Source organism: Neopsephotus bourkii, unplaced genomic scaffold, assembly GCF_033783945.1.
Source record: "Neopsephotus bourkii isolate Nb327-2 ecotype Australia unplaced genomic scaffold, CSIRO-AGI_Nbou_v1 NB_1154, whole genome shotgun sequence".
Lineage (NCBI taxonomy): Eukaryota > Metazoa > Chordata > Aves > Psittaciformes > Psittacidae > Neopsephotus > Neopsephotus bourkii.
Window position 1 is genome coordinate 1343730 of NW_026901640.1, and position 62841 is coordinate 1406570.

Below are 62841 nucleotides of genomic sequence, written 5' to 3' on the forward strand. Positions count from 1 at the left end.
TTATAGAAAATCATTAAGCAATTAAATCCGGCAGGTCTCGCATCACAGAACGAGCAGCTTGAGGTCTGCAGTAAACAGGGCAGCGCTTCCTGGTCGGTTGGGATGTCTTCTTGGAGCCCTAACTCCAAGCCGGGCTTCCGAGTAACTATAATTATCTCCTAATTGCCATTATTGTTTAACGTTTTTAGCAGTTGCAAGTGCAAAGTGTTGGTTTTCCATGCGGATACAATCAGGAGCTGGGGTTCACAATGAAAGCAATTAAAATCCTGTGATTATTCCAAGCCTGCATGTCTCTACAACAGCTTCAATGTGCATCACTTGCCAAGGCATAGGCTAGAAACTCAGACAAATTTAGCATTGATTTAGTAACCCAGCAGAGCTCCTACCCCTCACTGCCTCCAGTGATTTGCATCTACGGCACTTTTGGAAGGATGAGGGGAGGGGAAAGAAAGCATTTTCTAGAATACATCCCTGGGGAATATCCAGCGGAGATAAAATTATGCACATGAATTATGCATCTGAATTGTGATTTCACTCCTATTTTTGTTGGGATTAGCTCATGTTTGGTGTGTATCCCTGGCAGGTTGCTGGCGGTTCCAACTCCCAGCAGGTCGCTGTGATTTCGGGTCCTGTGTTCCTGGCTCCTCACAGAGCTTCCTGGGATCCAGCCCAGCGGTGACGGCAGCCCCTGCTCCTTCATCCCTCGTGGGCTTGGGCAGGTAGATTTTCTGTGTTAATTCCTCAGTCTCTAATGAGAACAGATTTAGGTCTGGAGCTCCAAAAGCAAGTCTGTGCTGTGTTGTGTAGAGGTGTGTGCAGGCTCTGCTCACACCAGCCAGGCTTCACCTGATTCGGAGAAAACTCCAGGAACAAACTTGCCAACAAAGTTTTCAAGCTGACAAGCAGGTATTCTTTATTGCGGCGCCGGGAGACACGGGGGATAAATCCTCCTAACGTGTGTCCCCGTACTGCTATTCAAGCCACCCTTATATAGTCACTGGGCATACATACATATTCATGAGGCTACGTATGGATTACATCATTTTCCAGAGAGTTCCCCGCATGCGTACAGAATTGTGGTGGTGGTCTCTGAGGGTCGGTTACTTCTTCCAACGATCTTCATCACTTCTGGCAGCCTTTGAAGCACGCGCAGTAGATGCTCATACCAGTTTAATTGGTTCGTTAGCACCAGAGACATAATAATCCTCCTATCCTCCTACTTATCAGTTAGTTTAACTGTAGCCCATCCTGGACACCTGCCATTCCCAGATACTCCTTATCCCTGGGTCCTGTTCTTCTAGACTGTTTTTCTTAAAACTAGGCCAACTATAACGATTTATCTTGTGAGAATTCTTAGTATGTTCTCCAGTTGTACTCTGTTTTTTTTCTCTATGTATCCTGCACCTCAGTAATTTTCCATTGTTACTGTTACAAAGCCATCAAACTTAACATTACTTAAAACTTCTTATAAAAGTTTCTATATCCCATTTTGTGATTTTGTGCCCCTTTGTCTCACACCACAGTCCCCTGGGTCCCCATCATCTCCCAGGAAAGGCAGAGATGGAAGCATCCCAGCTTCTGCCAGCTCTGGGAGGATGAATCCTCGGGAGAGGAGCATGAAGGCAGTAGCAGTGTTCCCAAAATCTGGGAACCGAGTTCTTGTACCAGGCTCGGCTGCAATGGCCCTTATTACAGGGGAGGAATTATCCCAGCTATGGAATCATGTCCCAGTCTCTGCTGCTGCCTCGCACTAAGATCCTGATAACCCAGCAGTTGTTTGCAGGAGAGAGTGAGATTAGGGAAGGATTTCAAGTAGTTGTGTCTATTGTTCAGTGCAAACAAGCCCAGAGCCAGTGCTGTTTGTCCTCTCAGCTGGCCACAGCCTGGGAAAACAGCCGGGAAGGCTGTGAGACACCCACTGAGTATGGGGGGCTGAATGTGCACATGCCTATGGGGATTGGTAGATGTGCAGCGGGGTGCAGGTAGATCCGGTCCCAGGCCTGTATTACCTGCATGCACACTTTTGCAAGCATCCCTTTTTCCAAGGAAAGACCAGCAAAGGCAGGATTGATGGAAACAGTGGTGTTTGGGAAAGCCTGGGGCTCAAAACCCCCAAATTCCCATGCAGGTTTTGGGCCAGGTATGCTCCCAGAGCAACAACATGAAGATGAACTCTCCATTTTGCCTTTTACAGGAGGAGACAGAGCCGACAGCTCTGCAAGGTGAGGAGGAGGCAGGAGAAGCAGCATCAGTTCCCAGGTCATCATCACTTTGTCAAAATCAGCAGGTATCTGCCATGCCCTTGAGCTCTCCGTTGTGGCTCCTGTTTAGTTTGGCTTCCCCCTGGCAGCTGTCACATCCCTGCAGTATCAAACCACCTGCCTGAATTTCAAGGAAGTCATCCATATATTCAACAGGAATATCAACTTCCAGGAGCTCCTGAGGGCCTTGACATCAGAGCAGCTAAACCAGGGATTTCTGTTCACACCACTGGGGCTGGAACTTGCCCTGGCTGTGAGATGTCTGCTGGGGGGTGTCCTGGGGCTAAGCCCCATCCCAGCACCGTCCCACTGGTGAGATGAAGCCAGCCCAAGTGAGGGCACCTCCTCCATATGTTTTTAAACCAAAAGTGGCTTCTGGAATCAATAGAGAAGGTGATTCCTCCACAGCCTGGGGAATCCTGAGCACATTCCTCCTTGAGACCTTCAAAGGAGCCTGAGGAATGCAATTCCCACTAATTTGCTTTGAAAATACCAACTTCTGGCATGCTGGGAGGAAGGCTCAGCCCGGACTGTAGCTTTGCTAAGACAACAGTTTTGATGATTTATTAAGACTTACATTTTGAACAGCATTATCTTGGTTAATGTTAAGATGCTCCTGAGATTAATGAAAATGTCATACACTGACTGGGGCAGAAAGAGCCCATTTTATGTCCCCAGCCAGATGGCCCAGACCAGCTGCTCACTTTTCTTCTTTGAACTGTGATTCTAATGACTTCTGTGTCCTTTGAAGTCTGCTTCTGAGCTGCTGAACCAGATGTATTTGCATGACAGTAGCAGAGTTTTAACAGTCGAGGACTTGTGCTGTTTTCCCTCATACCCCACCACATTTGCTCTCCTTTGAGGGTTTGGAGGGGTGAGCAAAGATAAAATGTACCTTGGTGTAACACCATCAGCTGCAGCATCTTTACCCAGCTCTGGGCTGGTTTCTAAACCCATGAGCAGTGTCAGTCTGCTTTCAGTCATGGATTTCTGAGGGCATCACAAAAACAGGAGCTGCTGTCAGAGAACACACATTGCAGCACCGCTTTGAAAACAGGGCAAGGAAAAAGGAAGAGTTTAAAGATGTATTAAGAAGTTCTTAAAAGAATAAACCACAAAATAAATTTGTGACAAAAGGAACAAACCCCCAAGTGTGGGTTTGGTGGAATTTTGTGCCAAATAGAGAAGTTGGGAAGGCAATGCTGACATTCCTGGCTTTCAGACTTCAATCCCAATGCAGCCCTGCATGAGTCCATTCCCAGTTGCTGCCTCCCACAGCACTTAGAGGCTATGAAGCAGCTGCACTGCCCAGAGCAGTGGCTGGGCTGAGATGGCAGGGAGCGCTCTAAAATCATCCTTGCACAATATTAACACGCTTGAGGGTGTCTCTTTGCTACTTGTTTTGCTGTGACTGCCTCAGAGGCCTGTTGGAACAAATAATAAATGGAATGGTAAAGGTAAGAAGCACAGCTATTAGAACCAGACAGCCCCAGGGCAAAGAAGAAAGCCAAGGCCACAGCACTGGTGGCACAGCATGTACTTTTCCTGCTCGAGGTGCTCAGTCTGATAAGGAGATGAAGGAAAGGTAAAGTGAGGTGAACCAGGGGTAAGAGCCTTTCGAGTGAGGTTCCAGACCTTGGCTTCACCTGCCTGTGCCATGGAAGGAGAGGACACCATGCCCTGATCCTGCAGCTCTCCTGCTCCGTCCTGGCTGATGCAGATCCCTGTGTTGGCAGCGGTCCACATGCAGCAGGTTTGGCTCGGTCCCAATCAAGTGCATTTCCTCATCAACTGGGGCCTTTCAGTCCTTGGCTTCTCTCCTGGGATCCTGTTCACAAGGAAGTGGCGGGAGGCTGCTGTTCACTTGATGCAAGGAATGAATTCCAGGTGAGGTGCAGATCATATCTGAAGGAGCATCCGTAAGGCAGGCACGTTTCTCTTCCCAGCTACCAGTCCCTCATGTCCCCAGTGCTGTAAATCTGTTAACATCTCTGTGCTTCAACCAGGTACAGACAGATCTGGGCCAGGGCGACGGGTGTGCAACAGGAACAGCCTGTGACAGATTAGCAGCCCTCCTCTGCGCTCTGATTCCAGGTTACATCCATCACTTACAGTTGCTTTTAAAGAAATGCTGAGTGCCCACGATGGTTAAAACCTGCACATCCCCCCCCAGCCGCTCCTTGGGGAGCAGGGTGCATGGCTTCTCAGGGCTCCTGCTCCAGTCAGGGAGCACTGAGCCACAGTCCCAGTGGCTCCGGGTGTTGTGGTCATGGTATGGACAGGCGGTGCCACCTGCTGTGGTGCTCCCCATGGCCACGGCACCCAGTCCCAAGGCCCAGAGCTGCAGTCACTGCCTGGGGCAGGTGCTTGTGCTTGTCCTGCTGCTCCATCATCCTGAATTCCCCTTCCTTCCTGGGCTCAGTGCCATGTGAGAGTGGAATGGCCGTGAGGGTTAACAGTGCTGTGAGGGTGACACTGCTATGGTGGTGGCAGTACCATGATGGTGGTACAGCTGTGAGGGTGACATTGCAATGACAGTGACAGTGTCATGATGTTGATGCTGCAGTGAGGGTGATGTTGCTATGATGGTGCCAATGCTGTGAGGGTGACACAGGCACAAGGGTGATGATGCAGTGAGGGTGACGATGCTGTGATAGTGTCAGTGCAGTGAGGGTGACGATGCTGTCATGGTGTCAATGCAGTGAGGGTGACACCGCTGTGATGGTGTCAATGCAGTGAGGGTGACACAGCAAACAGGGGTGACACCGCTGTGATGGTGTCAGTGCAGTGAAGGTGACACCGCTGTGATGGTGTCAATGCAGTGAAGGTGACACCGCTGTTACAGTGTCAATGCAGTGAGGGTGACGCCGCTGTGACGGTGTCAATGGAGTGAGGGTGATGCCGCTGTGACGGTGTCAATGCAGTGAGGGTGACGCCGCTCTCATGGTGTCAATGCAGTGAGGGTGACGCCGCTGTGACGGTGTCAATGCAGTGAGGGTGATGCCGCTGTGACAGTGTCAATGCAGTGAAGGTGACACCGCTGTTACAGTGTCAATGCAGTGAGGGTGACGCCGCTGTGACAGTGTCAATGCAGTGAGGGTGACGCCACTGTGACAGTGTCAATGCAGTGAGGGTGACGCCGCTGTGACGGTGTCAATGCAGTGAGGGTGACGCCGCTGTGACGGTGTCAATGCAGTGAGGGTGACGCCGCTCTCATGGTGTCAATGCAGTGAAGGTGACACTCGGCCCCTAGGCCCCTCCTGCTGCTCCCGCCGCCCCGGAAGTGCTCCGCGTTGCCATAGCGCCGCCGGCGGGAAGGTGGAAGATGGCGGCGTCCGTGGAGGGGGAGACGGAGCCGGGCGGCTCCTTCCGCCGGTACCTGGCTAGCCTCGGGGCCCTGCGGGCCGGGGCCGGAGCAGGACGGCCCGACAGCAGCAGCCGCCGCACCGAGCTGGATCTGCTCTTCGACCAGCTCATCTCCGAGAGCTGCGGCACGGCGCCGGCGGCCGGGCCCAGCCCGCAGGTACCGCGTGGTGGGAGCGGGGCCATCGCGGGGTTCTCCTGCGCCTCCTCCGCTCTTCCCCCTTACCCAGCACCTTGGCCCCCCTCTGCCTTCACCCGGGTTCCCTCCGCTGCCTCCTGCGGGGCTTGTGAGCTCTGCTGCCGGCGTGGGGGGGAGCGGTGGGAGATGCTGGTGAGCGGGCAGTGATGGGTCTATAGGCAGCAGGAGTAAGTAACGGCAGAAGGACTGAGTAAGGTCATAGTCTGGTATTCGTACGATAAAACATGTCAAGTTTAAAGTGAGTCCTTCAAAGCTGAGTCCTGTAGTTACACGGTATTGACACTGCTTTGTTTGGAGCACACTGTACTTTGTTACTGCTCTATAAGCACTGCTGATTTACCCATTTTCCTTCATTTTTTTTCCAGACTAGGATTACTTTGCACTTAGGAATTTATTTCTTTGGACAGTGGTCTCCCCGTGCCCCTTCTGTGCATTGATCTGACTTTATTTTGCTACTATTATTGGCTTGGATTTAACTCTAGTGCTTAAGTTGTGTTGTTTGAGCAGTACTATTGCAATATGAGTCCTGTGTCAGCATCCCCCTGCAGAGGGATGAGGGCCTGTGGGTGAACGAGGGGAAGGGAAGCTCACTATCTGGAGTTTCATTCATTTCATTATCCCTGTGTATCAATGCCAGTGGTACCCACACGCAGATCTGGTTGTGCAGTCAGAGCCTCAGCTGATGATGTGGCTTCCACCCTGGCTTTGTAGTCTCTAAGTAATAAACTGAGGCTTTGTTTTCCAGGATGTCTGCGCGCTGCTTGTCCAAGCCTGTCAGCTGGTTCACCTTGATCAGGAACATCTTGTCAGCAAAGTCTGTCAGCTTATCCATCACTTACTTAACAGGTTTCAGGTAGGGAAAGTTTGGCCTTGCCCCTTCTTTCCTTGTGTGCTGCCTCCCGGGTACCTCACTAAGCCAAAGAAAGAGCGGCTGACGTGGCGGGGGGGCGTTCCCACGGTGACGGCGGGAGATTTAAATTCGGCTGTAACTCGCTACTCACACTCAGTCAGCTGATTGGAGCTAGCCTAGCTAGAGCCGCAGCCGGCACGCTACAGCGACCGCGATCTTCTACCGAGATCAGGAAAATCAGAGGGGATAGAGCGGAGCCACCGCGATTCCCCACATTAGCCAACACTTCCGGACTCCCGAAGTTCCAGCAGCCCTTGCGAAAGAGCGGCTGACGTGGCGGGGGGCGTTCCCACGGCGAACGGCGACCACTCCCCTGCCCCTTGACTTGAAAAAGCCTTTGAGAGGGCAGCGACCCGTCGCTGCCCACCAGGTGCAGGGAGGAACAGGTAGGTCGTTGTGCTGACCAGTATGGTCGCCTCCAGAAAGAGAGCTAGCAGTAAGAGGGCTGTAGCAACGCAGACAGAGACCCCGGCCCTAACCGTGGCTGTTCAGGTCTCTGGATGCAGGGAGTGCCAGAGCCTGCTGCTGCCGGGGGAGGGAGGACAGCATTCCACCTGTGTGAGGTGTGAGCAGGTGGATGATTTGCTTAGCTTGGTGGCTGAACTTAAGGAGGAGGTTGAGAGGCTGAGGAGCATCAGGGAGTGTGAAAGGGAGATCGACTGCTGGAGTAACTCCCTGGCTAACCAGTTGGAACGGCTCCAGGGAGATACCCCCCAAAAGAGGATGGACCCCCTGCCCTCTCAGACAGAGGGGGATGGACTGAGACAGCCCCTGTCATGTAGCTGTCGCCCGGAGGTAGGGGACCAAAAAGATGAGGAGGGTTGGAAGCGAGTTCCGGTTCGGCGTCGTGGGCAGCCCTCCTCCCTTCCTGCCCCGCTTCCCCAGGTGTCCCTCTGTAATAGGTTTGAGGCCCTGGATCTGGAAGGAGAGGTAGGTGAGGATGTGGTGCAAGGCCCGCCTACAAGGCCACATAGGAAAAAGCGGTCGACTTCGCACCTCAAGACTGCCTCTGGTAAGAAAGAAAGAAGGGTCATTGTAGTGGGTGATTCCATTCTGAAAGGAACAGAGGGCCCGATATGCAGAGTTGACCCTCATCATAGGGAAGTGTGTAGTCTGCCTGGAGCCCGGATCAGGGATATCACCAGGGCGCTCCCCAACCTGGTGCGCCCGACAGACTACTACCCGCTGCTGGTCTTCCAGACGGGTGAAGGGGAAGTTGCTTCCCGCAGTCTGAGGGAGATGAAGAAAGACTACAGGGCCTTGGGGCGGATGGTGAAAGACTCTGGGGCTCAGGTGATCTTCTCTTCGCTCCTTCCATCTTCTGTTGATGATGTGGGACTGAATGGGAAAATGCAGTCCATAAACGATTGGCTTCGAGGCTGGTGCTCCAGGCAGGGCTTTGGATTCTTTGATAACGGCTGGTTTTATAGGGCACCGGCCTGGACGTTGGCATGTGGGAAAGGTTTATCGCACAGAGGTAAAAGGATGCTGGGGCACGAATTAGCGGGGCTCATTTGGAGAGCTTTAAACTAGATTTGAAGGGGGATGGGGTTGTAGCTCGGCTTGCCTCAGTGGGACAGCGCTCCGGAATTGATGAAGACTGGGAGGCCTCCTGTAATCCTAGGGTGAAATCGGTGTGCTCGGCTCGCTCCCTGAAATGTCTGTACGCCAATGCGCGCAGCATGGGAAATAAGCAGGAGGAGCTGGAAACCTGTGTTAAGTCGGGAGATTATGACCTGGTGGCAATTACAGAGACGTGGTGGGACAGCTCACATGACTGGAATATAGTCATGGAGGGCTATGTCCTTTTCAGGAAAGACAGGCCAGCCAGGCGGGGTGGTGGGGTTGCTCTTTATGTGCGAGAGCAGCTACAATGCGTTGAGTTCTGTCCGGGGACAGATGATGAGCGAGTCGAGAGTCTGTGGGTGAGAATTAAGGGGCAGGCTGGCAGGGGCGATACTGTTGTGGGGGTCTGTTACAGGCCACCGGATCAGGGTGAGGAAGTTGACGAGGCCTTCTACAGGCAGCTGACAGCGGCCTCACAGTCACAGGCCGTGGTCGTCGTGGGGGATTTTAACTTCCCTGATGTTTGCTGGAAGGACTACTCGGCAACCCAGCCGCAGTCCAGGAGGTTCCTCCAGTGTATGGATGATAACTTCCTCATGCAAATGGTGGATGAGCCAACCAGGAGAGGTGCGCTGCTGGATCTCATCCTCACTAACAAGGAGGGTCTGGTTGAAGGAGTGAAGGTTGAGGGCTGCCTTGGTTGCAGCGACCACGAGATGGTAGAATTCAGGATCTTGTGTGGTAGGGTCAGTAGAATAGCAAGTAGAATCGCAACCCTGGACTTTAGCAGGGCAAACTTTGGCCTCTTCAAGCGATTGCTAGGGGAAATCCAGTGGGCTAGGCTGCTTGAAGGGAAAGGGGCCCAAGATAGTTGGTTGACGTTCAAGGACTGCTTTTTCCGAGCTCAAGATCGGAGCATCCCGACACGTAGGAAGTCGAGGAAGAGGGTCAGGAGACCTGCGTGGTTAAATAGGGAATTGCTCGGTATGCTCAAGTGGAAGAGGAGAGTTTACAGGTCATGGAAAGAAGGGCTGGCCACTTGGGAAGAATATAAGGCTGCTGCTAGAGGATGTAGGAAAGCTGCTAGGATGGCTAAGGCCTCCTTGGAATTAAAGCTGGCGAGAGGGGTCAAGGACAGCAGAAAGAGCTTTTTCAAATACATGGCAGGTAAAACTAACACCAGAGGCAATGTAGGCCCGCTGATGAACGGGACGGGTGCCCTGGTGACAGAAGATACAGAGATGGCAGAGTTACTGAATGACTTCTTTGTCTCTGTCTACTCTGCCGGAGGCAGTCCTGAAGAGCCCTGTACCGCTGAGACCTCGGATGAAGATAGGTCAACGGAGCGGTCTGCCTTAGTCGATGAGGAATGGGTTAAAGACCAGTTGAGCAATCTGGATATCCATAAATCCATGGGTCCAGATGGGATGCACCCGCGGGTGCTGAGGGAACTGGCTGAGGTCATTGCTAGACCGCTCTCCATCATCTTTACCAAGTCTTGGGAAACGGGAGAGGTGCCTGAGGACTGGAGGAAAGCAAATGTCACTCCTGTCTTCAAAAAGGGCAAGAAGGAGGACCCGGGTAACTATAGACCGGTTAGCCTCACCTCCGTTCCTGGGAAAGTGATGGAACACCTTATCCTTGGTGCCATCTTAAGGCATATCAAGGATAAGAGGGTTATGAGGGGCAGTCAACATGGCTTCACCAAGGGGAAGTCGTGCTTGACCAATCTCGTAGCCTTTTATGAGGAAATAACACGGTGGATGGATGATGGTAGAGCGGTGGATGTGGTCTACCTTGACTTCAGCAAAGCGTTTGACACGGTCTCCCACAGCATCCTTGCGGCTAAATTGAGGAAGTGTGGTCTGGATGATCGGGTAGTGAGGTGGACTGTGAACTGGCTGAAGGAGAGAAGCCAGAGAGTTGTAGTCTATGGGGCGGAGTCTAGTTGGAGGCCTGTATCTAGTGGAGTGCCTCAAGGGTCGGTACTGGGACCAGTATTATTTAATATATTCATCAACGATTTAGATGAGGGAATTGAGTGTACTATCAGCAAGTTTGCTGATGACACTAAGCTGGGAGGGGTGGCCGACACGCCAGAAGGCTGTGCTGCCATCCAGAGGGACCTGGACAGGCTGGAGAGCTGGGCGGGGAATAACTTGATGAAATATAACAAGGGAAAGTGTAGAGTCCTGCATCTGGGCAGGAACAACCCCAGGTTCCAGTATAGGCTGGGGAACGACCTGTTAGAGAGCAGTGTAGGGGAGAGGGACCTGGGGGTCCTGGTGGACGACAGGGTGACCATGAGCCGACACTGTGCCCTTGTGGCCAAGAAGGCCAATGGCATCCTGGGGTGTATTAGAAGGGGGGTGGTTAGTAGGTCGAGAGAGGTCCTCCTTCCCCTCTACTCTGCCCTGGTGAGACCTCATCTGGAATATTGTGTCCAGTTCTGGGCCCCTCAGTTAAAGGACAGGGACCTGCTGGAGAGAGTCCAGCGCAGGGCAACTAAGATGATTAAGGGAGTGGAGCATCTCCCTTATGAGGAAAGACTGAGGGAGCTGGGTCTCTATAGTTTGGAGAAGAGGAGATTGAGGGGTGACCTTATTAGTGTATATAAATATATAAAGGGGGAGTGTCACGAGGATGGAGCCAGGCTCTTCTCAGTGGCAAACAATGAAAGGACAAGGGGTAATGGGTACAAATTGGAGCACAAGAGGTTCCACTTAAACCTGAGAAGAAACTTCTTCTCAGTGAGGGTGACGGAACACTGGAACAGGCTGCCCAGGGAGGTTGTGGAATCTCCTTCTTTGGAGACATTCAAAACCCGCCTGGACACGTTCCTGTGTAACCTTATCTAGATGTTCCTGCTCCGGCAGGGGGATTGGACTAGATGATCTTTTGAGGTCCCTTCCAATCTCTAACCTACTGTGATACTGTGATACTGTGATACTGTGAAGCCAGGGAGACCTCCTGCTTTCTTACAGTGCTGTGGAGCCAACCTTCATGCAGAGTTGCTTGGATTTTTCCCTGTATTGCGTGTTTACTCTTAGCTGAGGTTCTGATCTGTGGCTCTAGCTTGGTTCCCCATGTAAGAACAGCTCTGTCAAGCATGATACACCATCAAAAATATCCAAGTTACAGGACACTTGGGTTGGTTTATCCATTTCCTAAGTGTTGGCTGATTCTGTGATGCTCTGTCGTTTTAACAGCCAGATCACCCAAGTCTGTAACCAGTTTATCTGAGCATATTAGTATGTGCTAATATACTAGTTAATATACACAGTATATTAGCTCCAGCAGTACATAATGATGTTTTCTTGACCTTCTCTGTTCCAACAGGTGCTGGTTGACGAACAGAACTTGAATTTCCTTCTCTCCTACTGCATCTCTGCTCTTAAACAGTGCAGCTCTTGGACACATGTGGAAATTGTGCAAGCCTTGGCAGCTCTTGTCTACAATAATGGACCTAAATGTCAGAAAGTGAGTTTGCAAGCACCCTATTTCTACTTTTATTTATTTTTTTCCTTAAAAGAAAGAATAGAAAACGATCATGTTCTCAGATTTCCTTATCTTCATGTTAAGATTAGGTATCATTTAAATAGTGACTGATGGAAGTTGAATTTCAGATGTGGTGGATGTATCTACTAATAATAAGGATATAACAAGAATCTTCCCATGCCAAATACCTCTATACCTGCAGGCTGCAGCTATAGGGACCACTTCTTACCCGGCTTGAGCCAAAGACAGGCTATTAAAGAAGGGCACCAGGCTTAGTCTGCAGTCTGACCACCCTGGTATACCTGTGTACCAGGCAGGAAGAACACGGGGAGCTTCAAATTGCATGTTACTCAGCAGGCTCCATTGAGGAGCCTGAAATTTACCCAGTAACCAGATCAGTGGGCTCAAAGCCTTTTCAAAGTGGAGCCTATCAGGTGTCAGTCCTGAGGGGTCTGCATGAAGCTCCTTGTTGCTGCAGCATGACTGATGGTGCTTGGTGTGTTGAATCCTGCCTTCGCCAGCTCTTGGCAGCGTGCAGAGCAGTTTCTGCTGCTGGGCTGAAGCACGGGGAGGTGATGGTAGCAGTTTTGGAGCTGCCAGCTTGCGTGGGTTTGTAGCCTATATAACTGCAGCAATTTGGTACAGCAGTTGTTACTAACTTAGCTTTGTGTCTGGGAAGAAAGCATAAACTGGGACTCAGCCTCAACTGTGCTCACACTCGGGAATTTTCAGTACAAAATCAGGGAACTTTGGAAGTTTATGTTTTCATGTCATTTTTGTCTAAACATAATCTGTCTGTGGGATCTGGATCTGCAGCTGACAGCTCTTTTTTTGGTAGCATAGATATGTTTAGCTACCAAGCAGAAGAAGCAGGAGGCTGAGGGAAAAGCACTGATTCCTAACGGCTCCTGGTGGTTTGTTTTAGCATCTCCCGGATTTGCTGGGCAAGACTGGGCTCTTGGTGCAGCTCAGCGATGCTGCTCAGCCCGACGTGGAACTCCGGAGGGCAGCAGTACGCAGCATGGCAAACCTCTGTCTCAGGTGCGTGCGAGCCTTCCAGATGGGGGAGTGGGTGCTTTGGGAGATGGACATCTGACAGCAGGGACGGCTGCTCTGCTCTGGGCTGGGAAGAGCAAATTTAGGTCTAGTAAGGGGTATATGCATGAATTTGAAATGTAGAACTTCAGTGCTCCAAGGGCTCTTTTCTCTGGATAAAATGGTAAACTCTCAGTCTTCCAGATATAATGACACAGATATTAGTTTAAGGAAGAAAATAAGAAATGTAGTTCTGGGTGGTCCCTGCAATGGTCCTCTGGGTTAATTTTGCACAAGGAATTGCCAGTTAAAAGCTTTTACAGTGATTGTCAGTTATTCCATTTTTCCGTTCCACATGTAAATATGCTGATGCCACAGTCATTCTAAGCCCTTTTCAATGCTGATTTTTGCCTAAAAAGCATTTATAAGCATGAGAGCTTGTTCAGCTATGCTTGGAGAGTCATTGTAATCAAGAAGCAGGCCACAGAAGCAGCGTAGGTGTAAGGCACGCTATGACTGTACTAGCTCTTTGTGCAGGTTTCCTTCTGTTCTTCACAGTGGTGGAGCTGATCCCTTTCAAAGAGCCACCATCCACCTGAGGCTGTGCTCTTCAGCCTAGCAGAGGGCTTAGGTCTGAGTCTGTGGGATGGATTGTAAACCAACCACTTGTCTCTTCCTGCTTTAATCTCAGCGTGCCTGAACAGCCGTACTTGGATGAGTCCTACAGAAGTGTCTGTTTTCAGACTTTCCTAAGTGTTCTGCAGTCTTCAAAAACCTCTGATGTAGATGACATCACTTTTTGCATGGTGAGTGTAATTGTCTAGAATACTCTCATTAGGAGATTGTGCTGCCGGAATGTTGGAATTTGGAATATGTGACATTTGGAATGTTGTCAACTGAGATTTTGCTTAAATAGTCTGGGTTTTTAATAAACCTAAGTAAGTGTCCCAGTAATTATGTTGAGTTAAACCATAATTGCCCAGAAGGTCACTTGAAAAATGTGAACCTTCAGTGTTTTGGGAAGGAAAAGTACGTAATTCTGTGTGTTGGTTTTCAGTTACTGCAGAATGCACTGAAAGGTATCCAGTCACTTCTCAATGGTGGGAAGATGAAGCTAATGCAGACTGACCAAATAGGATCTCTTCTTGCAGTATTGAAGGTGAGTACTTCAATCCACCTTGAGAAGGAGGCAGACTCTGGAAGGTGCATGTTCCAGATGCTTGTTAAATGGGAAACAATAGAAGACAAGAAGGAGGGAGCAGAGAAGCATGAGCATGGGGGGGAATATGTATTGTGAGATATAAAGATGACACTGAGTTTCTCTCACAGCTTCTTCACTGGAGTTCCCACAAAAGAATGTGAGAGAAAGATGTGAGGCTCATTTTTTTGGACCCACTTAAAATCCTTTTAGATGTAGTTGAATTTCTGATGTTGCAATGCTGTTATATAGCACTTACAGGGGAGAGGCAAGACCTAGGGGAAGGATTACAACCCGAACTGAAAACTGATGAACACCTGAGTAAATACAGAGTAAATCTTTGTGCGTCACAAAGGGAAAGGACCGTAAATGGTTTTGTTTCTATTCTAGAAATGTATGTTTCATGGACTGCCAGGACTGAGCATAGAGGTGCCAGCAGCCTTGTACCCAGTTCCACTACCTCAGTACGACAAAAGGTTGCCTGCCAAACAGGAACAGTCAGAACCAGCCACCATTAAGCAGACAGGGGTAAGTTTGAATTACACTGGTTCTGCTGCATGTTCATTGTGCATGTGTTTGTGCAGTTGTGTGTTACCTGACTGATGTTAGTTGTTCTTTGTGCTCTGAGCATCTGATACATTTCACATTCTTTGCTTTAAAGGTATTGGTCATAAATCTCTGCTCCGAGTAAAACTGCTTTGTAAACTCAGATCAGGAGAGCAAATGGCAGTGAGGAGATTGCTTTACCTGAGCTGAGCTCTGTGCATCAGTTACTCATCTATAGCCAAGAATTCTTGGCCTGCAGACATGGGATCGATGCGTGCAGACGAGGCAAAGCTTATTTTATAAGTTACATTTTCTCCCTAACACTTGCACAATTGTTTGACTCTTTCCTAGGGGAGTCAAGTTCATCTTGAGACTGATTTCCTCCCCCCACCCCATTTGTTCTGCTTAATCCTTCTACAGGTTATTTTTTAACCCTGTAAACATTTTAGATTACCAATTATCTGAAAGACATGAGAGAAAATAAAGATGTGTGGTCATGTTGACTTGTTTCTTTTTACATGTTGAATGTCTACTGTATATCTACAGCAGCATTTACCATTCCTCTTCTTCAGTCCTCACTCCTTCAATCACTTTTGTGTGAAATAGGGTTTTTAACTGAAAGCTTTCTGATGAAGAGGCCAAACCTTAAATTTTGAGGCTATTCAGATATTAACTGCTTGCTTACACTAAGGTATTCCTATACTGATGTTACTGTTGCTACTAAAAATCAGAGTTTGCAGACTCTCAGATACTAAAGATGTGGTTTTCGTCTTAAAACAGAACAGAAAAAAAAAGTCCAAAGGGAAACAAAAGAAGGGAGAGTTTGTGGAGGAAGGGAGAGATTCGGGTGATGCAGGAAATGAATCAGCCCTTGGAGCAGACATGATGAAGTTGCACTTGGGAAATGTGCAGAAGAATCCTGGTTCAGATCCTCGGAGTCGTGCATCAGATGTTGCTGGGAAGGACCCCTTGTCTTCACGTTATCCTAGCTGGAAAAGAATCAGCAGCAGTGAGTCGGAATATACCGATGCTGAAGGTGGAATACAGAGCAAAGTGAGGTGATTGTTGTTGGTGTAAACATGAAGCACAGCAGCAGAGCGTGCTGGTGTTCATAACAATTTCAACTCGTGTGTCATGTTAAAACACACCTTCTGTCCCTGCAGACCTGACGTGAATTTTACACCTGTGCAGCCTCCCACACTTCCAACAGGGTCCTAGTGCTTTGGTCTTAAAGCTGTTGAGAAAATCAACAGCTTTGATTTATGGGATAATACAAGAAGATAGGGAAGCTGTGATTTGTATTGGTTTGAAATCAAATTTGTTCTTCCTCTTCCTATTCTTGGTCTGAAGAATTTCTTCTCACATCTGGCGCTAATGCTAGTGAGAGGTTGAGAGGCTAGGTCCATTACTCTTCCTTGCTGCTATTTCATGAATCCTTTTGTTTGTTTTTAAGATCTTACCAAGCCAGTGTTCGTCAGGGGGCTCTGGCCTGTTTCCTCTCTGCTATAAAATCAATGGAAAAAAGAGTTCTTTATGGCTACTGGTCAGCGTTTGTTCCCGATGCTCCTGGTATTGGCAGCCCCCAGTCAGTGTCCTTGATGACTATTGCTTTAAAGGACCCTTCTCCAAAGGTGAGGCAGCTCTGAGTAGAAAAAGCACTGTATTTTTGCCATGTTAATCTTGAGTTGTCTTCTCTGGCCTTCAGTAAGTACTTTGGCTACTGTATCTGTGTTGCTTGGTCACTGTGCTGCAAGAAATTAAGAGGATGTATTGTGTAAGGAAAAAAAGGATTGGTTGTATTGTGAGATAAAAATAGTTGGAGTTGAATTTTCTCTTGTCTGAGAAGGAGACTTCCCAAACTTTTAATGTTCTCCATGAGCTCGAAGGAGGTGTTAAGAGTGGGTAATGAATGTTTTATCATTTCAGACCCGTGCCTGTGCTCTTCAGGTCCTCTCAGCCATCCTGGAAGGCTCCAAGCAGTTCCTTTCTGTTGCTGAAGACATTAATGATCACAAGAGAGCTTTTACTCCCTTCTCTGTAACTATTGCTTCTAGCATCCGGGAACTGCACCGCTGTCTGCTGCTGGCCCTGGTGGCAGAATCCTCTTCTCAAACACTGACACAAATAGTCAAGGTAACTGTACCGTTAGTGTTCTGAATGCTGCCCAAGAGATGATATTGATCTCTGGATTATGTCTTGAAGAAGGATTGCAAGGAATTACTGTGGTGGAGATGGTGGGAAATAATCTGTTACCATCTCATGCGACATCATTGATTGAGTCTTCCTACAGAGCTCTAGGGTTCTTTCCAGCACAACTCTCTTGTTCCTGCATTCATTTTGTGTATTTTTGGGGGTTGAGTGAACCTATAAAATGATTCTGAAGACTCACATTGGCTTTAAAAGTGGAAATAGGCACAAAAAGCTTTCCAAGGGCTACGGAAATTCCTTGGTCTTTATGCCAGGTCACAGCAGTTAAATACTTGTTCTTAGGAGCCAAGTCTGTAGCCAGCTTTCAAACAGCAGATAATTGCATTTGGTTTTAGGTGCCCTTAGGTAATTAGCTGTCAAAATGACCTAAAATTGCCAGTATAAAACCAAATGTGTTGGAGGCCAGGCTGACATAACCACTGCTCCATGCATGTTCTTCCGTGTGTTTCAGTGCCTTGCAAATTTGGTTTCAAATGCCCCATACAGCCGTTTAAAACCTGGGTTGCTGACGAGAGTGTGGAACCAGATAAAGCCCTACATTTGTCATAAAGGTTTGTATTCCGTTTGGCTGGAGCCTCTTTGTTCATGTGATCCCTTCATTCAGCAGTGCTTGTTATGAAATAGTTGTGGATTTCCCTCTTTCCCCCTGTGCTTCATAAATACAGAAACATATGTATTTCTATTGAATTACATGTTATGATCTGTCTTGTCTGAAAACTGCTGAAGGATGCTGATGTGTCAGTGAGATGCTAATGGAGTGGCTTTTTCTTCCCCTGCCCTGTTCTTTCTTGCAGATGTTAATGTCCGAGTTTCTAGTCTCACATTATTAGGGGCTATAGTATCTATCCAAGTACCTTTACCAGAGGTGCAGTTACTTTTGCAGAAGCCCGGTTCTTCAGGGCTAAGTCATAGTGGTAGCACAACCCCTCACCGTTCTAATTCCTCTGAGCAGTGGAGAAAAGCCCTCCCCTCAGAAGGGGAGCCTGGGGACAACCCAGCAGGATGCACATCTCCAGAGCCATGCTGGCTGCTCCGTCTCTGCGTTTCCATCATCGTTCTGCCCAGAGAGGATTCCTGTTCTGACAGTGATGTGAACTTCCCATCCTTTTCCAGCGTTTATGAACCATGTCCCCTTCGACTGGAAGCCTTACAGGTGGGGAGATACTGAATGTGTTGCTCTACAGGCACTCTTGCTTGGTTTTTTAGCTACAGGAGACCTCACTTACAGTAAATAATTCATTGTGTTGCTACCTGATAGTGCTTTTGTGGCTGGTTTTGAACAAGGTAATGAACAGGAAGGTTTTGAATGAGCTCTAGTATTCTAGAAGTTGTATTGCAAGGTACATCAGAGTTTAGTATGTGGTTCCAGTGTTGATTTGCACGTGAGCATCCTCTCTGTGTGTATTTGGGGTATTTTGGTTTAATAAAAGAACAAAAGGGTGAATGGATTTTCTTTTGTTTGTGTTTAGGTGTTGGCGCTGCTTGTGAAAGGCCATTTCCCTATGGCTCAGGGCTATTTCCTAGAGCTTGGAGAAGTGGCTTGCAGATGCATGGAAGAAATGGATCCATCCATTCAGCTTCACGGAGCCAAAGTAAGAGCATGAGGAGTGTTGCTTCACTGAGTCAATTTTATCTATTAGTGTGCTTTGCAAATACAGATGAGTAGTGATGGATATGCAGAGCACGTGTGATTTAGCATATGCCGGTGCAGGAGCTGTGTTCTGTCACCCAGAGCACAGCTCAGAGGAGATTTCCTCTTTGTGTGGCAATTTGTTACGCTGTCCTAGCTGATGACTTGATGTAAGAAAGGCTTTTCCTCTAATTTCTTCACTAGCAGGGACAGAATAGAGTCCAAAGCAATACTGAATCCTTCCGTTTTGTTCCCTGGGGAAATAATGACAGTCCTAGGTAAAGGTTGCTATGGTTCCATGGAACTTGAGGCTTCCCTGATGAAGACCCAGTTGCCTTTTGTTTCCTTGCAGCTCCTGGAGGAGCTGGGCACAGGTGTACTGCAGCAGTACAAACCCAATTCAGCCATCAGCCCTGATCAGAGAGTATCGGTCAGCACGGTAAGAGTGTGGGCTCCCTCTGAGATTCCACTTCACTGAGCTTCCTCTCTTGAGTGCTCTGCAAAGCCACTGGCATGGATGAATAAATCAATTGCAGGAAAGCACAAAGGGACTCGGTGCCCTGTGGCTTTATAGGTGCTGATAGGGAGAATTTTGGTAGACTTCCTTCATTGTTCTGTTTGTGTCTGTAGGCAGGTGGTGGTGGGGGGGTGTTGTTTCACATGGTGTTAACACTGCCTCTCTGCCTTTCCTCATTCCTCCTCTTCCTACCTCCTTGAAGTCAGAAAGGTGGAAGAACAGAGTTTGGTGAACTTGCATTGTTACAAGAGCCAGCCTGCATGTTCTGGCTGCTCACGAGTGCAGAAGAACCACAGCACATGCGATTTCAGGAAAGGCCATTGTTTGAGGCTGGCTGTTGGACAGGTTTGTGGAAGCTGGGGCACTGGCATTCTGGTAGTAACTTCGGCCTGGTTAAGTCTTGCTTCTGTGAACAGAAGCAAAGTTTAAAAGCTTCCTTGGCTTATGCTAAGTATTGAGCTGGTCACCAGTGATCCTACAAGATAGGAGACATGTCCAGTAGCACCAGGGTCCTGTTACTCGATGTGAATGCAAATTGTCAAGCATATTAATTGGATTCAAGAAGGGGGTTGTAATTCTACCTAATGCAAGCTAATCCAAGTGTATACTGCCTTGAGAAGGAAAGAAACAGAACTCAGTGAGTAAGTACTTGATAGCAGGACTAAAATGTTTCTGAATGCCAAGTAGTTTAGGCTTGTGAAGAGTTGCATTCACTTCCATGTGTGATTATGCTACCTGCTGTAAGTATATCTTAAAGATGATCATAGCAAAAGACAACCTGATGTAGAATTCAGGTGTAATTGCTGAGTTTAAGTAGATAAACCTGGCTGCTGCTTCTGTAGGTTGTAACTTTCTGGACCATGATGTTGAATGGCCCTTTGCCTGGCACTCTTCAGAGCTCTCCCCATCCGACTCTGCAGACAAGTGCCTGTGATGCCCTGTCCTCTATCTTGCCTGAAGCTTTCAGCAGACTGAAGGTAAGAGCACTCCTTTAAGGTGGCATTTTTAAACCCACTGAGGTTTTGATCTTGTCTACCAGATTGCAGCAGTGTAAAGCCTCTTAAAGCTTAAAATGAGAGGGTGGAGAAACCTTCCAGATTTTTCATAAGCATTCTGAACAGGTTGTGACCACTGAAGACTGGAAAAGGCAATGTTGGGAGTTATTAATATGCCAGAACAATTAAACTGTGGGTCACAGAAGCTGTTTGGCCCTGCCATGAATGCTTGGCCTTGTCAATGATGCAGAAGAGATGGAGGGCAAGAATTTCATTGCTTGAGGGAGGGGTGAAGGGTTGTTATTTTGCTGGTTAAATCTTTGAAGACACAGCTGAGCTAACAGCCATGGACTGATGGTGGTCATCAGTTCACATGCATGGCTTTTCTCTTGGCTGGCTTTTAAAACACTGAACTGTGGCAACTGCCCTGGCAGAAGCAAACAAATATGTTGGCCTGACTCTCCGTTTGCAACATAAAATACGCTTTTAAACATGAAAGCCTTGGCAGTGTATCACCACTGCATTGTGCCTCTCCTTTTATGTCACTGTGCCCTTCTTGATGGGAGTACTCTGCCAGATCTCATTTGCCCAGGAATTGCTAGTACAGCAGTATCTCTGGAATTCTCCGTCCGGTTTCTCCAAGCACAGCATGTACTTCATCCCCCTGTACTTTGATCCCGTACACTCTCTTGTCCCTGTGGGGTCAAGTCAGTGCCCACTCTGACCCTTTGCTCTGATGAAACCAAGATCTTTGTCATGGATTGGTAAACTGACAATCTGTCCGGGATGAACTCAGTCTGCCTGGCTGTCCTTGTTAATGGAGGGGAAAGAGTGAAGTCAGACAGGAAAAACCAACTGATCCAGTGGGTTTACCTCTGCTGGGCCGTGCTGTCTGCATTTGGATGATAGTTAATATTTTGGTTTCCTTTGTAGTCTTACCTAACAACAACAAGATTATGTTTGCTGGAAGCATGCCCATTTCCTGTGTGGCATCCTGAAACGCCACGCAATTTACTTTAAAGCTTATGCTCTGAATGGTAGTTTGTATAGGTTCCACATCCAAGGGGTTTTCAATTGTCTTAGTGAGACAGAGATCTTTTCACTTTCTCCCTATTGCCATGACTGGTTTTCGTTGCAGAATGACCAGCAGATCCTGTGTGTCACTCTGCTCCTTGGCCTGAACCACAGTGAGAACCCGCTGGTGAAAGCTGCTGCCGCACGTGCACTTGGAGTCTACATCCTCTTCTCTTGCCTCAGGCAGGTCAGAACTGCCCTGTTTTCCTTATGTTGAGCCATTTCATAACGGGTCTGGTGAAGCGTAAGATGTGGGACATGAGTTCTTTTGGAATGAATCGGCCTTCCTGCTTGCTTTTGGTCTGTAGTGTGTATGTAGCTCTTCCTTATTGTCTCCAGAGCTGATCTTACCTCTTATGTGGTGAACAGAACCAGTGCAGGTTTCTTCTCTGCAGAAGGTAAAGTGCCTCATAAGTGAGAGCAAAAGGAGGGAAGCCAGGATCTTCCCTGAGCTCTTAGGGACAGAAGTGGGGGGCCAGGTTGGCACAAAGGAGCTGCAAGAGATGAGGTGAAGCTGTGAAGGCAGAGCAGGGATACACCGTGTTTTTAATGTGAATGCTTCAGCTTTGCTTCCAAGCTCAGAAGTAAAGCTTCTCTAGAGAAAAATGCTGGATGGTTTCCATAGGAAAACTTGGTCTTGGCTTGGCTGAGCTGGGAGAGTCCGGAGTTTTTGCAGTGTGGCCTGAACTGTGTGATTGTAATAATTATGCGATAGCTGATGTTGAGATTTGATTCCAAAAGACTTTGAAAGCAAACTCTTTTCCATAGGCAAGGGAATGAAAATGAAATGTAATGGCCATAGAAGAGAAGATTAAACAGGCAGCTCAAGAGGGAGTTTGGAGAAGGAATTACTTCGAGTGGGATTTGATGAGAGTAAGATTGGCAGTCCAGGAAATGATGTTAAATCCAAAGTAACTAAAGCACTAATAAAATGAAATAATACATTGAAACCTTTCAGCAACAGCCACTCAAGGGAGTGGTGAACTTGATCACTGTTAATTTAAGATCAAACCAAGCTGTACAAACATACTGAGAATATGAATGGAGCTGGTCTCTGTGCAGGTATCGTTTCCCCTGGAAAGGCCAGAGTGAATGTGTTACTGAGGAAGTCACCTGAGTCTTTGAAGCTTCCTGACTTTGCAGCACTTCTTACTTTCATAGGACGTGATGTTTGTGGCAGACACAGCAAATGCTATTCTGGATTCCCTCCATGACAAGTCTCCAAACGTCCGTGCCAAAGCAGCGTGGTCCTTGGGCAATCTTACAGATACCCTCATCATCAACATGTACGTAAGTGGCCTTGGCCTCTGCAGTTCCTCTCCCTGCCCCTACTCCTGTAGCATCACACAGAGGGCACTAATCTACTTAGTATCAAAACCCCCTCAAATTTGGCTTAGGTGCTTCTCTTTAACCACTCAGCCTGTGTGTCTGTGACCCTGTTACAAGAGTCTGGTGTCCATCTGAGGGCTGAGTTCTAAACTGCTTGGGTTCAGCTCTTTCTGCTCCTTAGTCTGGAGTCTATTCCAAGTTTACTTTTCACTTTCCTATTGCCTGTGTGTTGCTGTGTGTAACTGAGTTTTCCTGGTTACTTTCAGCATAACACAGGAGGAAAATTAATAAATATTTAACACTTCCTCAAGCCAAGGACTGACCTACTGTTACATTTTTAACAGGAGGAATAGTTATCATATATTCCTGCTGCAGAATTGCCTCTGAGCAATTCATTGCCCTCTGTTTTTTATTACAGACTTAATGCATTGCTAACTGGCTTACTTGCATTGATAGTTTGGTTTTAAATTAATAAACACAGTGGTCACATGTAGTAAGGTCTGCCTTACATATTAGCCCTCTAAAGAGTGAAGGTTGTTCATACGCCTCTCTAAGGGATTGTATCCCATCTTTGGGGATGGATCATCCGAGCTGGCCTTTCACTGTGCGGTTCTCCTGCCAGGGAAACGATGGGACAAAGTTTTCATGAGGAATTTTCGGATCTCCTCCTGTTGAAAATGTTACGCTCCGCAACTGAAGCATCCAAAGACAGAGACAAGGTACGAGCGAGGGTGGAGCTGTGTCATGGTGTGGTTAACTCTTGCATTGTTGTTCCAAGGAAGAAAAGGAGCGGGGGGAGATGTCACTGGTTACTTTGGGGTGTTTTGCCCCAGTGATGGGAAGCTGCAGCTCAGCATCCTCTCTTGAGGGCTCACGTTTGGAGGTTTCCTGTTTGACCTGCAGGGTAGCTGATTGTGCTTTTCCCCAGTGCAGGAGTGGGTTGGTTTGGTTCTTTCATTTAAGAGCTTGCCATCTGATAAGACACCAAATCTGATTCCAGACAGGCTCCTTGTTTGGCTCTGAGCGTGATTTCACAGCAAACTTGACAAAAGCTTTGCCTATAGGCTGAAAGCCAACATGGTTTGGGGTTTTTTTGTGTGTTATGTGTGTTCCAGGTAAAGAGCAATGCAGTCCGGGCCCTTGGGAACGTGCTTCATTTCCTTCAGCCGTATCACATAGCAAACCCTAGGTTCAGGGAAGCCATTGAGGAGTCTCTCCAGGCCCTCATCTCCACTGTTCAGAGTGAGGCCACTATGAAAGTGCGCTGGAATGCTTGCTACGCCCTGGGGAATGTGTTTAAGAACCCTGCCTTGCCACTCGGTGAGTAACGTGTCCCCCTGGCTCTGGATTTGCACAGCAAGTTGTGGTCTTGATAAGAAGGGCTCTGTTACACGTGTGTTGGGGAAGAGGGGGAAAGCAAACTGAGCAGAACCTTGTTGTCAGAGCATTCCTGCCAGTGAAATAGGCTCAGATCCTACAAATGTTAATACAGGCACCAGTGTGCTATATTCAGTTGGATCTGTCATGTTAGAAGAGAGCATGAGGATGGGATTATAGCTGTGAATAGATGCAAAATGTCACTTTTCCTCTTAAAAACCAGTTAATCTTCTGCAGGAAGCTTTGTAAATAATTTTTCATTTCATACCCCCTGATTCTCTCATTTACACCAGAATAAATACAGTAAATGTAAAAACCCATTCAATATTCAGGAGGTGGATTTATGGTTTTATGTATTTTGATTGGCATGGGTTTGGTTTGGGGTTTTTAGGAGAGGCTCCTTGGACTGCCCAAGCCTATAGTGTCCTTTCCTCAGTGGTGAAGTCCTGCAAGAACTTTAAAGTCCGGATCAAGTCAGCCATGGCCCTCTCCATCCCAAGCAGGAGGGAATGCTACGGCTCCACCGAGCAGTTCTGCCACATCTGGAGTGCCTTGGTGGTCGCCCTGCAGAAGAGTGAAGACACCGAGGACTTCCTGGAGTTCAAGTACAGTGCCACCCTCAGGACACAGATCTGCCAGGCTCTGCTCCATTTGTTGAGTTTGGCAAAGAGCACAGACCTGCCTGTCGTTTGGGAAACCATAACAGAGAACAGGGATGCAATCAAATCCTATGTCCTGCAGTATCTGAAATGTGGTGCTGAAGAAAACGAAGCAGGAACCCACACGGACTTGGGTGAGAGGGAGGGAGTGGTAAGAGGAGCTATTGAACATCTCGGTGGGTTAGAGAAGCAGCTGCAGGGCAGGGCTAGGGTAAGAGTGTCTGTTTACCTGCAGGATATCCTAACAAACCACACCAGTGCTGCTGAATTAAGAGGCTTAGAAACACCTCTTTTGGTGACCAGCAACCTACACTTCTGAGTGGGCACAGGGGAGAACCCACTGCTCTCACACGGGCCATCCGGCACGAGCGCTTCCTCTAGCTGGTGTTTAAACAGTTGGTTTCACACTTCACAGTATCACAGTATCACAGTAGGTTAGAGATTGGAAGGGACCTCAAAAGATCATCTAGTCCAATCCCCCTGCCGGAGCAGGAACACCTAGATAAGGTTACACAGGAACGTGTCCAGGCGGGTTTTGAATGTCTCCAGAGAAGGAGACTCCACAACCTCCCTGGGCAGCCTGTTCCAGTGTTCCGTCACCCTCACTGAGAAGAAGTTTCTTCTCAGGTTTAAGTGGAACCTCTTGTGTTCCAGTTTGTACCCATTACCCCTTGTCCTTTCATTGTTTGCCACTGAGAAGAGCCTGGCTCCATCCTCGTGACACTCCCCCTTTATATATTTATATACACTAATAAGGTCACCCCTCAATCTCCTCTTCTCCAAACTATAGAGACCCAGCTCCCTCAGTCTTTCCTCATAAGGGAGATGCTCCACTCCCTTAATCATCTTAGTTGCCCTGCGCTGGACTCTCTCCAGCAGGTCCCTGTCCTTTTTAAGCTGAGGGGCCCAGAACTGGACACAATATTCCAGATGAGGTCTCACCAGGGCAGAGTAGAGGGGAAGGAGGACCTCTCTCGACCTACTAACCACCCCCCTTCTAATACACCCCAGGATGCCATTGGCCTTCTTGGCCACAAGGGCACAGTGTCGGCTCATGGTCACCCTGTCGTCCACCAGGACCCCCAGGTCCCTCTCCCCTACACTGCTCTCTAACAGGTCGTTCCCCAGCCTATACTGGAACCTGGGGTTGTTCCTGCCCAGATGCAGGACTCTACACTTTCCCTTGTTATATTTCATCAAGTTATTCCCCGCCCAGCTCTCCAGCCTGTCCAGGTCCCTCTGGATGGCAGCACAGCCTTCTGGCGTGTCGGCCACCCCTCCCAGCTTAGTGTCATCAGCAAACTTGCTGATAGTACACTCAATTCCCTCATCTAAATCGTTGATGAATATATTAAATAATACTGGTCCCAGTACCGACCCTTGAGGCACTCCACTAGATACAGGCCTCCAACTAGACTCCGCCCCATAGACTACAACTCTCTGGCTTCTCTCCTTCAGCCAGTTCACAGTCCACCTCACTACCCGATCATCCAGACCACACTTCCTCAATTTAGCCGCAAGGATGCTGTGGGAGACCGTGTCAAACGCTTTGCTGAAGTCGAGGTAGACCACATCCACCGCTCTACCATCATCCATCCACCGTGTTATTTCCTCATAAAAGGCTACGAGATTGGTCAAGCACGACTTCCCCTTGGTGAAGCCATGTTGACTGCCCCTCATAACCCTCTTATCCTTGATATGCCTTAAGATGGCACCAAGGATAAGGTGTTCCATCACTTTCCCAGGAACGGAGGTGAGGCTAACCGGTCTATAGTTACCCGGGTCCTCCTTCTTGCCCTTTTTGAAGACAGGAGTGACATTTGCTTTCCTCCAGTCCTCAGGCACCTCTCCCGTTTCCCAAGACTTGGTAAAGATGATGGAGAGCGGTCTAGCAATGACCTCAGCCAGTTCCCTCAGCACCCGCAGGTGCATCCCATCCGGACCCATGGATTTATGGATATCCACACTTCCTGAAGTCATCCATAAACCTGATGGAAAAGATTGGAGAATTTAATATATTTTGTTATTATTTTTCATTTCTGTGCTCAATGAACCCCTGGTTCTGCTTGCACATCACCCGTGTCCTGGGTTCAGCTGTAACAGCTGCTTTTCTCCTTACTCATAGTTGGTGCAGTTCTGTTACAGCATTACCCTTGGAAAACAAACACCTTCTCCTTGGTGTGTTTTATGAAACCAGCCTGTTCTCAGCTTATCTGGAAGCACTGGGTTACTCTGGCTGCCGTATTCAAAATCACGGTTGTAAAGGAAGGGCCTGGAAGAATTTTGTTTTTCTGAACACTGCAAATGTTGTGTTCCTGCAATAAACCCCAAACTGCCAATATTTGAATAATTCCTTAGAGCAAACACACTTTGCCTTTACCCGTCTGCCTTCCCTGGGTCTGACACCGGGCCTGTGCCTCCCTCCTGCCTTCCCAAACCTGGAAATTCCTTAGGTTCTTTAAGCCAGAAAATCCAAAGCGAGTCCTCCAAGGCTGGGATTGTGCCTCTTGAAGGCTACCCCTGGGTGGAGGTGCAGTGATGTCCTAAAGCACATGGGGCTTTGTTTCTGCAGCTCTGTCTCCTTCCCCTTCCCTGCTCTGTTTGCTGTGTGCTTACTGTGCTGATAGCTGCAGGAGGACAGAGCTCTCTGATGTTGCTGGGGACAAATCCATGCCTCCAGGAATGAGCCGGGAGTTAAGTGCCTGCTCTCCTAACCCCTGGGTGGATGTTTGAACAGAGCTCAGAGCAAGCCCTGGCTGTTGTAAAAGCTCTTTGGGGTACAGAATTCATCTGCTTTGTTCTCCCAGCCACGCCGCTGGTTTCAGTGGGCCTCAAGTGCCGTGAGTATCCGAAACCCCTTCACAGTGATGGAGTCTTTATTGATGCAGGTATGGAGCCACTTCCCTGGCACGAGTGACTGCTGCTGCAGCAAGGAACAGCTCTGCCAATGTCTGCTGTGCAGTCTGTCAGTGCTATGGAATGCTGAGCTGCTGCCTGGGACAGAGGTTGGAAAAGGGGTAGAGCTGAGCACCACCACTGCCCTCACTGGTCCCTAGTGGGGCGCTTGGCTTAGGAGCAGCCTGAGTTACAGGTGACACTTGAGCTGACCCTTGCTCCTTTTCTCTGCCTGCTGCAGTTGTAGCTGTGCCCATCTTTGAGTTCCCACCATCTGAACCAGGCTCTGTGGCACAGCTGTGTTCAGCCTCTAGCAGAAACCTGTCCCATGGCCACTGAAAACACGGTTGTGGTTGTGCACACCATCAGCTGCTCCCTTCTGTCCCGTGTCCCTAGGGATGCTCATAGACTCTGAGCATCCAGGCACCAATGTGACCTGTGGCCACTTCACTAAAGACTGACACACCAGTTCAGGTAGAGTGTGGATTTTGTGGTCTCATCCCACATGCTCATTACCTCCTGTGAAGAGGATGGGTCTTACATTGATGCCAGTGTTCATCCTCCTGTATAGGAATATCTTTTCCAAGCTTTTGGACACCCTTAGCTGTCTCTGGGTTAAAACCAGTGCGTGCACAGGGGAGAACAGGGAGGCAGGAGCTGGTTTTTGCCCTGGCTGGTGGAACTAACTCCATTCAACACCTCCTAGACACACGTTCTAAGAGAGCAAAGGGGCAGCTGAGGAGATTCAGGCCCGATTTGTGGGTCGTTCATGGGGGTCAGCTGTGCCCAGCCCCAGGGGCTATTTCTGCTGCTGGTGGTCGGTCCTGGGGGTAGTTGTGATGGTGCTGGAGCTGAGCTGGGTTCTCCTGCCTCATAGCCAGGTCAGTGATGGTTTCATGTGTCCGATGCTTGGTTGTGGGGTAGCATGGGGTGCGTGTGCCCTGTGCCACCTGCTTGCTGCCACCGAGAGCAGTGGGGCTGGATGCAGCCTCTGGACACTCCATTGGTGAAGCAGGAGGTGCTTGGGGCCGGCAGCACCTTCCCCACCCCGGCCAAGGTTTTATTGTCCTGCCTCTTTATTGTTGTGTTTACAAGGCAGGCGCTTTATAGGGTTTCCTATGAATAGTTTCAAGGAGAAGGTAATTACCTTATCACAGGCAGGGTGATTTATGGCCGAGGTGGCGAGGGGACAGGCGAGCTCCCCATCGGCTCCGTTTGAAAGACAATCCTCCTGTTCTTCCGTGCGGGGTCACTGGGTGGGGGAAAACAAAAGGGCTTTAGTGCCCGGTCCCAGCCTCGGGATGTCTCCTGCGGCCGAGCCCAGAGGGAACCTTTCCCTGTGCCCAGCGCGGTCCCTGGGGCTGCCCATGGTGATGGGTTCAAAGCTCGGGGCTTGTGAAGTCCTCGTTGTGGGATTGTGTGCCTGGAGGGCACTGTGTGCAGAGAGGGTTTGGTTGGGTGGCCGCAGGCCTGGCTTGCAGCAGCTGAGGGACCCGTTACCCCTCTCCCCTCGCCTTCATGCAGTGATTTGTATTTTGATGCTTGCTTTCCCTTCCTCCCAGTCTCTGCCTCTTTGTGGGCTCTGAGCAGAGGCAACAGTTCACCTGCTGCCCCGGGGGGTTTGCACTCTGAGCAGCCTGGTGCAGCTGAGGGAACGGGAAGGAAAAGGGAATAGGAAGGAAAGTCAAGGGACAGCAACTCCCCTGATTTTGTTGGGTTTTGCACTCTGAGCATCCTGGTGCGTCCATTCCGGCAGCTGAGGGAAGGGAAGTGGAAGCGGAGAGGGAGGGAAGGGACAATGCACCTGATTTCACGTGATTTCGGACTCTGAGCATCCCGATGCAGCCAAGGGCGGGAGAAAGGGAAGTGAAAGGAGAAGGGGAAGAGGAAAGGGAAGGGGTCGCTGGCCCCGGCCGCTGGGCCACGAGGTGGCGCCAGGTCCCTGGCCACGACCGGTCGCGATCGCGGGTCGGGCCCCGGGCTGCCCCCGGTGAAGGATGCGGGGCGTCCCGGCCCATAGCGCTCAATGGGGATGGGGTGCGGGGGGGGAGCTGCCCTGGAGCAGCGGGACCCGGACGGGGTGGGACGGGGGGGTCCTGCTGCTGCCCCCAGGCAAGGGGAAGAGGGCACCGGGATTGAGCTCTATGGGGCGCGCATCAGTGCGTGAGCGATGGGGTGGCGAAGGCAGGGGTGACTTCCAGTGGCGGGGTCAGCGGGGAGCGGCGGATGCCGGGCTCCTGCCTTCAGCCCCTCCGGTACCGAATGGCTCCGCGCTATCCCGGGCCGCCCCGCCGCTAACGCGGTGGTTTTGATCCTGTCTGCTTCCCTCTGCTCCCTTCCCTCCCTGCGCTCCTCCTGCGCCTGCCCTGGGGTCGCCGCTGGTGGATGGTCCCCGGCAGCGCCCGCATGGCTCTGCTCAGGTCTCATCTGCCCCTTGCTCCAGCCCCTGCGCCGAGGGGATGCTCTGCCCAGGGCTGAAAACGCCTCGTAGGGAGGCTAACAGTGGGAAGCCGTGCACAGGGAACAGCGAGGCACCACACGGGCAGCACCATGGGGTGGGGATGGTAAAGGGGCTCGGAGAGCCCCGGTGAGCAATAGCATCCCTGGGGTTGTGTCACCCATGGGAAACGAGCCTGTGCTGCCCGCGGGGGAGGCCCTGCGGCTCCCTGGGGGCCCAGACTGGTGCTCCAGTCTAGACGTGCTGGTATGTCTCAGTCCGACAAGTTTCCTTGATGGCCCAGCAGCCAGGCACGGGCACGCTCCGCGCTGGCACCGTGGGGGCTTCCCGCAGGGCACGGGGGGCACGAATACACCCGAATGTGGCCCCAGGAGCGTTTGCCCTGGAACGGGAGGGAAAACTATGCGAAACCTGGAATTTCCTCGTAAAAGCAGGGGCAGAACTTGCCGCATCTTGCTCTGCGGAGGGCTCGCGTGAAAGCCTTGATCCCACATCTCCCGCTGCCCCCCTGCGCGGCAGGGCTGGGCCCGGTGAATGCGTGTGTGGGTTCAGCAAGGCCCCTTCCTCAATGCGATGTGATGTGATGTGATGCGATGCTGTCCCCATCCCTCCCTGTGCCACCCATCCCTTGGGACCCCCGGGGACCCATGGGGTGGACAAAAGGTGGCTCTGAGGGCGCCGCCGTGCTCGGGCATGCTCCGGGATGTGTGAAATTCGGCTTTGGCCCAGCTCCTTCCTGGAGCGGAACTGTTCCCAGCGAAACCCGGCCCCGCCACCCACCCCTAATGGCTTTTCTCTGTGCGCCTGCATTAATGACCGCGAGGCCCGGCCTCGTCGGGGGGAAGCCATGCAAGTAATTGCCTGCATGTTTAATTGGGGGTTATGATAGGGGAAGCGCAGTCACACGGCGGCCGCCCGGGCTCCGCGCCATTGACTCCTGCTATTTGCTGCCTGGGTTCTGCCCTCCCGGCTCCCCCCACTCCCCAGTAGGGGCCGGACCCTCCCATGGAGGGCACCCAGTGGAGAAATGCATTGGGGATTGGGGGGTCCCACCGGCAGCAGGGGTTGGGGTCGCCGTGCCTATGGGGGCACCTTGCTGTGGTTGTGAGGCTGTTTGCAACCTGCAACAGCATTTGTGGCCTCCAAACCCCTCTTCCTCTCGCACCCGGTTGCTTTGCCTATGGGGAGTTGGGGTTTGGTCTTCTTCCATTATGGCAAAATGGCAGAGGTGACCTCTGCCCAGCGCACAGCATGAAGGGGGAGTGATGGGCACCCATAGCCATGGGGACGGTGGCCAAGACGTGGGGTACCCAGGCTGGGGGCTCCCTGTAGTGCAGCCAGGGCTCGCACTGAAGCCGTCCCAAGGACAGAACCCCCATAACGGGGATCCCCCCATCCCCTTGTGTGTCCTGGGCTGCAGCCACCACCCCCTGCTTTTGTTTTCCCAGCACACAGCCCCAGCCCTGTGCCGGTTCCAGCTCGCTTCCCTCCCCTTTGTCTCGGAATTAATCAGAGGCCGGAGGAGCCGAATGGCATCAGCCCAGTGTCTGGGTGCACTGGGAGCGGCTGTGCCCCGCCGGTACCATGGGATGGTGCCATGGGATGGTACCATGGGATGGTACCGGTCCGGGCTCCATCCCGCAGCCGCGCATGGCACGGCCCCTGCTGCCGTTGGCTCTGCCCCATGCCGGTGTCCGGGGCTGCGGCGCTGCTGCGGTGTCCCGTGTGCCGCGATCCCGGGCCGATAGCATTGTTTGTCCTGACACGTAACCGGTGACAACCTGCGGGAGCTCTGCCATGGACGGCGGCGCTCCCGGCCTGCCCCGCGTCCAGCGCCGTTTATAGCCCGGCAGAACTTGTTTGGCTGCGGCAGCCAAGCAGAACCCGGGGCCTTGCGGCTCCTGGGGGGTGCCGGGTCACGTCTGCACCCCAATACCGCCAACCACCCCCTGTGCCCACCCAGCTGCAGCCTCAGAGCTAGACTTGGGGTGGTCAATGGGACACCCCCCCCCCCCCCCCCAGGCTCTTATATTGAGGGGTCTGGGTTTTAGGGGTCCCAGTGGGGCTGGGAGCGCGTTGATGGTAGGGATGCGGTGGCCAAAGGTCACCGGGCCATGGCCATGGTGGTGCTGAGCCCCGCAGAGCCAAGGGGAACTGAGCAGCCCTGCCTGTGGTTGAGGGGCCACAGCACCCCTGTTCCCCCCCTCATCCCCAAACAACATCATCAGGGTGAAGGCCCGGGGGGGTGAAGACGGGCATGAAAGTGTTTCTTTGCTTTGCTTTCGAGAAGGGAGAACTTCAAAGGGGCCATTTATCAGCAGACAAAGAGTCCCGAGCTGTTTGCAGAGGGTAAGGGAGAAGCATTCATTATGGCCGTGTCAGGAGAGCCCCACCGCCGCTGTCCTCCTCCTGCCCGCCCGGCCCTGTCCCATTGCCACCGGTGGCTCCTGTGCCCCGGTACCATCCCCGGCTCCTGCCTCCTCGCCCTCTGCCTGCTGCTGCCCAGGACCCGCCTGGCGCTGGGGGCTGGCACCGCGGTGATGGGGTCCCAGTGTGGGTGCTGTGGTTGGAGGGGCACTGTGGGCACGGGGGGTCCCTGTTGTGCCCCTTCCAGTGCTGAAGGGTTGGGAGAAGCCTTGCTCAGTGCTTGTGATGGGTGAGGCAAGGCCATGGTGGAACCCAGGCAGGGGGGAATCCATGGAATCCCAGCCTGGTTTGGGTTGAAGGGACCTTAAAGCTCCTCCAGCCCCAACCCCTGCCATGGGCAGGGACCCCTTCCACTGGAGCAGCTTGCTCCAAGCCCCTGTGTCCAACCTGGCCTTGAGCACTGCCAGGGATGGGGCAGCCACAGCTTCTCTGGGCACCCTCACAGGGAAGAGCTTGGTGCTGAGCAGCCTGGGAGCATCTTTCCCCCCCAGTGCAGTCCAGGCTGAGGCTGTGCTCCGAGGCAGGGGCCTGTGGTGGAGGAGGACTCATTTCTGCATCCCTGCCTCGGTCTGTGAGCGCTGGGGCGCATCCCTTCCCAGAGCAGGTCGTGCAGCATGGCTGGTGACGGGGTTTTGGTGCCGATGGGGTCTCTGCGCTGGGTGGATGCCCAGGGGGATGAGAACATTGGGCATGAATCCCCTGCAACAGAGCCCCCATCCTGAAAGCTCTGCAGGGTGAGACCCACAGCTCCATCCCGAACCAGAGTGAGGATGGGATCGGTGCCGTTGTCCCTGCAGGCTGGGGGTCCCGGGGCGCAAAGGGTCTGAGCGCGGGGCGGGCAGCTCTGCCTCTGCTGTCTGATCCCTGCCGCAACCGCAGCTTCCCTTCGGCCCGCGCGGGATCATCCCGGGGTCATATTTAATAAAGGTGGGGATGGGAGCAGGCTTCCAACCATGACGTCAGCGCCGGCGGGGGAGGCGCGGGCAGCCGGGAATGCGAAAACCGCCCGGCGAGGGAGCGGGGGCCGCGGGAATGCCAGCGAGGGGTTTAATGGCCCGGCCTCGGTGGGAACGCTCTTGCCCACTGCCCGCGGGGTCAGGGGCGGTGACGGCTGCGCGCGCTCAGGCGGGAAATGGGGCTCCGGGGAAGGAATGAGGCACAAGGGCAGAAATCCCCTGGCGTGGATCGAGGCCCGCGGCGATGCCATGGGCACCAGGCTTCCCCTTCCCCATTGTCCCAGTGTGGGTTCTGCTGCCCGTGTGTGGGGCGAGTGATGCTGGACCCTCCGTGGGTGATGGAGGCGGCTGTGGCTGCAGGGAGGAGTTGCTGGGCCGCAGCAGTTGCATTGGGATGGTTATTCTCTGTGGTGCTTGGAAGGGGATGGGTTCTCTCTGGAGATGTTGAAACCCACCTGGATGTGTTCTGTTTTAGGTGGCTCTGCTTTGGCACAGGGATGGGACTGGGTGATCTTCCACCATTAATGGTTCCATTTGGTACCACTGAGCCTCTCTGGTGCTGCGAGCGATGGGGAGCGGGAGGCGAGGCCGCCTCCAACCATGGGAGCTGGTGACCAGCACCAGGCACCCAAACCCTCATGGGCCCGCGGGCTGGCTGCAGACTGGGTTTGGAACCCTATGGGACAGAGCAGAGCGTGTTCAGCTCCCCAGACCCTCGCCTGCGTTCCCAGCACCGTCCCCTCCTGCTGATGCCTTCCCCTGGCTGGGAACCTGCGTGCTTCCAGCCCCATGGGGTTAATGAGCTGTGCCCGCCAGCGATGGGAAAGGGCCGGTCCCAGCAGGGCTCTGACACCGCTGCGAGGAGCTGGGTGTGGAGGAAGGGGGAAGAGCAGTGGGGTGAGGGAGATGGACCAGAAAACGATACCCACTTCATTAGCCAGGTGGCTCCGAATGTGTGGAAACAGGGCAAGGTCCGGGTCACCCACCGTGACAGAACATCATTACCATGCGATGCCATGAAGCCTGTGCAAAGACCAAGTCAAAGCTCACCAGACCACTTGAAAGGGAGACGGGACCTTCCCGGAGCAAGAGCCAGGCTGTTCCCAGGCTGGAGGCGGGGTGGGGGGTACCCGAGGGCAGGCACAGACTGTGATGGGGGGGTCTGGGCACTCAGTGCCATGAATGGGGCAGTGGTGAGGGGGGGCACAGAGGGTGCAGCCCCAAGTCCTGATCGCAGTGGGTTGGTGCTCAGGGGTGGTGGTGGCTCTGCATGGCCCCTGTCCTGAGGTTTGGGGTCTCTTTGGGGTGATCAGAGACCTGTTGTTGTATGAAGGAGGAGAGCACCTCCCTGGTAATGCAGCCCTGGGCATGTGGGAGCAGAGCTGGGGATGATGCTCGTCCAGGCAGTTTTCAGGGGGTTTTTGGTCCTCTCTTCCTCATGTTGTGCTCAGTCTGTGTGTGCCCATCAAACCCTGCACAGCCATCACCTGCTCATCCACAAACCCACTCCCTTTGGGATGCCCTTGACCCGCAGCCCTCCCATCGGCTGTGGCTCTGTCTCCCAAAGGGAAGGGGGCTTTGACAGCGCTCCCATCGCTGCCCTGGGCTGCTCCTCACTGGCTTGCATCCCACTGCAGCGTGTGTTCAGCTGTAGGCACCCTGTGAAGGTCTGAACCCGGGCTGGAAGTGCTGGGGTGAAAGAGAATGGGCAGGTACCAGCCAAAAGCAGCAGGGAACTGGGCTACAAACCGAAAGTGCTTTGGGAGGGGTCATGACCAGAGGTTTCGGGCACTGGCCCTGCCTTCCCCTGCAGGTCCCTCTGTGTGCTCTGTTTGTGCTGGTGGCTCCTGTGTCCGTCCCTGCTCTGATGGAGGTGCAGGTGTTGATCTTTGGGACTCGGTTCAGATCCCAGGGCCTGGCTGGGATCACTTCTGAGCACCTCCAGACCTGCTCCTTGCTCCCGCCCCTGATGGCTGCCAAGGTTCAACGGGGACTCTGTCCCCTGCGCACCCCTGTGCCTGGCTTGCTGAGGGTCACTGCTGTGCACATCCTGCTCCTGGTGAACCTGTGCTGAGCCTGGCCCCAGACTGCCCTGCAGTGGGTGCCAAGACCCCCACCGGGGGTCTCCTGGGGCCTGTACCCGCTCTGTGCCTGCTTGGCCAGCAGGACCCTGCTTAAGGGGGGGTGCCGGGGTTGGAACCCCCCTGCGAGGCCTCGGTCGGGGTTTCTCAGCTTGGTCCCGTTTCAGTGCAGGGGCTTGAGCGCTGGAGCGGTGCAGGACGGGCTTTGCCCATCCCCATCCCCATCCCCATCCCTGCGCTGCGGTCCGGTAGGTGCTCACCGAGCCCCCTCCCACCCCCCCCGACGGCAGCGCTGGGGTCCCCGGTCCCGTCCCGTTGTGCCCCCGCCGCTCCTCCGGGGCCTCCCGTCGGCCGCGGGCAAAGTCCGCCCCAGCGCGGGCGATAAGGGCCGGGCCGGGGCGGGGGCGCGGGGCCCGGGCGGCGACCGGAGGAGAGGCCTCCCGGCGCTGATTTGCATAAGGTATATTGCCTAATGGTGGCCGTCATGGCTTGGTAGAGGGCGGCCCGCGCCCCGCAGCAGCCCGGCCGGCCGGGGCGGAGCGGAGCGGAGCGGCAGCGGCGGAGGGAGGCGGGAGGCGAGCGGCGGGGCGCGCCGCGGGCGCCCGGGAGGATGGTGTCCCAGCTGAGCGCCCTGCAACGGGAGCTGCTGGGAGCCCTGCTCAGCTCCGGAGCCACCAAGGAGGGCTTGATCCGCGCCCTGGAGGACATGGTCCCCGCCGCCGGCTTCGGCGTCAAGCTGGAGAGCCTGCCGCTGTCCCCCGGCGGGCCGCCCGACGGCAAGGCCGCCTTCGTGCCGCTGGCCAACGGGCACGGCAAGGGCAAGCTCTCCGGCGATGAGGGCTCGGAGGACGGCGACGACTTCGACACGCCGCAGATCCTGCGGGAGCTGCAGGCGCTCAACACCGAGGAGGCCGTGGAGCAGCGGGCAGAGGTGGACAGGATGATCAGGTACCGACGGGGAGCGGGACGGGGCGCGCTCAAGCTCCGTTCGCAGCCGCTCGGTCCCACAGACCCAGCAGGTTGCAGGCGCCCTGCCCGGGGACGGGTCCCGGTGCGCCGTGGCCCGGCGGGGCTGTGAGTGGAGGGGAGCGGGCACGGAGAGGGACCGGGGCTCTCCAGTCTCATCCTCCCCGTCGGGGGGCTGCCAGCCCGGCCGTGGAGGCTCGGAGCGGCCGCCGGCCCCGTTTGTCCGCGCCGGGAGCTGCAAACATAAACTGCGACACGTGGAGCGCGGCGCTATTAATTTATTTCTATAAATCATCAACAGAAGATACACAAAGGGCCGCGATGAGGGCGAGCGCAGCCGCGGGTTATTCATTGCTGAGGTTGTAAAGCGGCCCGGGAGGGCGGAAGGAGGAAACCCCCGCGGGCTGCGCTCCTGCCCGTCCCGGCGATGCTGCTCCGCTCCGGTCCCGGCCGTGCCGAGCCGCCGGGAGCGGGGCCGCCGTCGGGGCGCGGAGGAGCGGCCCCGGGCTCTGCGGGCAGCGTCTGCCCCGGGCCCGTCGGGGCGCGGACGGCGTCGGCTCCGTCCCGAAGCGCAGCCGGGGCCGGTGGAGGTGGGCGGGAGCCCCGCGGGACACCCCTGAGCGCCGCGGCGGCACCTTTGGGGCTCCCCCCTCTCCTTGCTGTGGGGTTCTAGACCCGTACCGGGGCACCCCCGGTGCCTCCTGCACCCGTTCCCAGCCCACATTGCTCGGGGCAGCCCCGGCTCTTGCCCCTCTTGCCTTTTGGGAGCAGGGTTTGGCAGCGGTGCCCGCTCCAGCCAAAGGGCTCCGTGCGAGGGAGGAATCACTGCAGGCCGGTTCCACTGGGATCCCACCCGTCCTGCGCAGCACCGTGCCCTGCACCTCTGGGTGCTGCTGCCTGGCCCCACTCCCCCACTTGTTGCGGGCCGCATCCATCCCGGGGTGTCCGTAGGGTGCAGAGCGGGCTCAGCCCCGGGGTCCCTGTGCTCCCACAGGTGTTGTGTGCAAAGTTTGCCTTTGGTGCAAACAAGAGCAGGCACATGTCCCTGAGGAGCCTTTGCAAAGAGCTCGTGTTTGCTCTAAGAGAGGCCTTTGTACTTGGAGAGGGAGCAGGATAGGGGAGTCGGGATCCATTTATTGCAGCTACGCATGGGGAATAAACCCCCTCTGCTCCCGCTCCCCAGGGCTGGTTCCATCTCGGGCTATTCCCACATCCCCGGGTGCTCAACCCGCAGCTCCTTTGGGAATGTGGTGCGGGCTTCACTGCCCACCATGGCATGGGCTGGAGCTGCCCATCCCACTGCAGTGGTCCCAAGGGGTTCACCCCAGCCACAGCCCCTCAGCAAGCAGTGCATTCCCTCGGACCCCTCCATGGCTTCAAGGGATGCTTCTGAGCTACCGGCTGGGCTTAAACCACATCAGGGTGGCAGAGGGCGAGTGCCCCACACTGGCACTGGGCTTCCTCATGGGGGTACCGGCGGCACCGGGAGCCCAGCGCTGGGGCGAGACGCTTCATGGCTCCATATCCCTGCCCAATCCCACCTTCCGGAGCTCACAGATCCCATGGGCCTGGGCTCCAAGGGAAAGCCTCACACCCTTGGGGAGCCGGCTGGGGGTGCCCCAAAGCCACCCCAGTATGCACAGGGAGGGGTGGGTGCAGCACATGGCCCCGTGCTGGCTCCCCATGCGCAGGGGCGATGGGATCCGGGAGGTGATTTCTGAGGGAGCCGGGTTTATGATCCATCTCTGTAAATTCTTGGCATATTTGTCCCAAAGGATATGGGGTGTTTTTACCTGTTTGCAAGGCTGACAAAGGGGGTGAGCGGGTCTGGGGGAGAGGGACAAGAGGCTTCCTATGGGGCTGGGATGGGAAATGCCCTTTTCTTTGTTGAGGTTAATTTTGTGCACCAAAACCCCCCTTTTCCTTGGTTTTGGCGGTGAAGAACCTTGCGGTGAGGGCCATGAGCTGGTGTTCCGGTGTTACAAAGCACTCCTGGCTTGGGGGGGGTTCTTTTGCACGTAAAGAAGATCGGGCAATTAATGTGGTTTTGTTTCGTTTTGGTGACAGAACAAAAAGGAAAAGGGCTTGCGTTGAGGCGAAAGCTTTTTCCTCTCTTGTTTTCTAGGTTAACCTGAAAAGAAGGGGGGGGAGAAGGTGAAACAAACACTGAAACATTTCATTTTGGGTCAAGTCCAAACATTTTGTTTAACATGAAACAAAATGTTTGGGTTTGGTTTCAGGTTCTTTAACCCTTTTGAATGCGGTCAAGTTGATCTGGAAAGAGAAATCCCTGCTCAGAAAGGAAGGGCCAAGGAATTGTTTTGAAAGTGGAAGCGTGAAAGAGGCTGAAACCTTCCCGAAAATAACAAAATGGAGGGAAACGCTGGGATTTTTTTTCCCTAATTCTCACCTATTTTTTCCAGCCAAAATGCTGCCAAATTCCATGGAAATTCAGAAATCCCGTTGTTCCGAAAGCAGCCCGAATTGTGAACGCTGGCGCTGGCTCACCCTTAACTCTGGGCAAGCGATGCCCTTGGTTTATTTGTGAACCAAACAGCTATTAGAAATGATAATGAGCTCGGTTCCATTAGCTTATTATTAATCAGTAATTAGGAGGATCACTTGGGTGACATGCAGGGCTCGTGGCAAAACTCCCTGTGAGCCCCAGGGCTCTGCCTGGCTCCATTGGGAAGGAGCCTGCGGGACAAGGACCTGTTCTTTGCTCCCTTCTTGTTGGCTCCCACCTTCTCCTGGGGCAGCACAAGGACCCGAGAGCCCCCCAGACCTCAATGGGATCGGGACAGGAACAGGCTTTGCTGTTTGCACCGTGCTCATCCCAGCCCAGGGTCCTGGCTATTGGGAGAACTGGAGTCAGTGTGTGCCTGTGTCCACATCCAGGTCCGTGTGACCATCACCATGTACTCGGTGGGGTCCTCCTGCCCGGAGGATGCAGGCCTGGGCACAGGGATGCTGTCCCTAGGAAGGCTCCGTGCTGTCCATGGGACAAAGCCTCTGCCACCATCAGCGCGTTGGCCACGGCCGGGTGCTTTTGCTTTGGATCCAACCAGCTTTGTTTTCGCGCTGCGTTCGGGACAAACAGGAAGGAATCCGTTTCTTGGGTTGTTTTTCTCCTCCTTGACAAGTCGAAGGATCCAGACCAAGGAATGAGCTGGGAAAGCAGCCGGGCGGCTGCTCCAAGCGCAGCATTATTTGAGTGCAGGACTGTGACCGGGCTCGGCTCCGGCTCCGCACTGGGTATGTCGGTGTTAAAGCACTTCCTTCTAGTGCAGAATGAACCCGGGGCTCTGGGGTACAGAGGAGGTGCTGCTCTGTTCCTCTGCCATCGCCTTGTGCGTTCATGAGGGCCGAGGAAGGCAGATGGTGTTTGATTTGTGGCTGTAGTTGTGTTTGTTCCTTAATTCCCGGTTAGGGGCAGCCCCTCCAAGGACACCAAAGTAACGTGGGTTTAGGAAAGAGCCATTTTCCACCTGAATCCTGCAGGAATGGAATTCGAGTGTTTAAAAATAGTCAAGAATGACCGACCATTATTGAGGGGTTTGGGTTTGGTTTTCCATTGTGGGGCTTGCTTGGGTTTGTGTGCCCGCTTTGACCTTCACTTCTGCGCCTCTTGCTTATGGCCCCTGTGCGCTGTTGTGGGAGCATGGGATTAGGGTCTCTTTTCAGTGACTAGTGAGTTGTAGGTATTTATCCCTGTGGGAACGGAGGGGGGGATGAAGCAGCATCACAGTGAGTGGTGTTTGGTGGCCGTGCGGGGTCCTCGGTAGCAGGGAGCAAGCCCAAGGGCATGGGGCAGGAAAACCATCCCAGGAGCTCCACATGGGAGATTTCTATTTCTTCAGAGAGATTCCCAGTGTGGGTGTCCCAAATCCATACCTGTATTCGTGTGTGCGCATCTTCAAAGGGAGGAATTGCAGTGAGATTATCGGATGGGCTGCGTTTCTCCTTGAAGGATCTGGGTGTTAATGTGACCTTGATGATCCACAGGGATCCCCTTTATTCTCCCTCCTTGGGTGAGCACCCTGGGGTGGCCTTGGCACCCCGTGATCCCCTGTCCCACCAGCTCCTGGCTTCTTGGGGCAGGATGGGGCTGGTTTGGGGGCTCTGGGGAAAGACAAATGCCCCAGGGGTCTTGTGCCCTTCTGAAACAGGTTTAGGAATAATAATAATGATGTTAATAATACTAGCAATAACAATAATGATAATAATAATGATAATACTGTGTTTCCATCATGGGAAGAGGGCAACACCGGGAGCTTTCCCCCCCTCAGGATGGGTTAACCCTTGTTTCCCCTCCCCGCAGCGAGGACCCGTGGCGGGCGGCGAAGATGATCAAGGGGTACATGCAGCAGCACAACATCCCGCAGCGGGAGGTGGTGGACGTCACCGGCCTCAACCAGTCCCACCTCTCCCAGCACCTCAACAAGGGCACCCCCATGAAGACGCAGAAGAGAGCCGCTCTCTACACGTGGTACGTCCGCAAGCAGCGGGAGATCCTCCGGCGTAAGTACCCGCGCCAGCGCTCGCCATCCGGGGATAACGGGGTCCTGCATCCTGGTCCTACCTACGGGTGCATCCATGCACAAGGAGCGGGTCCTTGCCTGCTTCCAAGCCTGACCCAGGCTGCACAGCATCCTTCCCAATAGGGCTTTACAAGTAGAATGAATTTAAGGCAGAGGAAAACTGCTCTTTTGAGCCCCTCCTGATCACAGTAACACAGTTTGGGTTTCTGTGTATTTGTTTGAGCCGGGATGGCAATGGGTGATTACACACATTTGATGCCTTTCCCACTTCTCCCTTCCATTCCATGAGGCTCCTCATTTTCTGCAACTACCTGCAAAATAAGTAAAGAGAGAGAAAAGAGGAAAAGCCTGTGAATGGCTCCTATTTGTAGCAGTGCTGGGGCTCTCTGTGCTATCTAAACTAAGAGCAAGTGCACAGGCTGTTGTGCACCTCCCTTGTATGGGCCAAAGCAGCCCTGCTTTTGACTGGGCTCCAGTTCAGGGCACTGACACTGCCTCCCTCCTCCGAAAGGATGCGGTCTCCATCGGATGGGAAGCGCAGAGGAGGGTTTAGCACCGTTGCTTTGAAAGCACACCTTGAAGCATTAGAGCAAACAGAGCCTGCTCCAGCCTTGCCCTGCGCTTCCCCCTTGTCACGGGGGGGAAAGCCATTAAAAAAGAGGGAGAATTCCCCTGCAAAACTGGGAATAATAAAACCCTCCCATTAATCTCCCTTTACGGCCACGGTGACAAGCGCCGGGCCCAGGGCGGGCGGCTGGGGAAGGTCACCTCTAGCGCTGCTGCCCCGGGCATGGGGCTGGTGTCCCAGTGCATTGGGATGGGAGCGGGAGCTGGATGGGGGCTCTGTGCAAGCAGAGCAAGGCACCATCCCGGGGGGGCTTTGCAGACACCCTGCTTGGCCCCTTGCTCACACAAATCCCCCCCAAACCCATTCACCCCCAGTGGGTACCCTGCTCATGAATATGCATGTGTGCACGTGCCTCCCCATCGCACAGCATCCCTCAGGGGTGGCAATGACCGCCCTGAGCAGGTCCTTTCCTTGGGGTGGGTGTCGGGAGCACCAGGACGTGCTGAGGCCGTGGGTTTTGGGGTGCTGCAGGAGGGGATATGGGGACACACGCACCACTGCGGCGGCTACAGGCCAGCTCACGTCTGCTCCTTTCTCTTTCAGAGTTCAACCAGGCAGTCCAGGGTTGTGGAAATAGGACAGACAAAAGCAGTCAGGATCAGCTGCTGTTTCTCTTTCCAGAGTTCAATCAGCAGAACCAGGGGGCTGCCCAGCTCGACGACGCCTGCTCCGAAACGCCCAGTAAGAAGATGCGCCGCAACCGGTTCAAGTGGGGGCCGGCCTCCCAGCAAATCTTGTACCAAGCCTATGACCGCCAAAAGAACCCCAGCAAGGAGGAGCGCGAGGCGCTGGTGGAGGAGTGCAACAGGTAAAGGATGCCCCACGCTGCCCATGCCGCAGCCTTTCTCCCAAGAACTCCATGCGATTCCAGGCTGCCGGCCGCTGGCTCATGGCACGGCTTTGCTGAGCTTCCTGGCTTCTTTCTGCCTCGTTTTCCCCATAGGGGTGATGTTCAGGGCTTGGTGAGCTCCATGTAGGGGTAGGGATGTTGCAGGGATGCAGCACAGATGCCCTAGAGATGCTGGCTGATGCCCTGGGGATGCTGCAGAGATGCCAGGAGGATGCTGGAGGGATGCTGCAGGGATGCCCGAGGGATGCTGCAGGGATGCTGAAACATCACAGCAACACCAGAAGGAGGGGGGATGGCTTTTACAGCATGGATATAGCTGGAAATAGAGTTGGAAAGAGCAGACAGGCTCATAGGAAGGGTTTAACTCCCCCTCAAATCTGCCTGTGGATGCTGTGGGAGCCCCCCCCCATCAGCACCCTTGTTCCAACGTGTCCCCTTGCGTGCGCAGGGCTGAATGTCTGCAGCGGGGGGTGTCCCCCTCCAAGGCGCACGGGCTCGGCTCCAACCTGGTGACAGAGGTGCGGGTCTACAACTGGTTTGCCAACCGGCGGAAGGAGGAGGCTTTCCGACAGAAGCTGGCCATGGATGCCTACAGCTCGGGCCAGCCCGCCCCGCACAGCATGAACCTGCTGCTGTCCCACGGCTCCCCGCACCACAACCAGCCCAGCGCCTCGCCGCCCAGCAAAATGACAGGTAAGACCCCAGCAAGGATGCTCGGGTGGTGGTGTGGCAGCAAATGCAGTGCTGGGTCCTGTTTCTGCTGGGAATAGGGGTGCTGAGCCCTTAGGACGTGCATGGGTAGTCTTGAAGATGGGTACCCTGGTCCCTGGTGCAGCCTCAAGTGATGTTGGTGCGGAGAGGAGCGAGTGGTGTCACTGCAGTGTTACAGCCCCGTGTTTTGGGGCTGGATTTCCATCCTGTCTAGGATTAATTGGTATTTGCTTGGTTGGTTTAATTCGCTGGCGTGCCTGTGTGGGCTCATTGGGGCAGGGAGATGGGCTGCTCTGTGCCTGATGCATCACTGCTCACTGATTTTGAGGGTGGAGATGCACAGGCAATGCCGCAAAGCCCATAAGATGGAGCAGTGTGTCCTGGGCTGGAGCTAGCCCAGGCTGGGTGCGTGGTGCTGCACCATCCCCATGCCAGAGCACAGGGAGGTGGATGAAGGAAGCTGCTCAGGGGTGCAGGGCTCAACCTCCACCTCTCCCCATCACAACCCAGCCCCGTTGTGCTCAGTGAGGAGGCGGCTGGGAGAGCAGCCCTGCCGAAAGCTCCGGGGGGATTTAAGCAGGAGATAACAGTGCCGGGGAGGAGAGAGGCATTGTTGGGAGAACAATCCCCATTGTCCCCTCCTGCCCTCCGCAGCCGATGCACCGCGTCCTGGTGTGCAGGAGCAGGCACTCAGTGATGGGGATCAGCAGAGGGGCTGCGTCTCAATCACCCCTTGGCACAGCATGGCCAGGGAGGTTAAACCGCTTGGGAATGACCCTGCCTGGCTCGTTAGGGTTACAAAGGCAAATTAAACGAAACCCATGCATGGAGAGTCCCTGCGGGAAGGGCAAGGTGCTCATGGAGAGGAGGCTGAGCTGGGGACGGTGCCAGGCCATGGACACCAGGCCCTGGGTGTTAACAAGTGAGGACAACCCAAAAGTGGTACCCGGGGTGGGGGGATGCAGCAGCATCCAGCCAATCTCCCGCAGGGAGACAGGCAGCATCCATCCCACTCCCGGGTACCACTCTCCCTTAGGGCCGGCCCGCGGTGACCACGATGTGACCCTGCCCTAGGAATGCCCCTCCCAATGGTGGGGACAGGGAGGACGTTTGCCCTCCTGATTGCTTACAAGGTGCCCTACAAGCACATTGTCAGCAGAATCAGCTGTTTTCAGTGTCGGCCGGCGGGGCTCCACAATGCCCCACCAGCATGCAGCCCCACATTGTCATGGCTCCTCCCTGTGCATGCTTAATTGACAATTAAACCGGGCTTTGAACGAACCCCAGGGCCTTTGATGTGCCCCCGGCCTGCCAGCGCGCATGCAGCACCCCCGAGAGCCTTTGTTTGCTTCTATTAGGGGATGGCAATTACTGTAACCACGGGCATTTATCTTGGGGCTGGAGGGCCCTTAAGCCCCGACCTTTATTTTCCCGTCGGAGCAGTGCCAGCAGGAGCCGGTCCCGGCTATAGGGCCGATGACAGCCCATTCGGAGGGGCTTTTGAGTAGGCAGGAGTGATGGTTGCGGTGATGGTTCATGAAGGGCCCCTCTGGAGGGGTCAGGAGGGCTTGGCTGCAGGAATTTCTCAGTGGATGGTGCTCGTATCCATCAGCCTTGCCGAGGAGGAGGAGATGGGCGCGGCGAGGTGGGGTTTTAGCACTGGTTTGGGATGGAGCTCAGCTCCATCCGTGATTGATTCAGGCTCACCTGGACCAAGCTGGATCCAGCTGGCTTGCAGCTCCCAAAACCCTGTTTAAGATGCGACGCCTCGATGGGATGTGGGGCAGTGCTGCCTGGCTGACCCCATCCCCGCCTGGCCATGCTGGGATTTGAACTGCCCTTGCACCGCTGCGGCGGCGTCTGGGGCTCTCAATGCCTTAACAGCTTAATGACGGCGCAGGGATGCTGCCCCAGTCCTGCCCTGCACAGCCCCGTCCCCCCCAGGACATCCCCCAGCAGGAAACGATGGCGCTGGTGGCATGGGGCAGCTGCACAATCGCTCCCGTGCCCGCAGACAAAGGGGGCTCGGCTGCTCCTCAGGACATCAATGGGGTCTTGCAAAAGGGTGTAATGACAGCCGGGCAGGGATAAGGGCTGTAAAAGTCAAACATCCTCCCGGCCTCGTCTTGGGGACCCATCTGTCAAGCCTCAAGCTGGAGTTTTTAACTGTTTGGAGGTAAATACTTAAAGCCGATCTATCTCGGAGGCTTCTCTCAGACTCTGGACTTTTCCCTCGCTGTGGGCTATTATCAGCGATCTTGGTTCCCTGTTTGATGTGAAGGTCACTCGGGGCTTTATCTTGGTGCCAGGCCGTAGACTCTGGCTTATGCCATCTTTATCTTCAAGAGCCCTGAGGACAATCAGTGCATTGATGAGATTAGGGGAGGCACCGCCTCAGCCCCCCGCCTCCCCCTGCATACAAAGGGACGGCGGCGCCCGACGGACCCCACAGAGCCCTGTCCCCATGGCCAGGGGTCACAGCATCACCTCCAGCCCAGCCCAGTGGTTGGGGTGTCCATGCATCCATGCATGCATCCATGCATCCATGCATCCATCCATCCATCCGTACCTGCTCTGCAAATATCAGAGTAGTAGAGCAGTATCAGAGTACGCACTTATATATGTATTAATATATATGAATGTACAGTACTTCTATATTTTTAGCTATCCCTATAGATGGAGAGCAAACATATATATGAATGTACCTTGCTTACATATTTTTAGCTATCTCTGTAGATGGAGATAAAACCCATATATATAAATGTACATTACTTATATATATTTAGATACCTATAGAGGGAGATAAAACATTTCTATATATGAATGTACATTACTTATGTATTTTTAGATATCCCTATAGATGGAGATAAACCCCATATATATACAAATGTACTTTACTTATATATTTTTACATATCTCTGTAGATGGAGATAAAAAGCACATACATATATATTACTTCAATACTTCTATTACTTCAACACCTGTATACTCACATTACTTGTATATTCTTGGATATCTCTATGCATGGAGATAACAGACATAAAGATAACTCAGCACCACCCCTGAGATCCTTCCTAAACCCACTTTAAGGGTTTTAACCTTTCCTTAAAGAAGAGCCCATCCATAAACCCTCGGTCCAAAGGTGCTTTGGTTTCTACCTGGATCCTACACGTTGCTGCCCCGGGGTAGGTGCTGGTTCTGATTGCGGACCCGGTGCCAGCGGTTGTAATGTTTTACTGTTGGGTGCACTGTGGGGCTCAGTGGGTACAGGGCGCTGTTAGGAGCTTTTCCCTGTTTTATGGGGGGTAATTAGGGCTTTATTACAGCAGCACAATGGGAGGGTCCAGTCCCCATAAACAGGTTTATAATGGATATAAACTATGCACCTCTGTAACGCAGCGAGATTAACACTTTAGGGACAATTTGAGTGGCAGCCCAAAAATCAGAGCTGGCTTTGGGAGGGTGAGAAGGTGCCGTCACCAACCCGGCTGCTCCCACGGTGTCAATGGGTGCATGCTTCACCCCTAAAGCCACACTTTGCCGTTTCCACCCCCCTGCCAGGCTCCCGATCATGCCGCTGCATCCCTGTGGATGGGGCTGAATCCCTGCCCCTGAGTTATCCCTGTCGGGGTGTGCAGCGTGCCCGGGTCTGTTTTGGGGTTGGGCATTGCTGGTGATTTACAGGATGTGTTTGCAAAGCTCCGGGGCAAAAGTGCAGCAGGAGCTGCGGGAGGAGGCTGGGATGTGCTCTGCGATGGCAGCAGCACCGGTATGGTTTAGAGGTGCAGTGATTCTTCCTCTTTAAAGTGCAATGTAATGATATCAATGGGACTTAGAGCAGAGGAGAACCAAGAGGCTTCATTGCTTCTGCTCCCAAAGACACAAGACTGGGGTGGGCTTAGAAAATGGCACAAGTAAGATGACAACAACGAAGATACCCGAATGCCAGGGCAAGATTTCCATGTTACTTTCACAACCCCATCCCAAAGAAAGCCATGGGGGTTAGGACCCCCTGATTGCTGGTTGGCTGGAATGCAGGGTTAAGGCTATGGGAGCCGGACTCCGTGTCTGGAAACATGGGAAAGCAGTAAAATAGCTCATGGGGGGGCTGCACAATAGCCAGGTCCCATAAACAGACTTTTATGTCATGGCTGTAGCTCCAAAACAAGAAGCCTTTAACAAGGATGGGCTCCATGGCCAGGCCCTTCTCCAGTGATCCCCATCCTGGCTCCTCTCTTGGGCTGCCATGAATAAACCTCTTTGCATGGAAGCTGCTTCCAGCAGTGGAGAGAATGGTCTTGTTGGGCTTTGGCAGCACCCTGGACCCCAAAGCCCCCTGTCTGCTGCAGGAGGAAGCCTTCATGTCCTGGTGCACACAGCCAGAACCATCCCTATGTGTTCCCTCCGGCTGTTGGGATCCCGGCTGTGCTGCCAGGGGAGGTTGTGCAGAACAGGGTCCTGCTGGAACAGACAGAGCCCAAAAGCAGGGAAATGGGGCCAGCAACAGGGCTGGGGAGGAGAAAGCTGGGGAAGAAAGCTTGAAGGAGGCTAATGCCCAGTCACTGCCTTAGGGTAGGCTGGGCTGGAATGTGCAGTGTTCCCAGGGGATGGGGAGCTCGGATGGAAGCTCCCCACCATCATCCGGGAGCTCAGTTATAGCACTGGTGATAGCAACAGCAACGTGCTGGTTTCCCACTGTTAATTATTTAGTTTACCCAAATCCAACCGAATCCTGAGGGCCTGTGGATAGCAATACCCATCCCATTCTAGGAATGGGAAAACCCCAAGCCAGGATAGGTGATGGCTTCCTAAAGCTCTGCAAGGTGGCAACAGCAGAAGGCTTTTAGCACGGCAAGCGGTTCCTGGGCTTTGGGGATGCAGAAGCTTGGTGAGAGCAGGGTCCTCAGTGGGGCTGGACGGTGGCACCATTGCCCCCAGCCCCATAGCCTGGCCTCGCACTCCTCAGCAGAGTTAATCTTCATCAGGGCTCGGGGTTTATCAGGAGCCCCAAAACCTCGCTCACCAGACTATCAGGGAATCTCAGCATTGCTTATTGTTCCTCAGACAATGAAAGTCTCGTCCTTGGGATGGCGAGGGAAAGCTTGACAATCGGCTTTTAGCCTCTCATATGTTTGAGAGACAACTTCCTGGCTTGGGCTGTCCTGCTGAAGCATCCTCAGTTGGACGTGGCACGGTTTTGGGTGGAAATAGGACTCCTTTCGGTTTTGCTGAACCCGAACTCGAGGGAGGATGGAGCAGAAGCCCTGGGTTTCCTCCCCATGGGAGCTGCCTGCGCTCCCGGTCTATCTTTAAGATCATGCTCAGAAGAAAGGGCTCTGTTTTATCTCCCCTGCCATTGTTTGAGCAGCGCCGCAGGATCTCGGGGCGGCAGCGGCTGGAGCGCACTGCACGGGGCCGGGAAGAATGCGTGTGACAGTGCCCCGGTTGAGTAATGTTTACCCTGTTCATGGCAGGGACGTCCACTCGGGCCCGCAAACACCCACCTGCCAGAGGACATTCCTCTATTATCAGGGATAAAAGGGGTTTGCTGGGAAATGCTCAGGAGCCAGCCATCGCCGGAGATCCCTATCTGCGGGACGTGTTTAACCAGCTGATGGGGGCACCTTTGGGGGTGATTAACGAGGCTCGTTGCTGTGATTCTCGGTGGAGGGCTCAGGGAGCTGCCTGCGCTTTGCTAGATGCTGATGGAGCTCGTGGAAAGCTCCTGGACCCCACTCACTGTTTCCCTTGATTCAGAGAGGTTTCGTGTAGCACTTAGAGCATCCTTTGCTGAGCCAGCCTGTATCACCTCCTCCTTCAGGCATCTGATATCCCAGTAGGATAACCCTTCACCTGGAAGGGGATGTCTATGCTGGAACAGATGAGAAGCCACCAGAAACCTCCACAGGCTGAACAATTCCATCCAATGGTGATTTTGGGGGTCCCTGTGGACTATGCTCTTGCTGGTGCCGGTTGGGAAGGTGGACTTTGCCTCCGTGGTTCTCCTTCCCAGGAGAGCTCTGGGCTGTCCATCCCTGCATCCATGCACTGCTCCGATCCCAGGGCAGTTCAGTGAACCCATAACAAATGGCTTTTCGCCGTAGCCGTCAAGGCAGCCTCGTAAAAGACGCTTTTGTTTCCCGTGGGTTTTCCTGGGTTAATTATTGGTGATCTGTGGATGCCTTTCCATGACACATGGCTGATGATCCGCTTATCAGCACGGGGGGCTTAGCCAAATTAAATAGATTCATATGGAAGAGCTGTGCTCGAGCCAGGTTTCCCTCCTGGTGATGGTGGGCTGAGGTCTGGTTTGGAGGGTTGTGTGTGTCTGGTCCCTCTGTGCCCCTGCAGCACTCTGTTAATCATACACTTGTCAAGAGGGAAATCGGATGTGGAAGGGCCTGGGGAAGAAGTGAGAGCGGTGCTGCTCAGAGCTGGGGTGGCCATGGGCTGTGTGAGCTGGGAGGGAAGAGCTGGAGGATGCAGAGCTGGTCCCTGCAGCTCAGGACCCCCAGGCTGGTGTCTGAGAGCTGCGGGCATGATGGATGCAAACGAGAGCACGAGGGATGCAGAAGGATGTCCAGGCTGCTGGCCTGTGTTGTGCTCCCTTCCTGAGGCATTGATACCCATGGGCAGCCTGGGTTGGGCGCTCAGCATCCCTCTCTATAAACTTCCCACTATCTTTTCAGAAGATGGGGTGGGGAGAAGCTGGGAAGCAGCACCCAAAGGAACAGGCACATTGCTCCACGCTATCCCTTCCATTTACCATTCAAAGGTGCCATTTAGGAGCTTGCACATCCATTCGCATCCCTGTGCCAAAGGAGCCAGGGGAGCGCTGGAGCCATTCCCCTTTAGAGGCACAAGGCATTGCCCCCCCGTGCTCCCCGCGGGGTGACCCCCATCCTGCTGCTGTTTTACAGGGGTCCGGTACAGCCAGGCGGCGAGCGGCGAGGCAGCATCCTCCGGCTCCATCGGCCACCACGGCAGCGGTGCCATGGTCCCCACGAGCCAGGCTGTGCTGCCGCAGGTCTCCCCGGCCGGCCTGGACCCAGGCCATGGTTTGCTCTCTCCCGACGGTAAAATGGTGAGTACACCCGGGCTGGCGTGGCGGCGGCGCCGATAAGATAAGAGGGCTTGGCGGGCAGAGCAAACACGCTTCCCCCCCCCCCCAACCGGCTTTCACACGCGGCCCATAGCGAACAATGGCGCATTGTGGGGTGCCGTGTGTTTTCCATGCTTCCCAGAGGGAAGGAGCCCCGCTCCGGGGTTTATTGATCGCATGCCTGGTGGATGGGAGGAGCGCTGTTTGTTTTCGGCTGCCGGTGACACGGGTGTCGATGGAACGCACCTGCAGGTGTGGGTCCCTGAGCCCTCCCGAGTGTGGGGTTCTGGTGGGGAAGCAGGGATCTCATCCCGAGGAATCACTAACCCAGCTCCAGCACTGGAGCTCCTGCTTCTCCCCATCCCCTTCCCCAGGGGCTCAAGGCTCTAGCAAGGGCTTTGCTGGGCAGAGCTGCAGATGCTACTGCAGAGAAGCGGTTGTAAATGCAGGGTTGGGCTGGGCTTCAGTGCCCAAGCGCTTGGGCTGCTCCTTTCCGTGGGTGCCTGCCTGGTGCAAAGCCCTTTGGAGGGGTGTGTGATGGAGTGGGGCAAGGAGGAGATGCAGGGTTGGGATGGGATGGGAGATGCAGTTGCAGGCCGGTGGAGGTTCACGTGGAGCCGCTGCTCTTCCGGGAGGAGGACTGTTCCCTGCTGAAAGCGAAAGTCAAACATGGCTCAGCGCGGCGGGGCCAAGCGTGCTCCTTGGGGTTTTCACTTCCATTTTCAAAGGCTTGGCTTTCACATCCATCTCCTTACAAAGCTGGGTGGCTGGGGGGGACCCTCACTGTCCCTCCCTCAGCTATGGCACCATTCAGCATTGCCTTTCCTTCCATGCTCTTTGGCTAGCGGGGGTCTCTTTGCAGCCCCCCATGTGCTGACCCTGCAAAGCCGAGCATCCCCATGGAGCAGGGGGGACATCCCCAAGCACAATCCCAGCCCTCCCAGCACTCTCCCTCCACCCCAAGCACACCCATATCTCCTCCAGGGTGTGTTGAGCCCTATAACCCTGAGCCTTGAAGCCATAAAATGAGTCAGGAGTGGAGGCGGCAGCGGCAGGCACCGGGTGCCAGGGCTGTGGCGTGGGGCACGGCAGCATGGGAATAGAGCGGGTTAAACTGGGAAGAGCAGCTTGGGCACTGGAGTGTGGCTGCAAGAGCCCTGCTGAGTTATTCCTACTTCATGGACCCTGCACAGCGCCGTCAGGGACCGCTCGGGTCCTCGGCAGCGTGCGGCTCTGCCAGCTTATCTGTGATCTGGAAGCAGGGCTAGCTGGTGCTTGCAAGGGGTTGAATAGAACACGCTGTAGGCTGTGCTTTCCAGTGGGTAAAGTGTGCCTCTGGTACCCCACGTGGAACCCGGGGCTGGCGAGGAAGTTGCTGCCTCTGAAGGCAGTCAGGAGGAGAGTCACTGAGGCTGCACAAGGCTTCAGCATTGCCCTTAGTCCTGGTAGTGCAAAGGGTTTCCTCAGTGCTTCAGTGCCTGGAGGGTCTTTTCCACTCGTGCCACCTCCAGAGGTGACTGTGGGTGGATGCAGTGCTTTGGATCTAAACACCCATGCAAGGAGGCAGGGCCGCGGGTGCGCAGCGTGCGCTCCCCGTGAGCTGTTTGACTTGTGCAGCCGGGTGTGTTGTAACCCGGCCTTGAGGAGACTCCGGAGGTGGAAAATACCGGATCAGGAAGCACGAGTCCCTCCCAGGCCTTGGGATTTATGGATGGGTTTGTTTCAGTGGCAGCGGGGCCATCGCCAGCTCACATGGGCACAACAAACCCCGTGTCCGGAGGTGTCGCACCGAGAGCCGCAGGGATGGCTCTGAATGGGGAGCGGGGCTGCTCAGTGCAAGGGGGCCGAGGAGGGGGATTGGGGAATGGGCAGCAATGAAAGAAATAAGGCTCTTAACCTCCTGTGTGCCCTGGGGACCAGCTCCATTCTGCTCAGCACGCTCCAAGGGCCCTTGTGTGTTTGATCCTTAAGCCCTGACCTGAAATCCCAGGAGCTGGCTCTGGGTGAGCGTGCCTGCCTCATCTCACCAGTATCCTGCCCATCTGCAAAAGGAGGGATGAAGATCATCACCATCTGATTTCTGCCTTTTTTCTTTACCTTTCTGAGTTCATATTTCCCACTTTCCCCCCCTAACCGTGATGGTTAATGAGTGTTGAGAGTCCTCAGCTGTCCCCCAGGGCAGGAGCTTGGGCTAGGGGGACAGAATGGCCAAGGGTTAGGATGTGCCATGTCCTGGCACCATGCTCTGCTGGAGATGGAAGCTGGTGCCAGCAAAACCCTTCACCGCCGCTGCTTTGCCATTTATTAACATCACCATTGTGCACCCAGGCTGGGTTCTGTGCCCCGCGGTGGTGGGAGCTGTGTGCTGCAGCTGGGGCTGTAGATCCCCCCCATCTCCCCAGTGAAGCGGGGTGAGGATGGGAGCAGCCCCCAGCTGTGTCTCTGATGTGTGTCCTGCTGGCTCCTTGGCAGATCTCGGTGTCGGGGGGCGGGCTGCCCCCGGTGAGCACCCTGACCAACATCCACAGCTTGTCGCACCACAACCCGCAGCAGTCCCAGAACCTCATCATGGCACCGCTCTCGGGGGTCATGGCCATCGCACAGAGTAAGTGCTCCTCTCCGTGGACCCCGTTGTCCCCCAGCGGGAAGGGGGCCCCGCTGCCCGCTCGCTGTCACATCCCCGCTCCGCTCCGCTCCCTCCCAGGTCTCAACACCTCGCAGGCGCAGAGCGTTCCCGTCATCAACAGCGTCGCGGGCAGCCTGGCAGCCCTGCAGCCCGTCCAGTTCCCGCAGCAGCTCCACAGCCCGCACCAGCAGCCGCTCATGCAGCAGTCGCCCAGCCACATGTCCCAGCAGCCCTTCATGGCCACCGTGACCCAGCTGCAGAACTCGCACAGTAAGGAAGGGGCCGGGTGGGCCCTGCCAAGGGGAGGGCGCTGAGGACGAGCTCAGGTGGAGGATAAGGATAGGCTGCGCTCTCCTCCTGCTCACACCTTTGGCTGCCGCCTCTCTCCTGGGTACCAGTGTGAGCGGGATGCATGGTGCTGCTGTATGGCCACATCCCACCTCATCCTCTCCTTCCCCTGTGCCATCGGCTGTAGCACATCTCCCAGAGCACTCTGCTGCTGCCCCGTGGGTGGGATGCAGCCTCCCCTTACACATCCTGTACAAACTTCCCTGTTTTTTCCCTTCCATGTTCTTAAATCACCTGCTTTGGCAGAGGTGGCTTTGTGCTCCCTGCGCAGCAACGCTTCCCTGCTGTGCCCTGAAGGGATCTGGCTTTGCCCCATCACGCCATGGGGCTCTGCTGCAGTGGGGTTGTGGATCTCCACTGTCTGGTCCGGCCACAGCCCTTCAGTACCCACTCAGGGCGAGCTGCTACCTGAGAGAGAGGTGGCTTAGAGGCTGATTTCATTCCGTGCCTTGCTGTATCTCATCCATGTCTCCACGATGCTCATCACCATGCAGCATCCCTGTGACCTGCACTGCAGCACTCGGCTGCTCTGCCCTTTCCCATGACGGCTGCTTGTCTCCCTCCTCTCCGCAGTGTATACACACAAACAGGAGCCTCCCCAGTATTCCCACACTTCCCGCTTCCCCTCAGCGATGGTGGTGACGGATACCAGCAGCATCAGCACGCTCACCAATATGTCTTCCAGTAAGCAGGTAATGGCCCTGCAGATGGAGATATGAGGGTGCACAGGGTGGGTGTGCAGAGGTGGAGCAGGGGTGTTCCTCCCCTGGAATTGGGGCTGGAGGAGGGTGTAGCTGAGATTGAGACCTCCAGCACTGAGAACCCCATCCCAGCCCCTTCACGGGCTCCAAAACCCTACTTGTGGATGGGGTAATGGGCATTTGGGTGATGGACCAGCTGTGCTGGATGATGAGGACTTGTCTGGGCCATGCGCATCCCTGGGGGCAGCCTCATCAGAGTAGGAGCATCCTACTGGGGTACAAACTGGGCTGAGAAGGTAAGGACCAAGCAGGTTTTGCTGCCTTGGTGGCCAGGGTGAATCAGCCCTGCTTGGAGTCGAGTGGAAGAGCCAGGCTCTGATGCACCCCAACTTCCCATCAACCTTTATCATCATCCCAGTGGCAGCGCAGGTGTAAGGCTGGACTTATCCTGGTTCGCATCGGGTGTGTGAGGCCTTACTCAGACAATGGTCCCTTTCTGAAAGCCACCTCTGGGGACTGTGGGAAATATGTGGCCCTTATTGATCGCTAGATAAATAAGAGAGAGCCTTGAACTTGCATCCAGATAAACTTCCTTACGGAGGTTTGACAAGGGGAGAGGGAAAAAATGCCTGCAATGAGCCCAGAGTAAATACACCATGGGACTGCTGCGAGACAGCGCCGGGGATGGATGGGGCAGGGGTGAAGGATGGGGCTGAGGTGGCAGGTTGGGAGCGGGGCTGCTCGGGATGATGATGAACACCATTGCCCCCGGCTCGGGTCGGGCTCCGGTGCTTTGTAGTGCTGCGGGGTGACCATGGGTGTGCAGGAGGCGGTCAGGCCTCGGGAGCACCATTTCCTCCGTGCTGCTTTATCAGCCCATCTGGTGCTCACCCAGCCCGAACTGCCCCTGATTAACTGAGCTCCCCCACCACGGGGGCTGCCTTTGATGCGGGGCTGGCCGCACGGAGCCCTGGGCACACAGGAAATGTGTGCTGCATCCCTGCTGCTGCACTCATCCCCCCCATCACTTTGGCTAAAGCAGGATGAGGTCCCATGGCTCAGGAGGGGGGAGATGGGGTCAGGTCCCCAGGACCCATGGGGACCATTCTACAGCAAACGGATGCACCCACCCCGTTAGCCCCCTTGTACGTGGTGAACAAGCACTGCAAGCACCAGGGCAGGATCAGGCTCTTGTTCCCCCGCAGCCCCTGGGGTCTCTTTTCCTGCCAACCATTCAAGCTGAAGCTGGAGAAATTCCTCTTTGAATATCGATCCTTTTTCTCAGGGGCTTCATTAGCAAGAGGTGAATGAAGTGCTAAGAGGGAGCCTGGGGACCCATACGTGCTGCTCACCCCCAACCAGATGGCTCAAATGCCTAAATACCCTCGGTGATTTGGGTTTCTGTCCATGGATGGGGCTAACAGGACTCCTTCATGCTTTGCCTTGGCAAAAGGCAGGCAAGAGGATACCCGGCAGCAATGGGATCTTCCGAGGTGGGCAGAAAGGGTGGGAAGGTCACTTGGATCCCCAGTTTTCCAGTGCAGTTTGCTGGGGAGCACATGGATAAACCCAGAGGGTGCACAGCCCACATAAACCCCCAATGTGGGGGCTTGTGCACCCCATGAGCTCCATGTTGGATGGAGCCGGGATGCTCCCGGTCCTGCCGGTGGGGATGGAGGTTGGAGTTGCCCCCCCAGCTCTCCCCTCTCAGCCCAATGCTGCGGTTCACTTATCAGATGTTGTTATTTAGACCTGGAAGGGGCAAATACCTCCCGGTTCCTTTGACAACGCTTGAGGCCAAGCCACCATTTTTATGGTGTTAGCAAATACCCGATAGCCGCAGCCCGGCCCTAATGACATGTCATGGGAGGCTCCTGGCGTCTCCTTATCTCCACCTTACCGTGTTTGCTGTGAGATCCAGCCCACAAGGTCACTCCTGGCCCCACACCGGGCACTGGGGGGGGACCCCGGGTGGGGAACCCAGGCCTGCAGGATGGATGCGGTGGTGGAGCAGATCCTTCCCCATCTAGTGTAATGGCTTTAACCTGCCAGAAAGGTTAAAGGAGAGGGAGATGGGATCTTAAGAAGCTCTTCCCTGTGAGGGTGCTGATGCACAGAGAAGCTGTGGCTGCCCCATCCCTGGCAGTGCTCAAGGCCAGGTTGGACACAGAGGCTTGGAGCAAGCTGCTTCAGTGGAAGGGGTCCCTGCCTATGGCAGGGGTTGGGGCTGAATGAGCTTTAAGGTCCCTTCCAACCCCAACCAGGCTGGGATTCTATGGCTCTATTACAATCTGGGAAGAGGGTGGCAATACCTGGCTTAGAAAGCGTGTTCCCACTCGGGGCCAAGCACAGCTCACGTGGCACCACCGAGGTCTGGGGGCGATGCAGGAGGTGATGCCTCCCAACGCTTTGCCATGCCTGCCCTCCCTCCTGCCGCTCACTGCGCTGCTCTCCCCTCCGCAGTGTCCCCTGCAAGCCTGGTGATGCTCCACACCTCGCTGCTTCCGCACATAGCAACGGGATCTTATTTTCCACAACACCCCGGAGGTGATCCGTGTGCCGAGCCCGGGGAGTCGCCAGAGCAAAGCCCAGCGCCGCAGCGAGGAGCCCAGCAACCCGGAGCCTCGAGATTCCCCATGGGAACGGGCCCGGATCCACGGGTGCCCACCCGGGACCTCTCCTTCTCTCCGTGCAGTATTTCCAAGCTGTGTCTTGGGGATTTCTTCCTGAAGTATTTGTCCTCCACACGGCCGCTGGCTCTCCCGAGGAACTGGACCGAGCTGTGCTGGGAACTGGCAGAAGGGGAAGATGGATGGTATTTAAGTTATACTCCTCCACCCGACAGACTGAGAGGGACTTGGGTCTGTTACTTGGCGTTTGGAAGGAGGAATCGCATGTGCTGTTGAACTGAGCCAATGGAACTGTAAATATAGGTACAGTCTGCTCCGTCCTCACCCTTCCCCGCTCCTATACATAGAGATTTATATAAAAAGAAGTAAATTTTGTCCAATGGATGTAAACTACTGTAATTAAGTGCAATTCTGCCATCTGTATATATTGTTCCCAAATCTCTTCTCTTTATCCTGTTTTTGTTGTTGTTTTTTGTAAAGGTCAGAGCTGAGGGTGGTTTTGGTGTTATATTTCTCTTCTTCCGTTAAATGAGTTAATTCAAAGCCACACTGGTCTCTGTGGGAGGACAGGCAGAAGTGTGTCCTCTGCATGGTGACATCCCAGGTGAAGGAAAGATACAGGGCGAGATGAGCGGAGCCCCAAGCAGGACCTGGACCCATCTGCAGGGGGCAAACTGCCACTGTGGAGATCTCAAGGGACTCTCCTGCCTTTGGGGACTCTCAGGTCAATGATGGGGTGCAGAAGCGCTCAGCAGCCTGGTCAGCACATCAGGCTATTGGGAAGTGTTCAGCATCGCAGCTTTCAGGTGAGCCTGTAGCATTTGCTGCTGCAGAGGTGAATGGGGCTGCAAGGAATTTTGGTGGGGTCTTCCTCAAGTGCAGTCCAGAGACTCCTTTTCTTGGGGTGCAGAAGGTGCCCAGTTCCTGCCCAGTAATGGCCAGTACAGGTGGCTGTTTTCCACCATTAGCAGCTTGATGGTGAGCCTTGTTGGTCCACTCTTATCAATAAACACAGTGCTGCAGTAGCTGTAGAAGGTGCCATCTCCTCTCCTGCGAGACACAAGCTCCTCCATCCCTGCTCCCCCTTGTAAATGGATCAAATGCTGCCCAGTTTTACAAGCCTTTTGTTAACTCCTGAGCATGTGCCAACTACTGAGAGTGCTTTCGAGAGGTGCCCATGCATGGATGACCACTGCTAAAAGGAAATACACGGGATGCTTTCTTTGGGGCAAGAAAAGCTCTTTTGCTCTGTGTCTGTACAATGTCGAGTGCAGTGGGACTCTAACTCTTGCTGGGACTGATAGGAGTTGCCCTGCTGTAAATAAGTCGTCATGCATTGGAGACCAATACTCAGAATGACATTTAATTTAATGTATACCATAATTAAACACCATTTCTTCTGAATCACTGCTGCTGTGTGGTGTGTGAATCCCACAGCCATCATCTGCTGTGGTTTGGCAGGAGGTGGGATGCTGGCTGATGGCAGGGACATGTCCCTTCTGCTGTCCCTTGCAATGCTGATCTAGGTTTCTACCTGCCTGAACATGGTGAGTGCTGTGGTTTGTGTGTTTCATATGAAGCCCCATGTACCAGCCAAAACTAGCAGGAGGCTCTAAGAGATGGGGACACCCCTACCCTCCTAATGATGCTCTAATGAGTTTGCCTTTAGCCCAGCACAGTTTATTCCTCATCCTCTGCTAACTTTAGCAGCTGAGTGTTAAGCAAACCAATTAGGAGCTGAGGGCCAGACAAAGCCAGACCCCATTGCTGTGGATGCTGAGGCCGTGGGTCAGTAAAGCAGGAGGGGAGGTGGGAGGCTGTGCTGTGGTTGCTGTAAAGCTTTAGAAGATCTTTGATTGCAAGGAGCTAACACCTCTGAGTGACTCAGAGCGCATCAGTAGCTCCTTATGTGCTGTCACCCTCCACTGGGAGCAGGAGAGGGGAAGGTAGAATGCATGATGGGTTGCTAAAGGATGCTGTGGATGCTATACGTATCAATGCCTTCATTCAGAGTAAGCTCTCCCTGATCTAGATTTAACCTCTGGCTGAGGAAACCTTTCTTCCCAGGGAAATTCCATCCAAACTGCTCCCTGAGCAGCCTCTGCAGCAGCTGGCACAGCGATGGGAATGAGCCTGTCCCTGTGCAGACCTTACCTTGCCTGCAGAAGCACTGGGTGTGGTGTTTGCTCCTGTAGACACCCTCACTGCCTCATCAAGCTGTTGGAAAGTACACTGTAATGTCAATGAGGCTCCTGGAAGAGCTTTCTTTTCCTCCTGTCGCTGCTGGGCACGTTGTGTTTGGCCATGATGCAGTTGTTATGGAGCAAAGAAGCGATCAGGACAACAGCAAAGTTCATTTATGACAGATAGAGTTTTACAGGGCTGAGTGATTGCTTTATAGTGCAGAGCTGTTCACAAGGGAATTCCTTGCACATGAGGATCCACAGCCTGCCAAGAGGCTTTACTGGTCACTCTTCAGGTTAGTGCCACCCTCACTGCCTGCCCCACAGCCACCATAGGGCTTTATGAGACTGTGAGCATGAGCCCTCAGCATGGGGTTGTTCCTTGGTGCTTATCACCTTGTAATTGTGGGAAGGAACGGGGCCAGGGAAGCCCTACCCAGGCTCAAACCCTGCGTGCCACTGATCCTGGAGGGCTGGGATGCCTTGGTGCTGGGCTCCCCATCCTTTGGAGTGTGGTGCAGGCCTTGCTGCTGGAGCAGTGCTGGGGCTCAGCCACCATCCCCAGTGCTGGCCAGGCTCTAACCCTGCTGCAGCCATTCCAGCTCACATCAGCCAGCATCATGTGGATTGCTAACAAGTCCCAGGCCATTCCCATGGAGGAGCAGACGTCCTGCTGGCCATGAAGGCAACAGGGATATCTCCAGGGATACCAAAATACAGACGAGCTATTCCAGCCACTTTAGAAATGCCGTTTGGCGCGCGGGTAGCCGGAACATGCAGTTGCACAACAGCACCGGCTCCAAAGGCTGCTGCTTTCCAGACTCGTTCTGCCAGTCCAGCCAGATGGACAGATCTGCTGGAAATTTCAGCTGGAAAAGCAGCAGAGCAGCAATGTGGGGCTGTGCTCCCCTGCCCAGTGCAGCCTGCACCCCGCTCCCCATCACCCAGTGATCCCAGCGATGGGTCAAAAGGGAAAGCATTGTCAGTCCCCTGCAGACAGCAAACACGCTCCTCCCTTTGAAGCCTTTGAGAGGATTTGGTTGGGCTGGTGGTGAAGTTTGAGGAGTACACAGAGAGGAATGCAGCAAGGGCTTGTGCTGGGAGGCCGGGCTGTTGGCAGGCGTTGCCAGCTCCCCGCTGCGGTCTGGCCATGGGAGCAGGGATCCGGAGCTGGAGGAGTCCCTGTGCCAGGCAGGAGGCAGCTTTGGGCAGCATGCATTGATCCCACGGTGTGTTTGCAGGTCTTCAAAAGCCCGTGAAGTGTGGGAAGGATTGATGGGGGTAAGAGATGTTAAGTCATAAAGAGCAGCAGCAGCAGCAGAGAATAGCACTGTGACAGTGTCCTTTCCTCACCTGACTCAGTGCTGCTAAACACCTTAAAATGCTCTCAGCAGGTAGAGAAAACCCCACTCTTCCTGCTTCAGTCCATCCCCAGTCTCTCCTGTAGCTCTGGGTGCAGTCCTCCACAATCCCTGCACTACCTTCCCCATAACAACCAAGAGACCTGGGGGTTCACCAGCCTGCAAAGGTCTTAGGGAGCCTTGCTATCCCATCACCCAGGGCTGCCTCTCCGGCTGCAGGCAGCCCAGCACACCCACTGCAGCAGTCATCCCACCCCAGGGTGTGTGTAATACAGAGCCACACAAAACCTGGACCTCAGACATCCCACGTTATCTTGTGATTCAAGGAACTTTGAGTTTACTTTAATATTCAGCAGAATTAATTGTCCTCTCTGTAATGAATACGCTGCTCAAATGGGTTCTTAATTGCAGATAAATCACAAATCTACACACTCAACTGTTATGCTTTTCAAGTAATAAACCAGATCATTTGTCTTCCTCAGCTGAACAGAGACCAGCCAGCGCAGTGTTTCCCCCTTTATGAAGAATTCATTTGCCTTAGAAAGAAAGCCTTTAAAAAAGCAGTGCCAGGCTTTCTTGCAGAGGGGATCAAAGCTCCCCCACTGCTGGAAACCAGTTTTGCTAAATAAGATGTGGGTAAAGGGAAAGAAAGTAAAAGTTTTTTGGGAGCTGTTGGGATTACAACACCCTTGGGAAGGACGAGGACGCGGGGTCAAGAAGTTGTGACCAGGTTAGCAACACAGGGAACAGAAGGGAAGGACAAAGGAACAGAAAGTGGAAATGGACAGATGAATGAGGAAGCATGTTTCTTTGCCGAAAGAGAATGGATGCTACATCAATTCATACTGAGAGCTAAAGGATGAGGGTCTGTTAATGGATTGGGGGACACAGCAGGGATCAGAGGTCATGAGTGCACTCAGCTGGGCTAATTGACTGTTATGTGCATATTAGTGATGATGATGCAGTAGGAGAGTGGGGAGCAGATATGCAAAGGTTCCCCTGACAAGCGTTGTCCTGTAATTACACCTGTAAAATGAAGGCACAAAAGATGCTGGCCTTACCTGGCTCTCTTCAGAGGGGAACCCATGGCTACAGGTAAGCACCTCTGACCTGATGGGGCTTGTGGTGGGATAAACTTGCTCACCACATTTGCTTTGTAATCTAAAGGGGGTTTATTTCAGTGCTGTCTTGGGTATGGAGCAATGATCTCACCTCCTACACTGCCCCAGCAGTCCCCTGAGCACCCCTGTGTGGGATGGGGGCTGTTTTGGGGTCAGGGGTGTACCCTCCTATTAATAACATGCCTGTACCTGCTGCGGCCCAATCCCTGGGGCTGTCTGCAGGGATAACAAATGAAAGGGGGAAAGCATACATCCTGGGCTCTCCCCCACACAGCAGCCCAGTCCACAGGCACCCTGCCAGCAGCTCCAGGCAGAGCAGGCTGGTGGCTTCCCTCCTCTGCTAGGACTTCATGCCAAACCTGGTGTGTTGGAAGCTCTGTGTTGCCCAGCACGTACAAGTGGGTGCAGGGGGTTCATGTAAAGATCATGAGCTGGTCTAATGCAGTGTTCACCCTGTGCAGTGTGGCTGTGTCTGGGGGGGGGGGTGTGGGGGGGGGTGTTGATGCCCCCTTAGCTGGCACAGGCTGTGCCTTGTTTGCTGTGGTGCAGATGGAGTGAGAACTCCCTGGCAGAAGGCACTGTGCTTTCCCTTTACTGGTTGGGATCAATGATAGGGAACGAAGCCAGTCATCCTTTGCCCTGGGGTGTCCTGCAGTGTGCACTGGAGAGGAATGCTTCTCTGGGAGGCTTTAGGCCACCGTGCTCACAAAGCAACAGAGAAAGAGTGAATTCAGCTCCGGTCGATCCAGGTACAGGATCAGTTTGGGAGAGCAGGTGAAGTTTTGAGCTGACTTCCATGGCACTGAGATCCAACCTCCGTGTGCTCTAATCAAAACCAGGATTGCCCAGATGACACCAGGCTGTTGGGGCATTAATCACCATATCCATGGCTGGGCTGAACTGAGCAGCCTGTGCTTCTGCACTGCATGCACCCTGCAAAGGCCTCGCTGGTCATCTGGTGTCAGTGCTGAGTTGGCAATTAGCACTGGGTAATTGACAGAGCAGCACTGGGGCAGCAAAGTTAACCCAGCAGCGTGACAAGAGCGGTTGTGCTGGAATATGGGATCATAGCACCAGGGACTGCTCCTGATGGAGGTCCCTCACTCCTGGCACACGGCTTTCTGCCTCCTTGGAAGCAGAAAGTGCCTTTCTCCTTCCACAAAGGAATTTCCCAGTCGACTGATGAAGAGAATATTTCCCGTTTCCTCACTCTGGAACCTGCTGACAGCATCTCTTGGCGAGTGATGGATACTGGAGATGATTTATAGTGCTTTGTTACACAAATGCCTCCGCATTCTTCCCCATCCTCTCGCAGCAACCAGCAGTCACTTCTCCCTGCAGAAAACAAGAGCCTCAGCCCAGGCATGGCCTGAAGGATGCAGTGTAGAGTCTGGCCTGCAGTGGCTTTACCTGGGGACACAGAGGAGGGAAGTGTTGGCATCGCAGTGCTCTGCACCCAGCTGGGTCTCTGTGCAGCTGCTTCCACCCATCCATCGGGAAGTCAAAAGGCTGGCAAAGGAAAAGCACCATAAATCAGGCAGGAAGGGGCTGCGGGAGGATCGAGTTGGTGCCATTTTTCATCTCCAAGTTTGTGATTAAAGCAGTGAGCGTTAACAGGGGGAGCAGCCATTGCCTCTGTGTCTTAACGCTCCTGGGTTTTGGCAAGATGAACATTTAGCCCTGAAGACTTTTATGACATTAAATAGTTCCTGTAATGTTGTTGTAGCTTAATGGGATTCCTGTTTGTTTTACTTCAAAAACACCCGGAAAAATATGGTACTGTTTGATCTGATACCGAGTTCTAGGAGACCCACCTGCACTATTGGGTCCCGCAGTTTATCATAATGAATAAATACATGAATTAAAGAGGTTCTGATCTTAATCTACGGAG

The 62841-nt window shown here is 53.8% G+C and overlaps 2 protein-coding genes across 6 annotated transcripts; both read left to right on the forward strand.

Moving 5' to 3' along the window:
- The first annotated feature begins 2097 nt into the window (after window positions 1-2097).
- HEATR6 (HEAT repeat containing 6) lies at window positions 2098-24751 on the forward strand. The gene is made up of 20 exons (XM_061363357.1): window positions 2098-2287; window positions 6569-6676; window positions 11639-11779; window positions 12723-12838; window positions 13524-13638; window positions 13890-13991; window positions 14421-14558; window positions 15357-15634; window positions 16030-16207; window positions 16503-16709; window positions 17236-17335; window positions 17579-17937; window positions 18254-18376; window positions 18767-18853; window positions 19774-19908; window positions 21065-21187; window positions 22162-22286; window positions 22952-23048; window positions 23445-23649; window positions 24098-24751. The coding sequence occupies exons 1-20, from the start codon at window positions 2123-2125 to the stop codon at window positions 24682-24684; spliced, it is 3489 nt and encodes a 1162-aa protein (XP_061219341.1). The 5' UTR covers window positions 2098-2122; the 3' UTR covers window positions 24685-24751.
- A 3273-nt stretch (window positions 24752-28024) lies between these two features.
- Window positions 28025-57689, forward strand: HNF1B (HNF1 homeobox B). Of its 5 annotated transcripts, none has more exons than XM_061363360.1 (9): window positions 35664-36130; window positions 40470-40669; window positions 41861-42125; window positions 42616-42860; window positions 49799-49962; window positions 52453-52585; window positions 52685-52876; window positions 53528-53646; window positions 56119-57689. In XM_061363360.1, the coding sequence occupies exons 1-9, from the start codon at window positions 35793-35795 to the stop codon at window positions 56137-56139; spliced, it is 1677 nt and encodes a 558-aa protein (XP_061219344.1). In that variant the 5' UTR covers window positions 35664-35792; the 3' UTR covers window positions 56140-57689. The 5 variants fall into 5 exon arrangements, with proteins under 5 accessions (XP_061219347.1, XP_061219342.1, XP_061219343.1 ...); XM_061363362.1 differs by having other exon boundaries at window positions 35666-36130; window positions 41939-42125; XM_061363363.1 differs by lacking the exon at window positions 35664-36130 and adding an exon at window positions 28025-28141 and having other exon boundaries at window positions 52453-52876.
- The last annotated feature ends 5152 nt before the right edge of the window (window positions 57690-62841 follow it).

Coding starts and splice junctions, on each gene's coding strand:
- HEATR6 (XM_061363357.1), top strand. CDS start 2,123: ATGCAGGTTTTGGGCCAGGTATGCTCCCAGAGCAACAACATGAAGATG. Junction 15,635..16,029: donor GGAATACAGAGCAAAGTGAG/GTGATTGTTGTT, acceptor TTTGTTTTTAAG/ATCTTACCAAGCCAGTGTTC. Junction 18,854..19,773: donor AGAGAGTATCGGTCAGCACG/GTAAGAGTGTGG, acceptor CTGCTTCTGTAG/GTTGTAACTTTCTGGACCAT.
- HNF1B (XM_061363358.1), top strand. CDS start 35,793: ATGGTGTCCCAGCTGAGCGCCCTGCAACGGGAGCTGCTGGGAGCCCTG. Junction 42,861..49,798: donor GCCGCCCAGCAAAATGACAG/GTAAGACCCCAG, acceptor GCTGTTTTACAG/GGGTCCGGTACAGCCAGGCG. Junction 49,963..52,452: donor TCTCTCCCGACGGTAAAATG/GTGAGTACACCC, acceptor GCTCCTTGGCAG/ATCTCGGTGTCGGGGGGCGG.